The sequence below is a fragment of the Diadema antillarum genome, unplaced genomic scaffold, assembly GCF_040938485.1.
Source record: "Diadema antillarum isolate AM-2024a unplaced genomic scaffold, OU_Dant_1.0 seq00001238_RagTag, whole genome shotgun sequence".
Taxonomy (NCBI): Eukaryota; Metazoa; Echinodermata; class Echinoidea; order Diadematoida; family Diadematidae; genus Diadema; species Diadema antillarum.
The window spans coordinates 158,883-230,971 of record NW_027272025.1 but is presented as its reverse complement, the minus strand read 5'-3'; the positions used below and the strand labels follow the sequence as shown (position 1 = coordinate 230,971).

The following is a 72,089-nucleotide window of genomic DNA, read 5'->3' as shown; positions in this document are numbered from 1 at the left end:
GTGCAGCCTGGTTTGTCCTTACACAATTCTTCGTACTCATGTAACAGACTAGTCACATCTTTCTTCTGATTTTCAGGTAGGTAGTTCAGTGCCTCATCTACTTTCCCTAACATCTCTGAGTTAGACAACCTGGCACTAGAGGGCTCACTTCCATTCTCATCTTGAGCTTCTCCCTCTTCATCTACTTCTTCTTCTACCACCTGAGCTACACCTACCGGCTGACTAGCCTTTCTCTCATAGTACTCTTTCAGCATGTTTATGTGACACACCCTCTGATCTTTTCGTCTGTCTGGCGTACTGATCACATAGTTCACATCATTGAGTTTCTTTTTGACACTGTATGGGCCACTGAACTTGGCTTTCAGTGGTTCACCTTGTATGGGCAGCAGTACAAGAACTTTGTCACCTGGGTTGAAAGTTCGGGCTTTGGCATTTTTGTCTGCCTTTCTCTTCATAGAGTCTTGTGATACTTTCAAGTGTTCCCTAGCTACCTCACAAGCCTTTGAAAGCCTTTCACGAAACTTTGACACGTAGTCAAGTAGGTGGACCTCATCATCCTCAGTCATGAATTTCTCTTTGATGAGCTTCAGTGGGCCCCTAACTTCATGACCATACACCAACTCAAATGGGCTGAAACCCGTCGACTCATTTGGGGAGTCCCTCGTTGCAAACAGCAGGAAAGGGATGCCCTTATCCCAATCCTCGGGATACTCCTCACAAAATGCCCTAATCATTGTCTTTAGGGTCTGGTGGTAGCGCTCCAACGCACCTTGGGATTGGGGATGATAAGCTGACGACTTCAGCTGCTTCACACCCAAACGATACATCACCTCTTGAAATATGCCTGACATGAAATTTGACCCTTGGTCAGACTGCACTTCCTTGGGCAACCCATACCTAGTGAAAAACTGCACTAGAGCGTCTACCACAGTCTTAGCAGTGATATTTCTCAATGGGATAGCCTCTGGAAACCGTGTAGACATATCCATGATTGTCAAGAGGTACTTATGACCCGACCTAGTCCTAGGCAAAGGTCCAACACAGTCGACTAAAACCCGACTGAATGGTTCTTCAAACGCAGGTATCGGAATCAATGGCGCCGGCTTCACTGAATGTTGTGGTTTACCAGCCACCTGACATGTGTGACAAGTCTTGCAAAACTCAGCCACATCCACATTCAACCCTGGCCAATAAAAATGCCTCATGATCCGATCCTTTGTCTTTCTGACGCCTAAATGGCCGCCAACAGGTAACTCGTGAGCAATCCTCAAGATCTCACCGCGGTAACTAGGAGGGACAACAACTTGACGGACCACCGTCCAATCCTCATCAGCTGGCCTATGGGGAGGTCTCCACTTCCTCATCAAAATGCCATCTTTGACATAATAGCACTCAGGGACCTTTTCAGCCTCAGCCTCAGAACACGCCGTCTGAGACAAGCCTTTCAACTCAGAGTCTGCCTGCTGTGCTTCAACCAAGGAAGACTTGCTAAACAGCCCATCACTGTTAGCCTCGGAGCCTAATACAGCAACCCCATCATTCAAATCCTTGAAAAAGGTTTCTGCCAACCAAACACCGGAATTCTCCTCCACATCAACAGAATCCGCATCATCTTGAACAGCTCTACGAGCCTGAGACCTAGTCACAACACAATCTGGGAAAATCCCAGGAAACTCCTCCTGCAACTGCTCAGTTTCAGCAACCACCACTGGTTTCTCCGAAACAACTGGAGACGCAACCACCTTGTCCCCAGCCAAGTCATTCCCCAACAGGAAGTCAATGCCTGCCATGGGCAACTCAGGAACAACTCCAACAGTGACAGGACCAGAAACTAGGTCACACTTCAAATCCACTCTATACAGTGGCACTGACATATAACTGCCATCAACAGTCTGAATCAAGACTTTTGCATTCACTGCACTATCTGGTGGAAAAGTCATACCACCATCCACCATCAACGACTGAGAGGCCCCCGTATCCCGCAGGATGACCACTGGCTTACCTGCCTCACCAGAGGTACATGGGGTCACCTCACCATCAAACAAAAAGCTACGATAGCTCTCATCCACCTGCTTCAGCCTATCTTTGAATTTGGGAGACTGACTTTCAATGGCCTGTGTTTCACTGAACGGGACACTGTTTTCGGGTAGGACACTTTTTGACATAACAAATCCCAAGTCCTTCTTTGTTTTGTTTTGCAACTTCCAACACTGTGACTTTACATGCCCTGTCTTGTTACAGTGAAAACATTTGATGACATTTGCACTTGTACTGGACCCTTTGTCAGATTGAGGCTTTGGTGCCAATGAAGTTTCAGAACTCGGGCCTTTTTCAGGACCAGCATTCTTTGGATTGCTCGACTGATTTTTGTCTCTCTTATTTCCAGAGAAATTCCTGAAAGGTGGTCTGTTGTCATTTCTGTGGGTCAGCTCATACTCATCAGCCATCAAGGCTGCTTTATGCAAACTTGTCACTTTGTGATCATCCAAATGTGACCTCACACTGAAAGCAACACTCTTTTTGAATTCTTCCAAGAGAACAACCTCACGTAGGTTATCAAAGTCCTGATCCACTTTCAGGGATCTGTACCACCTATCAAACATCATTTCTTTTTCACGAGCAAACTCAACATGTGTCTGGCCTGGTTTGCGGTACGAATTTCTGAACTTGTGTCTGTACGCCTCTGGCACCAACTCATAAGCATTCAACACTGCCTTCTTGACTGTAGCATAGTCACGTGATTGCTCTTCAGAGAGAGATGAGTACACATCGGCTGCTTTGCCGACAAACACACTTTGAAGGAGCAAGGGCCAAAATTCCTGTGGCCAGTTCAAACTGTTAGCCACCTTCTCAAATGACACAAAATATGCATCAACTCTGTTTTCTTCAAACTTTGGCACCAATCGAATGTTCTTGGCCAAATCAAATTCAGAGGGAGCCCTTTCACGATTTCCAACAGTTTGTGCATGAGTCAATTCCATCTCACGCAATTTCAGTTGCTGCTCCACTTCAAATTTCTTCTGTTCCATTTCAAGTTTCTTCATTTCCAGTTCTTTTTGTTCTTTCTCCCTCTCTCTTTCCAATCTCATCTTCTCTTTCTCCATTTCCATTTCTTTCTCCTTCATTTGCAATTTAGCAAGCTCAAGCCGTGTCTGATCTGAAATTTGAGCTTGATCAGGAGTATGAATTTCTTCTTTGAGCTCCATGTGACCAGCTACTAAGTCAAGAATTTCTGACTTTCTTACACCTTGTGGAACATCAACATTCAAATGCTGTGCAATAGCAGTCAAATCACATTTGCGTAACCTTTGCAAATCTTTGAGGGACAAATCTGTCCTCTGAACAAATGCCTGAACATCCATTGTACTGATTGACATTGTCACACTGTATTACACACGATATACAATTGAACAACTAACTCAACTGGTATTATGTCTGTACCAATATTCTGGCTTCCGGAACGTTCCAAATTCTAAGTTTTGGCTTTAAATTCACTTCCCGGACAAGCCCCCAATTTTGTTACGACCAAAATCACTCCGAGAATGATCGCACAAAAGAAACAATCAACTGATGTTCAGGCGGTTTATTAACAGTGATATTGTAGGTACAGACTGGTAATTGGTTTCACATCAGTACAATAATGATCAATAGAAATAAATATAAGTCAGTAATAGAATCACTTACGTACGCATTACACGCAATATCCCTGGAAATGTCCAAATACGATGCTTGATGCACAAACGAATGACCCGCGATGCACCGATGAATGATTCCTCTGACGTAACTCCAGAGGTACAGGTTACGATAGTCCACGGTATAGATCCGGGGTAAAATCCACGATATACGTCCACGGCGAAACGTGCAGAGTCCAAATGTTGTGACGACCACATCCAGTTGATGCGTTGAATGATGATTCACTTAATATTGTCCACCTAGGAATCCAGCCCGTCACAGCTTTGCCGTAGCAATGTCCGTTGACATTAAAATATGGAGTCCAATGAAGGCACATTAATTCTCTGCAGGCAAAATGTCTCCCAGGCCAAGTATCTCCACAAACATAACAGGTCAGCAGGTAACACAGGACTGACTATAACAAGTCGCTTCAGAGCCAGAAGTGACGTAACTCTCAGAGCAGAGGTGTTGGGTACTCTGCTTACTGCAGAATTTCTCTGGCTTATATACTATCCATTCACCCCCTTCTAGCACATTCTATAACTCTCTCCAACCTACTAGCCAGTCCGAGTTCCAGGAAACCTGGATGACTCACTGCCTAACTATGTACAAAACATCATTACCAAGAATAACTACCAATCACATTGGGCTACAGGGACAGTGCCTCACTCAGCCAAATATGTTAGCACTTCCCAGAACATTCTGGAAATGGGTGAAATCATTCTAGATTGAGTGAGCTATAATGTTTTTCCTATTCCATGCATGTACTGTATAGCTACATTGTATACCACCTAGAAAATTCTCCACTGATCTGGTCAGCCTGTATGTACTATATGTATACCAAATAGAATGTTCTCCATTAATCTGGTCCACCTGTGTAGATACACATTAAAACAACCATGCATACAGTACATCATACATGTACTAGTGTGTACATTTGTGACAATGTTACTGCCCAGCTCAATTCCCACAAAAAGTCCCAGATTAAGAGTTCTCTGTAATGAACCAAAATATGTCCTTTGGGTAGACCGACTCAAATTATTAAAGTTTGTCGTACCTTCGGAGAGCAATCTTTTCTCTACCACTGAAAGTAGGAGAATTTGACGGTTTAAAACAAAACAGACAGCCAGGTATTAGCTCGGTATTTTGGATCGTATTTCTTCGAACAGGCACTGCTTTTGCTGGAAAATGACACAAGTTTTCATTGATACTTCTGCAGAGCACCCCTAAGTGACCCTACTTACTCCCTTTTTTATTAAACTGCACCTCCTAACTCCATCTTATTTTAATCTATTTTTGATGAATGGGTTAGGATGGTCCCATTTTAACAAGTTATACATCTTTAAAGCTGAGAACTTTGATATTCTGAAACTGTGTAGAAAGGTGGAAATTCATTTTGGCATACTTTTTTGTGCGTTTAAGCTGGGCAATCACTTGTTCCTGTTAGGATGACAAAACCTTGTATCTCAAAATTGTCAAATGTTCAGGAGAGTGAAAAACACATGGCAGCCAAAGTGTGGTTAAATGGGATTGCCTGTCCTTTGACATGCCATGGTGGCTTCATTTTGGGGATACGACAGCCCGGATTTGTACTGACCATTATTACGGTGTGTACAGTTCTGGTCGAGGTGAGGATTTAGCTTTTAACGTTTTGCAAGATATTCAGAAACCACTCTATGAGATGTCAAAGAGCGTGCAATTCTAAGGGGTATCAAAAGTTTATTTAATGAAAATCGATTTTGAAATGGCTGAGATATCAAAAAACAAGGTGAAACAAAGAGATCCTGATAAAAGGTGTGGCCTGTCGCCTGTCATTATTATCACTTTTTTGGATATCTCAGCCATTTGAAAACCAATTTTCATCAAATAAAAGTAGAATCCTTCTTAAAATTACATGCTCTTTCATATTTCATTAGAGGTTTCTCATTATCTCACTTAGAAATGTTCAAAACATGAATCCCCACCTCAACCAGTACTGTACAGTCCCTTTAATTTAAAGTGATCATCAAAATTCATCCAAAGAAATGACTTTTACCAAAATCTGAGATACAAAGTCTTGTCACCCCACAGACTATGTGTCGTTTATCAAATGTAACCAGTTAAAGTATGAAGTATCGATTTATATTGGTACATTGTATGAACCAAATCTGACAACTATAGTTATGTACAAACTGTATGCTGAGCACTTAATAATCATTACACATTCACCTGATATACATACATGCACTTTGTTCGCCAAGAACTATGCACCCATCTCCCTGTATATACTACATATCATTATATGTGTATCTTATCACTGTGCTTGTGTCTCTGTTGATATCACCAAAGTTACACCAATATCGTAATCAATACGTCATCAGTCACTTATAATATGACAGATACTACCATTGGTATGTGTGTTCCATCACAGTGTCACAGTGCAAACAATATACAATGTATTGATCACTTTCCATTTAAAATTACTGTTTGTACAGTATGTCTTCAGTTACTCTTTGTAACCCACTGCTGCATTGTTAGATACTAATCAGAAGAAAGCCTGCAGGTTAAAGGTGCATGGTCCCGGTGTTTTAGTCAAGTGCATACGCGGGCACACGGCGCAAGTTTCCTATAGAGACCTACGCTATCGACTCCTCTTTAGCGCTTACGCTGTGGCCCACTTCCCCGAGTCCGAAGAAGTTTGTTTCACTGTAGTCAGTGGTCCGATCACAGTTCAGCTCATGATTCGGCTGAGGGGGATGACAGCTTTAGCAAACTTCTTTTGTGATGTCATAATAACAAGCACATATGCACGCACCCTGGCATTGCTACAGACTGCGCGATGCACAGAGAAGACAACGAAGGCAACGTTACTTAGCAACACCTACGCACTTTACTCTTGATGACAGCTCAACTTCGGTAATCTTCGTTTCAATGCTAATGGTGATCGGCAGTATCATCAACAGCGCCCTCTACACTACCGGGACTGTGCACCTTTAAGCGAGAAAATTATAATTGAAGTTGAGATCACTTCATTTTTTTTTTGAAAGGCACATGCATGCCAGAGAGAGAGAGATGGAGAGAGATAGAGAGAGAGAGAGAGAGGGGGGGGGGGGATCTTCAGTTTGTGTTCGCATGAGCAACTTGGGGTCTTATACTTCAAGTGTGCTTATGTAGCTTCTTACTAGTAGAAGTAAGTTTGTATGGAAAGTTTGTAAGATTTGATACTATACAGACCTATTTACATGTCCTTGCACATTTATATTAAAAAGACAGTGTGTTTTACGGTCTTGTAATGACATGATTTGTCTATATGACTGTGCATTTAATGTTGAGATGTCAGGCACCACATCAATGGTCAAAGGTCAAAGTCAAGTGTATAATGTCATGCAAGAAATTGACAAGCTTTACAAGGAATCTGACCAAGTAACTTGGTAAAAATTGAGAGATGATAGTGCATTTCAACTGGTTAACTTGGAGATAGATCTTGTTGGGGTATGGCCACTCTCTTTCTTCAATATGACTTTGAATATTGATCAGGCCATTTCAAAGTACTGTTATATTTTCGCGGCATGAAATTTTTGCAAATTGGAGCAGATGGCCTTTGTTGTGGCATAAATTTTTTTTTTGTGAATTGCCACTGGCATTCAGTGCATGTACAATGTCGTGTAGACGAAAACTTTCGCTTGCATTTTAATTTTGCGAATCTTGGCTCTCTTAGAATTCACGAAATTAAAATGCATGCAAACATTTCTGGTCTTACAGTATTGGTGGCCCTTCAAGCTGTACTACATAATTTTTGTTTCTATCAAGTTAACATAAACCCAAAATAGAGTGCCTCTGTGGAAGTATTTGTGCCATAGGCCAACATTACATGACAGCATATGCTCACTCAGTCTGTATTTGTTCCACGGCTCAATTTTGAGTAATTCAATATTAGATGTAGATTAAATGTCTGTCTACTTCCGTCTCTACCTCTTCTCTTTCTCTCCATTCTCTCTGCCTCTCTTCTGCTGTAGAGATTTTTGTTACACGTTTCACTCATGTTTTTTTTCCCTCTGCATTTGCATTATGTTTGACTGTCATCAAGAGCCTCACCCTGAAAAATATTTACATTGGATCCATTTTGTTCAGGACAACTCAATTTGTGGAGGATCCAAAGTCCTGTTTCACACAAAGGGATTTTTTTCTAATTATTTTGTTTCCATTTTTTTTCCATCCCTTCAGGATGAGATGAAGGCCAATCAAAATACCACCAATTTGTTGCATTCAGTAAAGGTTCCCATACATTATTGTATATGTACAGTTTATGGTAACAAAACTGTGTGCTACAAGATGTTAACATGTTCTCAGAAACAAGGTGCACATGTTCAAATCCATGAAACTCTTCCGTTGAGATGCTACGTCGATGTGGGCAATTTTTCAGTCAGTTGCAGTCAAGGTACATATGTTTCTGAATTAATTGCATCATGACTTGAATCACATTCTTAATCTGATTGAATATTTGAAATGGAAGACAATGTGGAAGTGTTTTGTCTTGAATCCAGTATCCAGGAAGGAAAGTCTGTACAGGTGTACCTCATTTAGATTTGAGTTTGATTCTGTTAAAATGCAGTATATGAGTTGTAGCCATACACCAAACACCTTCCAAGATACACACAGTGTTAATGTAATAAATTGATGTCTACGAAGAAGATTCCACTGAGGGTAACTGGTGTTATTGCCATGACATGCCACTGGCCTCATATTTTCACCCTTTATTGCTTTTTAATTGCCATAGCTTGTGATTTGTAAACAACAGCAATACCCCCCCCCCCCCAAAAAAAAAAAAAAAAAAAAAAAAATCTATTCCACTTTCGTAATAAACCACATCCAACGCATTATATTCAATCTGGCATTGTGTAATTCAATATTACTCAGTCATTGATTATAATCCCATTAGTGTATTGCATGCATTTAACCAAAATCCACTTAATTCGTCCAATACTGTACCACACCTATTGCTTTCTCTTTATGGTGTGTGTGTATGTGTGTGTGTGTGTGTGTGTTTGTATGTGTGTGCATGTGTGGTTAAAAAGAGGATATTCAAAAGAGTGCATAATGTACATAGAATGTGTAGTAACAAGAGAGTGTGCGTACTTGCTGTGCATACTTACACAACGTTCCAGACATCCCTGTTGCAATAACATTGCTTTGTTCAGGTGTGGCACGCCTTTGTTATTTGAGCTTTTATCTCACGCCAGTGGCCACAAATGTACTTGTGTCAAGGCTTGTGGAGGCAAACATATTCATCTTGCTGTGTAATTTGTGTCTACCCTTCCAGGACTACAGCCCCCCCCCCCCCCCCCCACCACCTCCATCATTTTTAAAGGAATACACAGGAAATACGTCTGCATGTTATATAAGTCCTTTGAAATGTTTGTAAAATATGATCATTTCATCTTCTGGTGTTGCCAATTAATATACAAGAGGCAGAGTCTTGAAGGGCATTAAAAATGCATGTTTTGAGGGACAAGCCGCTGTGAAACTATAAATATTTGAAGCACATTAATTTTTGTAGATTTTGCACTACAAGTACTTCGGACACACAGTAATTCATATTCCTGCTAGACTTGTATCCAGGATTTCCAGCACAAAGTTAAATTTAAATTTGTACTTCAAAAGTGTTGTGCATAGTGTTTATATTTTTTTAAAGTAAAAATCATGCACTGCAGTTGAGAAACCAGTGTGTGTGTGTGTGTGTTGCACTTACCCATTGTGGAAAACGACACACCTACGAACTTTACATTTAAATCGAGGACACACAGAGATCCGAGGACATCCTCACTTTGCAGACTATTCCAAATGGTCTGCTTTTGCATGTATGAGTACATGTTTATAGGTCCTCGATTTAATAGCATTGTCCTCGGTTGGATAGTAAGATACGAATGAGTCCTCAGTTGACAAGAGTCCTACTTACACACAGGTCCTCGGTTATGTGGTAAAATTCTTGTGGATAAAACAGGTCCTCGGTTTCCACCATAGACGCGTAATTACTATGTGTGTGTGTGTGTGTGTGTGTGTGTGTGTGTGTGTGTGTGTGTGTGTGAATATTGTGTATATATGTGACTGCCCTGCTCAAAACCTACATACATAAAGTAGACCAAAATGAATGGATCCACTTTTCTACATAGTTTAAAAGAATAGAGTTCTAATCTTTCAAATAGTATAACTTGTTGAGATTGGACCATCCTAACCCATTCAAAAAGTGATTTAAATAATTGATATTTTTCTAAGTTGGAATTTCATAGAAAAGGGAGAAAAGAGGAAGCATGCTTTGCAGAAGTATCAAATTCCCAGTGAAGCAGTTCCTATCCCCCCCAAATATTGTCCAGAAAAGCTGCTAATATCTCAATTCAGTTTTGTTTTAAGCCATCAAATCTTGACAGTAGGCAGAGAAAAAATTACTCTCCCAGGTAAGACAAACTTAAAGAAATTGAATGGTCAACCCAAATGACATATTTTAGTCTATTACAGAAAATACCACCACCAACAACACAGTAATCTGTGACATTTTGTGTGTTTTGAGCTGGACAGTCACATATTATGTCTCTTGGATGTTGTACACATCATATTTTTTTGTCTGACCCAATCAATTGCAGATTGGGCTATTTGCCGATATTTTGGCTTGAAATTCTCAGACTTAATTCTGTATTGTTTATGTTCACTTCATGTAATTGTATTAGTTTGTAACCTGCTTTTGCCCATAACACTTTTAATTCTTCTTCTGACAAGTATTAAATTGAACATGCTATAAATTAATGTCTGTTGAGAAAGTTGTTGATCTGCTGTGCATTTTTTTTTACTGTAGATATATATGAAAAGCCATCTTTTTATGTAAGTTTTGTGCACTCCTTTACTAGTAGTGCTGCTTATGTGGACGGAAATATTGAAAACAAATGGTAGTACTTATACTTTACAGATTAGTAGGCATGTAATCTTCACATGACCAATTGAACAATGTCCTACTCTTGACATTGAACTATCCAGATGGGTTTTTTCAGTGCTTTGCTCTCATTGATACTTTTACAATTATGGACCCATGGGATTAAAGGGGTTGTATAGTTTTGATGGAGACCTAACTTCATCTAAGGTTTATGGGCCGAAAGTTTTTTGCAGCAATAATGAGAAACCTCTCATAAAATAAGAAAGAACATGTAATTCCAAGATGAATTCAGCATTTATTTGATAAAATTAGTTTTGAAATGGCTGAGATATGCAAAGTGGAGTGATCATAATAAAAGGTGGGACCCACCTTTTATTGCAATTGCTTTGCTTTACCTTGTTTTCAGATGTCTTGGCCATTCCAAAATCAATTTTCATCAAATAAGCTTTGAATTTCTCATAAAATGGTGTGTTTTGTAGTATTTCATAAGTGGTTTCTTGGTATCTTGCAAAAAATTCAGAGCTCCATCCTCATCTCCACCAATACTACACTATCCCTTTAAGCTTTACTAGTATTGCATGCATTGTGCAGTTTTGTCTTCTGCTTGTCATGGTCATGTTGAATACATCATCCCTGTGTAATGTGCAACGAATGCATGATTCCTTAATTGCACGTCATACATCTCACATGTCAATAGTAGCCAGCATAAATGCATGTGATTTTGTCTATGAAACTAATGCCAGTAATTTCTCTCTATGTTTATTTTGTTTATGAAACTAATTCAGTTATTTCTCATTTTGTTCAGAGAATCTTTATTTTATAAAAGCTTAATAGAATGTGCAAAAGGGACTGAAAATGTGATTATATGCAGTCAATAATGTTATTGATGCTCAGCATTGCACTGCTGAATTTGAAAATGTCTAATTGATGTGCAGGGATCTCTGGCCTTTGCAGTCTGAATGTTCGGGTGTATGGTTAATTATAGTCGCTCTTCTCTTCACAAATATAGGAAGCTACACTGGTTTTATTTTGTCCTGAAATCATCGTCACAAGTTACACATGTCACATCACATCATTTTAATCTAGGTCATTTACAAATGGTCCTGTCGGACATGAAGAGGATATCAAATTCTCACAATTCATCACTAATTTATACATGATTGCATTTAGCATTTCTCATGTCATATCAGTATTATATGAAATCTTGTCTTGAAATTTCTAATACCATCTGCAGTAAATATTGCATTTCCTGCAATGTAAAAGTTGAAGGCTACTTGTCTGTTTGTTTGTTTGTTTTTCTTTTCTGGTTTAGTGTCTTCAGAGCAGAAATAAACAGTGCTTGATGATCAGTATACTCTAACATGATTATTCCAATCTTGAATTGCCATGACATCACTCGAGCTCTGTTCAAAAGGAAACAAACCATTCTTTCACCCATATTTCATGTTATATCCATAGATATTGTCTGTGATTTTGCTTGGAATGTAAATAGCATGTACAACTTGCATGTCTTAGCTATTTTTGCTCTTTAGGTCTACCCAAAAAGTTACTTGTATGTTGTTCATGAGCTGTTGGCGAATGTTTGCTAAAATAAAGCCTACAATGCTTTGATTTTGGTCTGTTTGCAACATTGGCAGAACAAATAGACAAGGTATATTGTCCTTTAATACAGTGTTAGTACCGGTAGTCCCCAGAAAGCAGGTTGCCTTGTATCTGCTTGCTTCCTATAAGCACTTAATTTTTTTTTCTTCAGTGACCACGTGAAATTAATCAAAATTCAGATGTACATTATTTATCTGATCAACTATTTTATATGACATAAAATAGTGTATGTGTGATCTATGTGTATACTATTGTGTGATCCTCCTTCTCAGGTGACAGATTAGAAAACTCCAATGTAGCTGGTAGGTTAGTTTGTCAGGAACCGGTCAAGCAGCTCGGTCCGTCTAAGAAGGGGTCAACCATTAAAGTGCCTATCACGTTCCAGGCGTTGCAAGCCGGCATACAGGAGGTCAGTGTGACAGCTCCCTTGACATCTGGCTAGTACAGAAAAAGAGGAAAGTCTCAGTATAGGATGCCATGTTTGAAGGAATTGCAGGAAATGTCAACAAGTTCAGACTTTCAGAAAAACAGTCCCTCCATGAAAATAACAGTTGCAAATGACACCCTAGTACCTTTGTAGTCGTCAAATTGTTGTACATCCTATCTTTCACATCCCTAATACAATATTATTGATTATTTTTTTACAAATATATCCTCTCTAATGTCCTTATTTTTGTGTACAAAATGTTTGAAAGGTAATAATTGCTCTTGTCACAACATTGACATTACAATGGCGATCATCGTACATTGTCTGTGAAGTAATTGTCCAGTTTGAGTTATCCAATCAATGCTTGAACCGTCAAATAACTTATATATTGCTATTCTATATTTATATTGACTTTTTCATTTTCATGAAAGAGAAACCAAAATGATAAAGTGTGGAGTAAAATAAACAATTGCATAATCTTTTATAAATATATCTCTTTTGGAAGGATGATTGATTTGGCATTGTACTCTGACTAAAGCAGTGTGCCCCCTTTTGATGTGCAAGGTTTTATCATACAATTATAGCAAGTAAATTATTTTCTTATGTTTATATTGTTTTGCTCAATTTAGTTATAAATGGAGCAGAATTAAGAAGACAAGATCATTTGTAGCTCTTCAAAATATTTCAAGCAGCTCAAGTTACAAAATAATGCAGTTGTATCATTTTTTTCGCCTTTCTTTTGAAAAGTCATGCAGAATCTTAAGGTTACCCAGTTTATTCACAAGCTGACATTTCCACATTGATTTGTGTGTGTGTGTGTGTGTGTGTGTGTTATGTGTGAATGTTTGTGAAATAAATCTAATTGAATTGCATTGATTTCCTGTGCAGCTTGGAAAGTACATGAAAATGAAGCTCCAGTATGCCGCCCAGCCCTTAGCCAGTAAGATATCATCTGTAGTATCCCTGCCTTCCAAGTCATCTCCTCATTCTTCATCTCCTGTCTCGTCCGTCGCCACGGCAACATCCTCGTCCTCTGCCCCCAACTCACTGCCAGAGAATGCATCACCCCAGTCTTCCGGTACCCCCACAGCAGAGCAGCCCAACCCCACAACCACGACAGCCACCTCCAATAGCCCCGTGGCCTTGCGGAAGGTGTTCAGCATCGGACCGAACAGTGTCCTAATCAGGAGAAAAAGTGCGCTGACCAGGCAGATGTCCCTCTCTCCAGCCAGTGCTCACCCCATCAAGTAAGATGGACCTGTATGGTGTTCAAAAATACAAAAAACAAAACAAAAAACAAAACAAAACAACAACAACAACAACAACAACAAAGAGACAAAATGAAGACATACCGGGTACTGAAATGCTGTGTGAGAGACATATAAAAAGACATATTTGTTGTTGTTGTTGTTGTTGTTGTTCTTTAACCCATTAACCCGTTGAAGACGAGTCCCAAGTATACTTTGGGCAGGTGTCTATGGGAAGTGCGTGTTGTAGTAAAATCAGCCCGTCCTCAACGGCTTTAACAGAGAACACATTGTGCATGATGCTTTTAATGTTACCATTTTGTCCCAGCCAGTTCCCTTCTATGCTAGTATCTTTGCCCAGATTGGCCTTTTTATGACACCTAAATCCAGATACCAAATTCCATCTCTGAACATTGTTTTTTTTCTTTTTTTTTCGAATAGGAGGACCCTATAAAGAAGGTTTCTCCACTCGTCATGAAGCAAACAAACTTCCACATTAGCCAGCGTGTCTCCTGAGTAACTGTTGATTTAATAGCAGTTTTCTTTTCCGTTCTCGTTTGGTACTCCACATTGCCCTGGTTGCAATGATTTGGTCGAGTGTGACTCATTCAAGTAAACTGTGGAACGTACCGCAGAGGTCATGTCGAGTGACCTGGCATGTAGCAGAGAGGAAATGGGACAGGTTTACAACAGAGGAAGTTGTTGGCAAAAAGTCCTGTAAAAGACTGGAAAATTACTTCAACAGTGTTCACCTGAATTGTATCTAGATCACAGTGGTTGGTTTAGTATGAGTAATTATTATACCCCCGCCAAACGAAGTTTGAAGGGGGTATATAGGAATCAGCGGACGGTCGGTCGGGCGGTCGGTCCGTTGCAAATCTTGCGTCGCGAACTACTTCCTCAGTTTTCAACCGATTCCCATAAAACTTGGCACAGATGTGTGCCTTGGGTTGTAGATGTGCAAGACGTATTTTTTGACAGTACCCAAAAGTACGTTGCCATGGTAACGGCATACTATGGGCAAAAATGGGTACAAATCTTGCGTCGCGAACTCCTCCCACAGTTTTTGATCAATTTTTATGAAATTAGGTACAGATGTTCATCTGAATATGTTAATGTGCAAGACACATATTTCCGCAGTGGCAAAAAGTGCGTTGCCATGGTAACGGCATGTTATTGGTAAAATATAGGGCAAAATGCTTCATGGCAAAACTGCTTCATCAGTGTTCTTCCAATTCTCATGGAATTCATATTGAATGTTTGTCTTAGGATATAGGTCAGCATGACACATTTCTTGACAGTGACAAAAAGTATGTTGCCATGGTAACAGCTCACATATTATGAGCCAAAATGATGGAAAATTTTGTGTTGCAAACTACTTCCTCAGTTTTTGCCCAATTTCCATGAAATTTGGTACAGATGTGTGCCTTTGGTTGTAGATGTGCAAGACGCATTTTTCGACAGTACCCGAAAGTACGTTGCCATGGTAACGGCATATTAATGGCAGAAGATCAAGGAAAGATCTTTCGGATTTAACTACTTCCTCAGTTTTTTGACCAAAGCTTATGAAATGTTGTTTGGCGGGGGTATAACCAGTCGCTGTAGCGACATTTCTAGTTTTTTCAGCAACCATTTGGAGAAAGCTAGTCCCATTACTCTATTCAAGTCAATCATTTAATATCCATATCAGGATATTTGTGTTGTTTACAAGCTTTTTACAAAAAAATGTACAAAACATATGAACAACATGACATGTATTAAACATTAGAAAAAATATCGATTTTGTCCATTTGTCACTGCAGTATTTACAATTCAACTGTTTAGAAATCTGATTCCACTTGTCATGTATGAAGATTCCGTATTTCAGATTGTGTATCATAAATGAATAAGTGCTTGGTACTGCAAAATCGGAAAATAGCATTCAACACAGACATACTTGTTGGTAAAGCTTTTCGACATGCACTCATCAGAGTAAAATCGCATGAATGAACAGAAAGCCAGAAACGAAACTATATAAAGGAAGGAAACCATACGGGCGAATGGCGAGCTGTGATTGGCTGTCAAGGTAAACAAAATTAGCCTTGCTGCCAGCCGTTGGTTGATTAATGCTAAAATAATGCAAGCGTTCTTACGAACTCTTTCTGACGGCACAGAATGGGGTCCGTGAGCTGAATGTATACTGCTTCGAGCATGCGCAGATGCGTGAAACTTCTCGCTCGGCTGAGAACCTTAAAACAAGATGAACAGTATTGTTCCGCGCACTCTTGGTTGTTCATCAAGTGGTGAGCAATGGCCGAATTGCCACCATCCACCGCAGTACGCACGTTAGTTTTGCGATTTTACTCTGATGAGTGCATGTCGAAAAGCTTTAGTATGTCTGTGTTGAATGTATCATAAATGTTACTTCATCCTAAATGTGTGAGACAACTTTTTCAATTTGTCCACATATTTTTGTCATGAGTTGACTTGGACACACCTCTCCAAAAATTAATGGAACTTGCCTTCCTTAACCCGTTGAAGACTTGTCCCAAGTATACATGTACATGTCCCAAGTGTACTTGGGCACATGTCTATGGGAAATGCGTGTTATACCGAAATTGACTTGTCCTCAATGGGTTAAACATGTGATTAAAAAAAAACTTGGCAGAAAACAAAGAGGATGAACTTCAAAGAAAAATTGTGCTGTTCGTTGATCCATCTTGTGCAGGGCCAAAGGTCTCCATGACCAGATAAATGATTTGCAAAAATATTTATAATTGCAATTTCTTGGTTGTTACCCAGTGGATTTCATTTAAAGTTTCTTTGTAGACTGTGATATCTATGTATGTCTAGATGCCTTTGTGCCATGCATTACCATACATAAAGTATAAGAGCAAATAAATGTCATGCTTTGTATTTATGCAGCAAACCCCCCCCCCCCCCCCCCCTCTGCAGTAAAGTCAATCACAACTAGATCAACATCTAATCATAAATCAATTCAAATCTACTGGGATGTTCTGAGTGATGTTTACATTATTTGAAAGAGCAAACAGATTGAAATAGTCAGATGTGAAATGAAACTCTTTGTACATAGAGTGCATGTTCTCCTGTATGTACTTCACCTGTAGGAAGTTCTTGGCCGGGATTCGCTCCCACTCATTCAGCGGTGAGTCCGTAGGGGATGCCGGTCACCACGACAACCAGTCAGGTGACCTCCAAAGGGATGGAAGTGCAGAAAGTGACCCAGAAATCAGGTAAACCCATCTCGTTTCTATTCTTGTGTAGTGAAGGGCATCAACAAGTGAGTGATCATCATCAGCTCTCTTTTGTTTTGTTTCATTTCTTTCTGTCTACAAATATTGTTGGGGATTGTCTGTCCTGGGATGTTCACATATTTATCTGTATCTCTCTTACTCATCTGTCCATGGACAAGGACTGTATATTTTTCCCCCGTTTAGACCCAGCAAACCCCAGAAAATATGTTTCTTTGGTGACGTGCTGTATTTGTTGCTGTACTGTACCATTTATTGTTAGTATTGCATCAAGTAGAATAAAAGTTTCTCTTTCATTTGTGCTTTGTTTTAAGCTGATACTAGCATTATTATTTCATTTGCAGAATTATCCAAAGTGTCTATAAATCACTTTATTCATAACTGGTCCTTAATTTGGCTACTCTGTTGAGAAGATTGAAGATAATACTTCTCTCTCAAATTGGCAAATTTTTAAAATGTTTTTGTTTAATTTTGTGCAGATTCAATGAATTGAAAGTTCTAGCTCCATCCAGCCAGTCTCCAATATAAAATATGCAGTGAAATTCAGCTTTGCAAATTTAGTGAAGACAAGATGAAAGTTTCTGCAGCGAAATTATCCTAGGATTTTGTTGCATGAAAGGTTGACAGTAGAAGTATTACACTTTCTCCTTGAACCGTTATCCTCCTCTTGTGTGCAGGTCATCTCCTACGACCTCCATGCCCCCTGCTGCAGAGGACCAGTCAGCTCCCAGCATAGACCGCATTGTCAAGCACAGATGCCAGGTGTATGTTGCATGATGCCCAAAGGGAGCCCTGTGGAAACGAGCCTTCATTACCGGGAGCATGCAATACACACAGTATTATGTAGTTTCAAGGGTCTGTTCTGACCGGGACAAGTGTGAGCAAGCCAAAACTGCAGGTACAGGGTACGGTGCTGCAAGGTTTTTAGAACGTGCAAGGACCAAGTGGAACAAAATCAGTTGGTGATATGTTTATGTGAACTGATGTCTGTACACCAAGAGCACTTGTAGGATGTCTCGTGGTGTTGAGACATTTTAACTGCTAATCAGGTGTAATGAGCCTTGATGTTAGATGCTGACTGGGCAAGTGCATGCAGTTGTCTAATGTTTTTATATTTTGCTTTCTTGAAGGGATGGGGCCAGATGCAATGAGTGTTTCACTTGCCCTTGAGTTCCTGGGTCAGAAATGCTGCAACCTAGTCAAACATGGTAGGAGCTAGTTTGAATGTGTTGCATTGCCACTGTATCCTCTGATTGTACTTTGATTCCTTGAGACCAAGTGACAACTCATTTTATGGGCCATTTGGCGATGACTCTGTAATGACGCAGGCTGAAACTCTTTCAAATACAACTCCAAAGTGTAAGGAACTATGATGTGTTAAAACCATGACTGTGGCTCAGATGCATCTAAAAAGGACCATCGCTCAGATGTACGCAAATGCGCCTCATTCCATGCTTCCTCCTGTTTCATTGCAACTCTGTAACGCAACTTGTTGCTGAGTGTGACCGGCTTGTGCTGCAGTAGGCTTGAGTGACAAGATATTCCCAGAAATGTGGTTTCAGTGTAACAGGGATGATGAGTCGAGTGCAATCCATGTTGAACTACTCAAATCTGAATAGACTGGACGAGCCTGTTATCTAAGAATAGTGCATCATGTTTGCCGGAAGAACCAAATCAATGAATTTGAGGATGAGCGATCTGTAAAATTTGTTTCATTGATGGCAATTTTGGGGGTAAAAAAACTGGGAAATGGCAGAGGGGCAATTTTCATACTTTTGTATCTTGATCTACGCAGTTTCGCTGCATTATCCAACCAATTCTCAGCTATGGAGCAAGTCTATATTCCCGACTATCAGATACATCACTACTTTGAGATCATATTAACAAGAATCCATTCAGGAATCAAATTCATAACCACAACTCATATCAACGATGATAGACTGGACATTGCTGTGTGTGGGTGGGAGCTCTCCTTCGGAAGCTCTCTCGCGTCCTACAAATTTTTGTCCGAAAATGACGACTGGCACCAGGACTTTATCACCACTAAATGTTTGCCAGTCCCAGGATTTGTAGTGGTTGTATGGTGGCAAGACTGCACTTCTTGTGTGAGCTGCAGAGTGACGTCGCATACCTATGATGGGCATGCTGTAAATTGGTAGAAGGTGTTGGAGGAGGCTGAAATTCTTGAAACACTTGATCTGTCTGCATCTTCTAATACCTGGCATACCTTGTTAATGCTGCGTTCCCACTGTAGGATGATCCGCTACGGAGACCACGATTGGCCATTAGTAGCTGATTTGCGGAATTTTTGTTTTTAATACGTTTATCACAATCTGCATGGCAGTGGGAACCCAGCATAAGACGGTCAAGCGTCAAAATAGCACTTGTCGATTATTCAGGAGAACAAATGTCATCGAGTTATTCATAGAAGAGAGAAAACGCGGTGTATTGGAAGGCGGGTTTGTTGTCCTATTCCACTTACAAGTGCTATTTTGATACCCAATGTTACATATGCATGACATGTTTATGCCATTTAACCAGGAATAAAGGCTTTTGTGTTTAAAAAGGAGATGTTGTTGTAGGTAGGCTGTGGCAATTTGCATATTTGTTCTTCCTTCTTTCAGACTGAAATATCAAGAAACTATATTTGGCTACAAAGAACCTTGTATATACACTAACACATGACAAGACTCTCTCTAATACAGAGTGTTGCACCTGAGTGTAGATGTGTTAGGATTTGTTGATGTAGACTGTAAACAAATTAAGATTGTTCACTTATCAGTTCTCTGGTTTTCAGTATTTCTCTTCCCAAACTGTATATATTGCTAAATGTTTACAATTCTAAATCCAAAGACTGGATGTAAATGTATGATGTTGGCATTGCACTGATTATACGTGTGTCCAGTTCTTGGATTAAAGAATTGCAAATATTGTATCTTGACCGGGTGGATGATAGTAGTTGTATGCGACTATTACAATTTTTATCTTGAGTAAAAGAGACGTAGATGTGAAATGTTCAAACATTGTGTGGTGACTCCGCAGATACAAAGAAAAAACAATAACACAAAAAACAAAACAAAAACAAAAAAACTGAAAGAGAAATGGAATTAACTGATGAGTTTGTCACTGGACATTCCGAAGAAAAACCTGCACTTACATATGTATAAAAAATATAAATAAATAAAAATGTTGAATCAAATGTCATAAGGTATACTTTCAAGTCATCACATCCAAGGTGAATATTATGTTATGTACTGTATGATTGTAAAAACTGATAAGCATGTTCACTGAAGTTAAGCTAAGTGTTCATCTGGATATAAATGATGGCTGATACACTCTATGGTGGCCTGTACTTTACCAATAGAAGAAGAAAAGAAGATGGCAATTGAATCTGAAGATATATTGATATGTGCTGAATCATTTTCCACACTGGATGGCAGATATACACTGTACCTATACTGTTTACTAAAACATATGATTGATATTTTTGCAACAAATACAACCAAATGTATTTTTTTCTCTCGTAAATGTAGATACATTGTATTACACTGTATATGATATATGCCTCAGATGTTGAACTACACACATTATAGATATATTCAAAATAACAGATTATACAAATTAACTGCTCTTTATATCATAAATGCAAAATTGAGTGGACTGTGTATGCATTGGCATCATTCAAGTAAAGAACTTAGCTACAGTTATGATTCCTAAAAAGTCTTTTCACAGGTTTGATCAGCATTTGTAAAATGTCTTCAGTGAAAGAAGTGATACCAAGGCAAGTACCGTTAATTACTGAAGTTGTCCTACAAGTCCAACAAAGGCTGAACATGTTAGGGTTTCAATGTCAGTACATGTATACCAATAATACACATTACATAGGAGTCTCAGAATGTGATACAAAGATATTTCTTTGCTGCATTGCATTGATATTGATTTTCAATCACATTGGCTTGGCATTTGACACTGAAATAAAATGATATCATACTCGTCATTTCTTTTTTACATTCATAGGGCATATTTTGGGTAGTGCTTCAATCATTATGAAGATTTTGATCTGTCAAGATTTTCTTCCAAGTGTACAGTATGTCATGGAGAAAGAAGCATCTTTTACTGTATACGCGGAATATTTCGTGAGGTTTTTATTTTCACAAATTTCGTGAGTCAATGTGCTATTCATGAAATTAAAGACATGCAAAAATATTGACTCTGATCCCGATGTAAATGTGACATATGGGTGTACACTTATCTGTCAGTACATGACTCCACGATCGCGAATTTAACCACTCACGAAATTGTCAGGAATTCCTGATTCGCGAAAATTTAGACTCGCAAAATATATGGCGTATACAGTATGAAGTCGCAGCATGACAAGCAAGAAGGTGGTGTCGTCGTCGTCAATTTGCCGTTCTTACGTCAGTTTTGAATTGCAATAATTTCTGCTGTCGAGAGTTCTAACAAAAATATCAAGGATTCTTTCGAGAGTGACTCATGCACTTTGAATTCTTTGCCTTCCAAAGACTGCGTCTTGTATTTGCTGAAATAAAGGCTGAAGTCCAGTGTTGAATGTTTATTCATGCAATTTTATAGGAAGAAATGTTTCACCATTTTTATATGCATGTGGTTTCAGATGGTCTGTGATGTTACAATCATTACTATGTCATTTAAAGGGGAAATTTAGTCCAAATATATATTTGTCCAATAAGAAAGAGTAAAATATTACGAGTTCAATGGTATAATTTTGATCAAAATTGGATGGAAAGTAAGGAAGTTATGACATTTTGAAGTTTTGTTATTTTTTAGGGAAGCAGTTCTTGAACAGTCAATATGATATGTCATCCCTTCAAAATTTACTATATAGTTTGTACATAAAATTTTTAAATTTCCTGTTCTTCATTCAAATGCAATTATGCCCGGTCTCAAATCCTGGTATGTATATCTAACTGATCACTATTCTGAAGTTATTCAACCAGGAATAACATCATGTTTCAGACTTCAATGACAGAAACGTTGGATTTTCAAAATTGTCTGTACATGATCAGTAGAAAATTGTGATGTTATGACATGTTAGCTCACTCATTAGCCTATTCATATCCACTGTACAAGAACCGTTTTGCAGAAATTAGCAAAACTTCAAAATGTCCTTATTTTTCATCCGATTTCAGTCAAATTTTTACCATTGAACTCGTAAGATTTTTCTTTTTTATCAGACTATTTAAACTAATATTTGGACTGGGTTTCCTCTTTAAAGACGTGACCCACTTTCGTCATTCCATGTGAGATATCAGCAAGAAGCTGTTGGCACTTATTGGTAAATGTGTCAAGACTTGAAGCATTTTTCTTCTACTCTGTATATATCAAGACATGAGCGGGATATGCATGTATGTGAGACAGCAATTTCTATCCTTTGTTATTGAGAAGTTTTTTTATGGTTTATTTACGCTCCAAAGTGTGGCATTTTTTCGTTTTGTCTACTGGGTATTTATGATTGTATTAATTTGCTGTAAATTCAAGAAAACATGATGTACAACTGAGAATGATATTTTCATTCTCATTATCAGCTTTTTGTGAATGGATTGTCAAAACCAAAAGATTAGCTGAACTTTTACAAATTCATTGTTACTTTCCGGAAGGAAAGGGTAATATGTTTTCTGTGATTATGGCATGCTACTTTAAACTTCTTAAGCATTTCTTAACCAGATTAATGATGTGGTTGTCCCTCATGGCAAGTAAAGTCATTCTGTATTAAACTAAACAAATGCTTACTCTTTGAAGATCACCTGAGGTAATCTCTACACTCTGCACTTTACGCAACACACACACACACACACTCACACACCTTACATTTTTCCTTATCAACATTAATATGTGACTCCAGAAAAGGCATACTACGAAGGCATCACTTTCTGAGCCTATGCCATCAGTTATAGTTTTAAATCTGTTGCCAACTGATGCCAAATCTACAATCATTGATGCAAATTATTTTACCCCTAGAGTTCGACTTAGCACCCTTTCTATGTGTTTCAGGAAATTCCATGATTTCAACCTTTCTATGCAGTCATCTGGCTGGGTAGGGGAGAGACTATTCTAACCCTTATTGCACAAACACATACTAGTAGCTTTGTATACCATTGTTTTGTCCTGTCCTAACCCCACAAACTCATATCACATGACTGTTGGATAATATATGATTTCAAGTGCCCACACAATTCACAGACAGGGTAACTACTGGTAAATTACTTTAAAGCAGGGATCACCCCCCCCCCCCCCCCCCCCGCCCCATTATTAACCCATTGAGGACGAGTCCCCAGTATAGCAAGGGTCTATGGGAAATGCATGTTGTAGCAAAATTAACCCGTCCTCAAGGGGTTAAAAAGTTTCATTCATCTTAACCTCTCTGCTCAACTCAAGAAGTGCCTTTCATTGTTCGATATATACCTTGATGTGTTTCACTTCCATACTTATGTGTGCTGAAGTGTTTCACATGTATAGCATGCTAGCTGTGTGTTAGCCAGGTTGACTCTGTGTTGAATGTATACTTGTAGTGTAGAATTTGCATTGAATGGGAAAAGTCCATGGTAATACTAACTGATGTCTAATTGCTGTCATGGAGCATGTAGTAGGTGCAAAGATTTATAGTGATGACTGCCGCAGAGCCTCTTTCTAATATGGCCCAAAGCTGCAGTGTAGTACAATGTAGGTTGTGCATTAGGCAGAATGATTTATGCTCCCATATGATGAAGACATGAATTTATATGTAAAAGGTAATTGATAATTTACTGTATGATTAACAAGATATATATGTATCAATTATATACACTGTATGCATACTCAGACGGTGGTATGGGCTAATTAGGATGATGTATGTGAACAAACATTTCTGGTATCGGGACTTGCCTATATTTTCATGCATGGTTGCCCTGGAAGTGTTCAATGTAAGTATGAAATATTAAATGCAATGCAGCACTTAAAAAGCTACATTTATCAAGTAATAAATATTTAATTTAATGCAGTGATGTCAAGTAATATAAAGTATTGGTAAGAGGAAATCCAAGGCAGAAATGTGTGGAAAAATAACAACCAAATGTTTGCATACATTAAAATGTATATCTGAGCATGTTCAATTGAAAAAAAAAAAAATCAAGCGTTAGCTTGAAGGTTGTTGAAAATACCTTGTATACCTATGTATTGTTAATTTCTATGAAAACATTGAATAGGTCATAACTCCTTGCAGAGTCGAGAGAGCCTTTGAAAATGAGCAAAACAGTGATTATGTCAAAAACAATTGTTTGAGTGAGTTAAAGAAATATTTATTGTTGATGTTTGTTACAGCTAACAATATATTAAATGACCATAGTCTATATAATCTCTTATAGGCAGCAGATATTGATGAATTGAGGTATCAATTTAAGTAGCTCTTAGTGCAATAGTGAAAACATTGGGTGATTTACATCTTGCCAGTGTTTTGTTAAGAAACTTTGACTGATATGACAAATTCTTGCAATCTACAATTTACCTTCGTAGGAAGCCACCGTAAAATAGCCATGGGCTTTAGTCTTAATAAATATTTGAACTTCAAACTGTCTTCCAGTGCATTTTTTATGGCATGTCCAGTCAAGAAATACAATGGAACCTCGTTCTAGCAATGTTGACTATGCAGTGGACTCCCGTTATAAGGAAGTCCTCTAGACTGGCAGTTTTAGGAAATTCTTTTGTTATATATCAAAATGTTGTTATAAACCTAACAAAGAAAAGAAGAAAAAACATAGAGTGGATAATGCTGTTGCCTGAATTTTTACTTCGTTGTAACCAGAATTTTGTTACAACCGTGTTCGTTATAACATGAGTGCACTGTAGCGATATCCCTGATATAATGAATTAATTTTGCAGGTCATGTTCCTTTTATATTCTTTTGTTTTTATCACTGATATAATGAGATACCTGATATAACACGAACATTTCAGTGGTCCAAAGCAGCTTGTTATAACAAGGTTCCCCTGTATAGGCATTGTTCAATTTTGTATTCTGCACCAATCTATCATTTTTATATACCTCTGTTCTTCATACAATCATAATACAAACTGTGTCGGATAAATTCTCTGGTGATACTCCTCATACATATCTCTGGAGAAAACAAGGCCAAATAGAGACACTTATCTAATTCATTAATGTATGTACATATACAAAATATTTATTTCAAAAAATCAAAACACACAGTGTTTTATAGACATATTTTTTTTTCATATTTTATAAATGTCCTTGTCAAACTTACTCTCTAGGCAGGAGCTTTATTTTGTGCAGACTTTATACAAAATATGTTATTTCGAAGTTGTTACTTGAGTTATATGTAGTCTGCAAACAAAAACAAAACAAATTCAATGACACCTATTGGTGTGCTCACATACACTTTACAGCTATATCTAGGATATTACACTGCTTCCATTTTACATTAAGAATGTTGACCCTATCGCATGAGACTGCTGTGGGAAAATTTATCTTGATTGCTGCGCCCACAACTTGTGAATGAGAACTCACTGAAAAATGGCCATTTGCAATATACCGTATGTCAAAAAAAAAAAGTTACAACGGGACCCTCCGCAATGATATCTTTAAAAATAGTGAATCAATCCAAATACAAATACAGGGTATGAAACTACTTTGTATAACTCATTGCCCACATCTTACAGAAAACCCCATTCGATTTGCTTCAGTGGTCAAAGAGAAATGAGGAATTTTGTAGAGGATGTCAAGAATCAATTCCCTCCAAGTTCTGTCTATTGTATTCCCACACAAAAGCATCGAAGTGCTAAACTTGGAAGAATCAGACTCATGACATGCTTTCCAACATTCCACATTTCTCTGTGACCGCTTAACCAAATTGAATGGGGTTTTCTGCAAAATAGAGCTAAGATGTTATATTTTAAGACCCTGAAATAGCATTTAGACAGTTTAATCATTTTGGGTGTTATCAATGCGAAAATTTGATCATTGTAGTAATTTTTTTTTTGACATACTGTACATAAAGCAAAGATATCAGGACTGTCACAAGTCGTACTGCTGTTTACTGAAATCAATAAAATACATGCGAAGTGACTTCAGCATACGCAAGCATGTTATAATTTCATACAAAAAGTGAAAAATGCCCCTAAAAATGAGATCTTTAGCCTAGCCTATGTTTTAGGAAGGAACAAAGCTCTCTTGAGGCTACAATGTAAAACATCGATGAATCTTACTATAAATGATAAGTAGTGATACATTCCTATTGGGAAAAAAAAAATATCACCTTACAACTCTCGCATGTCTGTGGAAAATTCTGACATATTTCTTGTTTCTCTAGGACATAGCCTCTGGAGGCAACGCCACATGAAATATGTTGTGAAAAAAAAATTGTCATCACTCCACAGGTACTCTTTATAGTAGAGATACACAATTTGTATAGCACATGAGCTTTGATCAGCAAATGATACCACTCTGTCTTCTTTTTAAGATACATATAATTGCTTTACATCCTACATCCTTTACATCGTTCTTTCTTACAAATACAACAACCTACAATGGTACAGAAGATTTTAAAAGCAAAGCTTTAAATTGATAAATAAATGTTTCTTTTTAGTGGTTTCCCTTGATGACTTTACGGAGATAGTTCCATATAAATTGACGATGACATAAATGCAGGGGCAGATCCAGGAATTCCGTAAAGAGCCTTTACAAAATTAAAGGGGGGGGGGGGCACGCACCCCTCCCCCATTTTTTCTTATTATGGGGGGGGGGAGCGTGGGCCCGATGCCCTCCCCCCTGGATCCGCCACTGTAAATGCCTTCATATGACCTGGGGGGCGTTTCATCAACGAGTTCGTCGGAGATTTCACCGACAAATTTGCTATCAGCCAATCAGACCAAGGATTTCATTAGCTTTTAACAGTTGTCAGTGTAAATCCTTCCGTCTGATTGGCTGATAGCAAATTTGTCGGTGAAAACCTCCGACGAACACGTTGATGAAACGCCCCCCAGAACACAACAACTGCAATGACTACCGACATCACAGTCAACAATGGAATGTGAGGACCTACTACTACAACATGACAAATTACTAGAGTTGATCACACCATGTCTAGTAGACACCTACATACCTTGGCAACCTTACACCTAACAGGTGGTTCATACAAGCTAGTACAATTGTACATCAACCACTGCAATACATGCATACCTTCATCACTAGTGGTGTTGCACACTACACTTTATTCTTTGTTATTTTTCTCATAACAAAGTTATGGAGGTGTATACCGAGGGCCTCCATTTCTTGTCCTTGCTCAAATGGAAGTACTATGTACGTGTATTTAAGTATGCACTACTGTTTAGAGATGCTACCAGGGCATGTGTGTATCACATAATGTTACAAAATTAGGCAATGACAGGCAACAACAACATAAAAATACCAAAAGTAGCATTTACACTGAAATTATTTCCATTTATCAGCAAACCCATCAAAGCTCAACTTCACTTTTTCTTCCTTTTTTTGTGTGTGCATGTGTGTTTTGTGTGCGATGTCAAGTCCTGTAAATAAAACAGACGTGTTTAAACACCTAGGCCAAAATATAACATGACGCTATCAATATCAGATGATGAAAAACTGCTACAAGAATTCCATCGGTCTTGTAACAAGCTCTTCAATTCAACTGTTCCTATTCAGTACATTTCCATACTTCAAATCTAGTTCGTATACATTATATGTTGCTATATGGCTGGCATGCCTTGGGCAGGTTTCCCAGTTTAGTTATGTATCAATGGCGGATCCAGGTGGGGGCGCAACGGGTGCCCGCCCCCTTTATTTTTTGTTATTAAAAACAAGAGAAATAAAAGACAAAAATGTAGGGGGCACATGCCCCCCCCCTAATTTTGTAAAGGCACCCCACCCCCCCCCCCCCCCCCCCCCCCCCCTTTACGGAATTCCTGGATCCGCCCCTGCGTATAACATGTACATGATCAAGGTATGCATAGATTTGCATATAGTATAACACCAATCTATTGAGTGGAGACTGTGAAGCTGGCCAAGGAGGACTGGCCATCGTTTTAACCCATTCCATACTGAATACTGAAATGCCCATAGACTTAATGCACAGGCCGCCAGGTTCCTGTACGGAATGGGTTAATACTTGCCCGAGGCTTGTCTTGACATGGTATCAACTAATGCAGGCAACCTAGATTCAAAGTGTATTCATTGGGAACAGGTCTTTCTAAAAGCACACAACTAAGAATGGCTGTAAATATTACTAGACTACCAGCCTAACTGAAGAAGAGTATGGATTTCTACCCAGTGTCTGCATAATACCTCCTCACTAAAGTTATATTCCTACACTCATGGTTCTCAACTTTCTAATGATAGCAGATGCTTTACATACAGTAGTACTGTAAAACTGGATATTTTCGCGCGACTAATCTTTCATGCTCGGCCAGATAAGAGTTTTGCTTGTTTTTAATTCCGCGGTATCAAGACATCAACTACAGGAACATTGGCAAGCAAAAGTATTCGCATGCTTTTATTTTCACGCTAGTTTCTGATTGCGTGAAATGCGCGAAAATTTCAACACCGCAAAAATTTCCACTTTTACAGTACAAATTCTTCATATATTTTCCCTTTTTCCTTCTGTCACAATTTCCTTTTTCTTCTTTTTGCTTTTAATATTAAATGTCATCATCTCAATGCACAGTCAAACTCAAATCGTGGCTACAAAATGTTTCCACTGTATTTCATGTATGTAATCCGCCAATAAACAACAGAAATGTATATATTCATATGAACTACATGTACAACATACAAAAAAAAAATACTAATAATCTGTGATGCTGACACATTTGTAGTGTGACTTGCAATAAACATGCAAATGTTCATAGCACACATATACTTCTTGGACAAAAGTCCGATCAAAACTTTTGTACGAAGAGCCATGTCTGAAGAGAATGACATGTACAAAATTAGGTCGTCGTGTGAGCAATTTTCAAGACCGGCCATTGCTATTGTTATGGACATGATTTCATTAGGCGTTTTCACATCAGCCCGATGTTTCGAAATAGCGCGCTATTTTCTGACTTGGGAAATCAACCTGATCACGAAATAGAGCGCTATTTGATAATGTGAACACAAATTATCGCGCTAATTGTATCGCTCTGATGGAGAAAATTTCTCAAGTCCAACTCGAGAAATTTCTGAAATAGCGGGATAGTAGCGCGTTATTTGATAATGTGAAAACGACTCGAGAAATTAGCGCAATGCATCCCATCATGCCTAGCGTGTGTGACCCGATCGATCGAGGCAAACTGCACACAAATCATGGGGAATTTTTGAGAGGGCACACACTTTACTGATGCTGTTTGCACATACTCAGCTGTTGAATTAGCTCGAAAAAAAATTTGGCCTAATTCTCTTCGGGCTGATGTGAATAGGAAATGAAATAGCGCTCTAATTCGCAATCGCGAAAAATATCTTGAGCCTGGACTTTTATCGGGCTGATGTGAAAACGCCTATTGCGTGCATGTCGCGTCTAAACTTCTCCAGGTGTGAATCTGCTGCATGCTTTGTGTGTCATCATGCCATGACTGGTTCCTGTGTCACGTTTTTCCTCTTGCTGATGTAGACTTTGTCTCCAGAAATCGTTGCGACATAAAGGAAGTCGTCAAAGATGACTGAAAAAAGAAAATGAAAAGTGATAAAGACATACGTAGAATATAGTGATGTAAATAAACGATTCACTAGACAATCATAAGCATGTCATCATAAAGCTCCATTTTATGCAGTACTTGTATCAGTACCCTTGGTGATGTACATGCTGTACTGATGTCACAGTAATGGTTCTAATTATATCAACTGTGCATCCAAACCATGTAAAGCTATCAGACCTTCGTCTTGATAATTGTACACAATTGCTGAAACTCAAATAGAGACGACCACAGCTATTCACTTTTTACTCTAGCCATCACAAATCCTTTAAATGTAGTCCTTGTGCAATGCTGAACACTGGCATTGGTCCGACAGTCCCAGACCAATAAAAATCACTGTCGGACCAGCAACTTTTCAGGGATTGCTAAATTTACTGGTCCAACATGACAGGTATAATAGCAATAATAACACTGTCGGGGCCAGGGCAAAAAAGTACAGGACTAGTAAATTCAGGGTTTGGACCAGTATGCAAAATGGGTTAGTGTGCAGCCCTGCCTTGTAGAATGCTCCTCTAGATGAAATGGCATTGGTAGCCATGTGATATCAAAATTCATATCATGCACCCAAACAAAAGGAGGTACCTGGGTGTGCAGTATACAATTTGTAATCCAATTTCATAATTGGCAGGATACAATGATTCTACAGATTGTACAAGGATGGTCAACCTCTACTTACTCCTAAATCTGTAACTGTAGCTTGTCAACATTTCTATCCCATGAAATTTCTTCCCATGCTACCACATTCTTACTTTCACTAATGCGTGAAAATTTCACACATTTGTAGATGTCTTCTGTCAGGTTGCCTTGCATAACATTGAATTACCCACATTCGAAAAGTTCCTCCTCACTGGTTGCCGTACATAGTAAGCATTAAAATGGGATGCAATTGACAATACTGATTGGTAATTTCTGCAGAGGTATACACTGGGGGAGGGGGAGGGGGAGGGGGAGGGGGAGGGGTTCTTACCAGAAAGCCTCTTGAAAGCTTGTGGGTTCTCTGGGTTGATTTGAACCTTGGATGATAACCTGATCATCTTCATGATGATTGCAGCTGTGGCCTCATCATTTTCCAGGTCTCCAGAGGACTACAAAACAACAACAATAAAAAAAAAATACATGCACCATAAATTATATAAAAAGAAGAAAAAACAGGAAGATGACAGTTCACATCCAGTTGCAAAGTGCCTACAGAAGATGTTTCTGATTTTTGATTTATATAAATTTTGATTTATATAAAGTAAGCTTTGAGCCAAGATGTGGGGCAAAAAGAGACAACAAAACAGTCAACCTTGCTACATTGGAAGTCGACCTTGCATAAGTCAAATAATTGCCTTAGTCAAAGGTCTACTCAATCCCTCTTCTCTTTATGTTCTTTTGATTTTAATCCCTCTGAAGTTGAATAACCTGTAAGTCGAAGCTATTTCTTCAGCCAAAGAGATTTGACTTACAGGTAGGCATGGTTGACTGTAATTGTGAACAGAAGAGAAAACACAGGGGGAAGAAAGAAGAAGACAGCTAAAGCACACTGGGGGACTGACAGAGTAAATGAATGTGTATTAAGTACAAAATGAAGAAGTAGGCAAGCAGAAAAAGAAACAAACACACAGACAAAAATAGGTCTGTTGCAATTGACTACACCAGTTCAACTTGTACCATGCTAACAAAGTTGTGGGTAGTTGGGACAAAGCAGAGTACTTACTGCCATTACTGCTCCACTCTCATTCAAGATGAGGTATCCCTGCTGGTGTGGAATCTTGTCCAAGTTATGAGGTCCTGGACCGCTCTGCATAACGTATGAACCAAGCAAGCAAGTTTTCAGAATCTTGTAGAGTTGTACTAAAGGATACAGCTTGCTAATTAAAAAAAAAGGTATTTTTCACTTTTGTTTCCATTTTTGGTTAACATCTTATTGATGAGGCAGACCATGAGTTGAGGTGCAATCAAAAACACAACGTAAAAATCAAATATTATTTTGACACTACCACACTACATTTCACATCAGTTCGGGAAACCCACTCACAAGGGGGGCCCCTCCTTATAAGTAACCCGTCCCCCTTATAAGTAACCCCGTCCCCCTTATAAGTAACCCCCGGGGCACCCCTTATAAGGAGTCTCCACGCTTTTTTGCAATGCAACGCAAAAATGAAAGGACTGCGGCAATTCGCTTGATTATGTGCATAAAGCTTCACAAGTTTCCTAGTTACTCACGAAATTTGAGCAAAATCGGTTCGAGGCATCATATCTAAAATCATGGATTTAAATGCGATGTCAAACGACCCATGCGAATGCTGAAATGCGAGCGATTACTGGCGTGAGTGTCGCCAGGCGCGGCAATGCTTGAGTGCAGACGTGTTGACTGATCAGTCGCCACGTCTGCACTCAAGCATTGCCGCGCCGCCGCGCCTGGCGACACTCACCCCAGTAATCGCTCGCATTTCAGCATTCGCATGGGTCGTTTGACATCGCATTTAAATCCATGATTTTAGATATGATGCCTCGAACCGATTTTGCTCAAATTTTGTGAGTAACTGGGAAACTTGTGAAGCTTTATGGACATAATCAAGCGAATTGCCGCAGTCCTTTCATTTTCGCGTTGCATTGCAAAAAAGCGTGGAGACTCCTTATAAGGGGTGCCCCGGGGGTTACTTATAAGGGGGACGGGGTTACTTATAAGGGGGACGGGTTACTTATAAGGAGGGGCCACCCTTGTGAGTGGGTTTCCCGAACTGACATACATGTACACAGACGGTAAGTGGGTTGACAAACAGACACACACACACATTTAAGGCCTTCTCAATAACCATCTTCTTGCGAACTGAAACAGTCATTGCATAATATGGATTTTTAGCTCCCGCATTGAGTCCCTCTCCGCATCATTTAAACATCAGACGGCCAACTTAGTTCTAGATTGATGAGGCAGCATACGTTGTTATTTCTCACGGAGTGAGTTTGTTTTGAGTGATGACTTGAAAGTCGAGGTCGATATCGACATTTCCCAATGACCGAATTGGTTTAAAATTACATGACTAATCAGAAATAAGCTATTCTTATCCTGCGCAATTCAGTTCAGTGGAATTTGAGATAAACATGAACATTGATAAAAAAAACAGTAAATTTAGTGCCGAAAAGGGTAACAAAGGGAAAACTGACTATCCACAGTAGAGTAAGGTTATTCAGAACCTATCTGGTTATTTAATAGGTTCTAGATCTATTTGAGTATCTCTAATTGCTAACCTAAATTTTCATTTATTTATTTTTTTGAACAGACAGAGACCAGCATGACCAGAGCAGGATTCTCAACCTAGGATTACCACTAGGAACGTCTAGTCCATTATTTCAACACATATTTTGGAATTAGCTAGCCAGAAATAAAACAACCAGTTACCAGACAATTATGCGATTACCATTCCTTTGCGATTTTCAATCATGTTTCATGCTCTGCTCTGCGATTCGTGATTCTCGAATCTCGCCCTCGCCGCGCCGCTCGGCCTCGATCGGTGACATTCAAGTTGGCATATCATCACAGACATGAATAAGAACGTATGGGACTATGATTTTGCTGATCCTGACAAAGAGACTACTTCACTTACCATGTTTTTCTTTCTTATCGGTGCAAAATATCTTCAAGATAACTTGTTGAATAGGTCAATGTACTGAAATTCTGCCTAAAGAACTTATTTGGCTCGATCCGAAGAAGTTGTCAGCCAGATTTCAGCAAATTATTGTGGCAGCAGCAGCACTGATTCCATCAACTGAGAGCACATCAAATCCCTCAATCAATCAGGTGACTCTTCATGTCTCTCTGCAGACAGGTTGTTGTAAAAAATATTACTTATGATACTTCTTCCTGACCTGCAATGGCAATTTAAAATATTTTTTCAGCATATGTATATTTCCTTGGTTTTTATTGAGACATAATACATTTGATTAATGACATGAAATAATACATAAATCTTAATATTATACGCTACACTACTCCACCTCCCGTTGATTTTGTATACAAATGTGCAGTAGGCCTATGTAATGATGTCGAGAGGGTTAGTGTGCACGCACGGGTACCCGGTAAGACGTAGATCATATCATCACTCAGCATATGCAGGAAGACACTCATCGAAAATGAGTGAATAAACTGATCTTGTGTCTTCACCCAGAATATCTAGATCGTCAGAATACATGGCAATGTCTTCAGCTGAAACAAGTAGGCGCTTCCGGCATATAGGCCTCATTTCACAGCAGGTACGTACTGACAACAGCTCAGCTTGCACTTGTTTTCAGTGTTGAGTCTGAAATCAGTGAAATGGAATGGAACCGAGTCGAGTGTCGAGTGTGTGTAGGAGACAGACATGGTCATCGTCTAGACTGTTTTGTAGACTGCTACAGCTAACAGTAGTTAGAATTCTAGACATTTGATGCAGTGTGAAAGATTAATAACAGTTATCAGTCAGTATGTGAAAGCTCAGTAATGTTTTTGTTAAGGTGATTTGTTGAATGATATTGAACTTGAACTGAAGCCTGAAGGTCATTTCCCAGAGTGGGATTATATGATTTGTACTTATGCACCTGTTTGTCAAAAGATCTCCAAACATGCACAAACTCACCCTTGTTATTCTGTAACCTAAAATACTTGTATCTGAGTCTCCAAAGTCGAATAAAAGTCAAGTTTTAACACTTTGAGCATTTACAAGTGTTGGAAAATCGTTGGAAAATCTTGATCGCTTGTCGATCACGATCATGCTGCTCTGTACACAACTTATCACAAGCACAGCACCGGTACGAGTGCTAGTCTTTCAGCGCATGCACTCTGTACTACTGTACTGTAGGTAGATCATTTTGGTCTTTCGTAAAGTTAATGTAGCGGCACAGCGGCTTTTTCTGTGGTGTCATTGATAAGCTAAAATTTGTTTTTCTTTTCTTTGGCCAAGTTTTGCAATAGCGGTTGTAGCTTCAAAGCGTTGAGCGCGTGTGCTAGTGTTGTGCTGCCACTTACAATGTATATCTTTCTCTTTCTCTTTCTTTTCTATCTTTTTTCTTTCATTTTCAGGTAGAATCTATATACCTAAATTTCCTTCCTATCAATCATTTCTTTTTGGGTTTCCTCTTGTCTTTAAACTTTCTAGATTTCCTATTTAGATATTTAACTGTACTTTCTGCCTAATTGTTCTTTGTTTCCTTCATGGGTTGTTTTTCCCCTCCAATTACAAGGGTATATCCTTTCTGTTCTCTCCAATATCTTTTTCTGGCTTATGTATCCTAATGAATCCTTTTCTTTTTTTTTCCTTTTCAACCTGTGTAATTTTTTCCTTTCATTCATATTCATCTTTGCTTTCATCCAGTTTTGATTCTTTTCTCATTCTACCTAGCACCGGAAGTTCTATTTTCAGTCTATATTTTTCTCTTTGCTTTCCTCTTTTCTTTTCAAACATATCCATCTCTCCCTTTCTTTCCTTTGATATAATGCAAGTTTCTCTTCTTTCTTTTAGTGAACTCTCTATTTTGTTTCATTTTTTGAGGTTTTTTGATATCTTTTCTGTCCTTTCCTTTTCTCCCTTTATATTCTTTCATCCTTGTATGTTTTTTATGCAAACCTGTTTGTGTAGAAATCCTTCACAAGTGGCTACGTTGTTGTACCTGCTTTAATAATGCTAGTTCAAAAGATTCAGCCTGTTTCTCTGACTTTGAGCAATATTTCACAGACAAATCTTGCTCCATGAGACAACTCAGACACACAAGTTTGTTTATTTAATTCTTTAAATATCATGACAATCTTACTTTATTCAATCTCGCAATGGTTGATATACAATGTATTCCATGTAAAGATGAAGTAGGGTCTAGACATCTATGACTGTACACGAGAATGAATATCAAATGCAAAGTGTGCTGCATGAATCCAGAACAGGATCAAACTCAAATCTCATATTTTGACAATTTTATGTCTGTTATCTTAAAAAAAAAAAAAAATGGCAGCATATGTGTCAAAATTTCATGGTGATGCAATACTGCCTGTATGATTAATTCAAGACTGCTGGTGAACACCATTGTCCTTACAATCATTATGACTACGAGACTGTGCGGTCAGCTACAAAATTTGTACCATTGTCTGCTTGTGATATTCTACCTGTACACACCAGATTCTTTCAGACTATCACTCGTGGCTTTATCAATCTGTTCGGCAATTTCTGTCATTTGGTTCTTCTGTCTTAAGATTTGTCTATAGAGTTTGAGTGAGAAGCATCAAAAGTGTGCATTCTTCCACCACTTTTCACGTACAACAGGCCTGTACAATATATGTATGATTATTAGAGACTGATCATGAGGGCGGAACCTACAGTTTTGTGTTCAAGTCTTTCTGTGAAATTCTCTTTCCACTGTGCAAGTCTGTAGGCTGTTCACCCTGCCATAACCCCAATGGGGTGAGTCTGTATGCATGCCTCTGGCAGTTGGTAGACGTTTTGGCTATTGAATTTCACATTTGACACATTGTGATGGCCCTATTAAATGTACTTGTCCCTCAAATTTAGAATTAGTATTGATAGTTGAATAGGTTAGGAATAATCAGCAATTTCCAGAGCTGTGGTTTATATGTACGTGTAGGAATGCTTTCTAGAGCAGGCTAAAACTATAGGTACATGTACTTTAAATGCCTCATGATACAGAGTATTTGTGCGACCCCTGTAGTGATAGATTTCCCAGTCTTAATAAGATATAGTATTTCACACATTGTATGTACAATGTTGTATAATAATAATTAAAAAAAAAGAAATCTCTTCCATGGTTCATAAACCATAAAATCACAAACTTTCAAGTGCTATCTAAGCAATCAGATTTAAAAAAAAAAAATAGAAAAAAACATAAAAACTCGTCATCTTCAAACTTTTGTAATGAATTACTTTCCTCGTATCAATGCAATCAGGAATCACAAGTTGTCATTGAGGTTCTCCAATTGTTTTGTAATGATCATTCAACTTGTCATAGTCTTGAACATTCCAGTTTTGTGTGAGTTTGCTGTAGGTGCCTAGATTTTTTAATTAAATTACACAACTGAAACCGTTTATATCGACTCTAGTATGTACTGTACATCTACCTGGTAATTATTACAACCCATCCCTAATTGATAATTTTATGATCTACTTTCAGCGGAGATTGCGCCATTTATGGAGTCTGTCAGCTAGGAATATCACGAGAGACAGATCACAATGGGGCACAGAGTCTCTCATGGAGACTTTCTTCACTCTGCACGTTTCCAGAGGCAGTGAAGGTATTTTAGATTTTAAATCCCCTACACGTATACCGCCCTCTCAAGTATTGTAGCATGCCTGTAATTGTATGATGTGGGGAAACTTTCCATGATAACAATGTTGCCATGTCTTCATGTTGGCAGTACCCTTGAACAGAGTAACCCAATTGACCAAGTGGTACAGTATCTTTTTTTTTCTCTCTGTTTTTTACTGCTGATCCATGTAAAATTTATTTAGGTGTTTATTTGCAAGTTCATATGTAGCAGTTTTGTGAAAGCATGTTTTGGTTTTTATAAAATTCACTGTAAGGAAACAGAATAAACAGATTTTGGATTAGCATTTTAAACAGCTATCTACATGCTGTAGAAGAAAGAGTTAACAAATTCTTGTAGAAGCATGCTATTGCATTGTGCTTTGAATGGGCATCCTGTTATTTTGAGTCATTGCCAAGGAAACATGTATATGTTTTCAAAGTTTTTGATAATGTGTACCGGTACCAATTAAATCGTAATGAGAACTTTACAAACAGGAACTTAGTTTACAATTTGACTTGAGATGAAAGACAATGAATGAAATGAAAATGAGGAGAAGAATTAAATTTGATCTGACATATTACACTGATTTTTCTAATTTTCATTATTAATCTTCTGATGAAATTTAATGGTCGAAGTAAAAAACATGTCCCAATATCTATTAGCAACAATCAGAACACATTAGTAGACTTTCTGAATGTGACATGCTCAGTGCATCGTGGAATGTACTGCAGGGGTCGCACTTAACTTTTTTTTGAACTAGCCAGGCGGACTACTTAGAATCAATTTTGACACTGAAGCAATATTTTGGCTAGCCAGACGGACTAGTAACTTCAGAATTTTATGATTTTTGGCTAGTCCGACGTGATTTTGGGTGGCCAATGGCCAGCGGACCATCGCCAATTTCGAACCCTGTACTGTAGCTACAGTTTTATGACTGCCAAAATAGGTCATGGCCATGATGTTTTGTTTTCATTAGCACATTACTCAAATGTCACAGTTTATTCCTCTCAATTTTGTAAGGGTCACAATACAACTGAAGCAAAGATGTCATTTGAAATATGCTACAATTTTCATGCTCTTGCTAAATAGAGTTTTACATTCAAATCAAACAAGTTAAGTATAAAATGAATGTGCAGTACATATTTCATATAGAACTTTGTCATTTAAAATTTACTCAGATGTTTTGTGGAAATTTGTGCAGAACTGTTGAAACTTTGAAAGATGTTAATATTCTTATTGATGAATTCAAAAGTAAATCTAAATTCCAGACTCAGAAATGGGATGTAAACCATTTGGCAACCTCTCCATTCTTTGAAGCCAGTTTGGATTGAAACTATATTTTATAATTTCCCAATACATGTATGTTTGCAAACATCCATACAGCAGATGATCCTTGAGGTCAAAATGCTATTGAGAAGCATACATGGTACATTTGTATCAGACACATATGGCATGTTTGAAAATTTACATTCAAGACTGGCTTTCATGTGTAGAACATGCCTTTAATGTAATGTATACATAACAATTTAACTAAGGAAAGTCTTGCACAATATTCAGATCCATATTTGTTGGAAGGTAATGTTTGTGATGTAAATGTGTCTGCATTCATGTAACGTGTAACCCACAGACACCTATAGTGTAAATAGTGCATTATTGTTGTATTAACTTGTAATATTGTAGATATCACTCTCCTGATCACCTGCAGGTATTTTAAAATCATTGCAGTTACTTAAGATTTGTCTGTTGCCAAAAATAAAACATAGATTTGTGATGCGAGTAATTGAAATAAATTTCATATAATATATTTTTTAAAGGTGAATCTGTGTCATATGACTTCTGTGAAAATGAAGAGTAGCTCTAATTTACTTATTTAAAGGAAATGTGAATTTACAGAGCCAAATGGTACTAAAAAGATGCCTTGACGTGCTCAGTTTAGTTTTTATTTTTTAATTTATCAGTATCTTTTGAGGGTAAAGTTTGATTTTTTTTTCCGGGATTCTATTGTATGACTGATATTATCTTTTGTTCTGTGATGATTGTTAGATTCTTTGATCTCTTTGCAGCATTTTACACCAGTGAAAAGATCCAAGATTCACTTGTAAGTAATAGTTGATTATGATTTAATAGTCTGTGTATGAATTTAAATAAAGGACGTACATGAAGTCTGTGGAATGGGGGAAACACCATCAGTAAAGATGTTTTTATCGATCGGCAGTTTATTGTAGTGAGGAACTGTGGAAATCAGGAAGACAAAAAGGGATCACAACGCAAAGACATGCACAGAAAAACAGAATATTGTTTGGTTGGTTTTTATGGGGGCGGGGGGAGAAGTTTGCAGATGGTATCTGCTTGACCTGTAAATCAGAATAATTGTAACATGTTGTTGGAATACCAAGTTTATGTAAGGTAAGATTGACATTTCTATGTCATCAATCTTTTATTATAAGGCATCGCATTACAAATTGTACCCGTTGCATGTTGACCATTTGCTATGCTGTATGATATGACTCGCAGGTTCAAGGCAATAACAACTTTCTCTCTTGGCTATGTGTGCAAGGCAACTTAAACAAATTTCTTTTGACAGCAATGTGTGCACATGGTCATAAATTATTAATTATCTTCCATGGGACTCACTATGCACTGAGTGATCCTTTGTAGGACAGTCAGACTCATCTTCAATACACTTACGTGTTGAAGACCACTTGGGGGGAGAAAAAGGAAAGATACAGGTACCCTTAATGGAAGTGTATGTTGTGGATGCTACAATAGCATTGCACTCTACTGACAAGTTTTCTTTTTACGGTGTGCACTTACGTGTACACTGTACATGTGAAATGTTCAACTATGTAAAGCAATGAAGACACTGAAGGGATTAGTATAATTTGAAGAGTTTGTTCGCAAAAAACGATAAGTCCTTTTTTTAAGATTTTGAAGTATGGTCTCTGTCATAAAGTACAAAATAATACCTTTTAATTGATATATTGGTCACTACATACAAAGGTACATTTCTGAAGTTATGGTCAAAAGAAGCAACAATTTTCTTATTATTCTCTTTATTTTTCTTGACCTTTAATCGCAAATATCTCCATTTGGCAAATATGGACTTATCGGTTTTTGTGAACAAACTCTTCACTTGTACAGAAAAGATAATTGATATTGGTTATCACCATGTACACTGTACATGTGTATTATGCTTTCTACTGGCTGTTTGCATATTGGAAACTCTTTATATTATTTTGCTGTGCATTATTGTTTGTTTTTGGTTGTATTTTGTATTTTTTTACGACAGAATCCGACTTGGCGAAGCTTTGACCTTTGCCGGTCCTGCCCTGATGTCAACACTTCTAAATCCTGTATCCTTATCATCTGTTTATAGTACTAATAATAATAGGGGGTTTTTATATAGCGCATTTCACACTTGTTAAGTATTTCAATGCGATTCAGATTGTTATTTATGTCCCGTTGATGCTGTCTAATTTGTTGAGTCAATGATTTAAGAAAAAAAATCATTCAAAAAATTTGATATCATGACATGCGTTACTTGTTTGTCAGCAAATGTAGGTTTTGTCAAAGTTCATCCATTGCTGGCGATAGTTTATGATAGTTTGTCCTGATGAAAGAGAAATAACTTCATGTTTTAAATCAGGACAGAGTAGAGTCACTGCATCTGTACTGCTAGATGTCTACCTATAGATACATTGTATGGGTCCATGTGGTTATCAAACATCTTAAGAGTGTAGCCAGATAAAGAGAACAGAGCCAATTTGCAGAGCTGCTAAAAAGTTTTCTCTTCATCAAAATTATGAAAATATATATTTTTAAAGAAAATATATGTTTCTTAAAAATTTGATTCATACATGTGCATGTAGTGCACTTAGTGTGAGCAGTTTTTCCATTTTTATACCAGAATGGAATTTTTGCCTCAGAAATGTGTGTTGTTTTATTTGTTTTGTTTGTCTTAAAGTGTTTTTTTTTTTTTTTTTTTTTTAATCTGCATAGGTTGGCAGCCCTGCATGTACATGTACATGTATGTATTAAGTTGATAGAGCTGATGTACAGTAGGTGTAGTAAGGTTTCGGTATAGTTTCCAACAAGGAAAACAAGTGCTGTGTACAATACACTGTATGACTCGCCATGACTGTCAATCTTGTATTACAGGTTTATAAACACAGTACAATGTTCAGACAGTTGCTCTGCTGTGTGGAATTCACACTTGTGTGTCCTGCAGCGTGCAAAGTACAGAGTACATCTTAATGGGTAAAGGTCAGGAAAGTCCAGTGTCCATATTGATTGTTTTCAGCACATTTTACACAGATTGCTGTGATTGCCCAAAGATGTAGAATTGTGAACACTGAGATATGACGTAGTTAGATTTTTATAGACCCCTGCCAAAAGGCTGGCTGTCGTGCCCTTGTCATGAAGGTGTACTGTAGCAAAGATTGTCTTGTTCATCGTCCGTGGTCTGATTTATGAGATACAGCTGTAGATAGATTTCTATAGATAGTTTAAGCTGTGATTTTCACAAGGCTTTAATTTTCGCAAATTTCGCAAATCTCTGTTGGACCGCGAATTTATTAACACACGAAAACGTCGCTATGCACTAGGGTAATAGTGCACTCCAATAGGCGTTGTATCAATTTGTGAAAACAACATCTTGCGAAAATATCTGTACATGAAAATAACAGTAAATTGATAGAGATAGATATATAGATAAATAGATAGATAGAGATGGATAGATAGATACACAGTAGATAGATAAATGGATAGATTGATAGATGGTATAGGGTGATAAGCACATTCAGGGTATGCAATCATGACTTTCTCACTTTAAAAAATTGTAACTTCTAAAAGAATGCACAAACTGACTTAAAAATTCACATGCAGCATGCTAAGACATCAGTAATCACATATGGTAAGACAATGGCTAATTTCTTCTCATTTACTGTTAATTATTAAAGATTAATTACCAAAAAGTCCCCCAGAACCCACGTAATGCGTCAAAAAAAACGTTTTACAACTTACGTAAAATCAAGATTTGAGGTCCATATTTTAAGTCTACCCCTATGTGTTTGGTATCAAATTAATGGATTTTTTCCTGACATTGCTTTTATGCAATAAAAACAGTGGTTCTTTCAGCTGGAGAAAGTTATAAGGTCTGAAGTCCCATCCTGGTAGGAGTGTAATGCTGGCTTATTTTTGTGACATTGTGACCTTTTAACCCATGCTGTACAGCTATACATGGAGAAACAGCTTATTTTTCTGCTTTTCCTGAAAGTACTGAAAATACACTACAATATGGTGCGCTGTTTGCCAGTAAATGTTCAGCCAGTTTTGAGTTTTGAGCCATTTTCAAATGCTGAGTAAAATAAGTGCAGCCGTTTTTCAGTATTTTCAGTGAGGTATATCCTAATTTGACTACTTTAAAGAATCTTTTCCCCTTATTGAATATCCTTGTTTTTTTTTTACCATGAATTGTACATATGTAGAAATGTATTGTGTGAAAATTTTAGCAAATTTGAGCAATAGGAACTTATTTTTTAATATTTTTACAAATTGCTGAGCATAAAAAAGTGCGATACACGCCCATGTTATACTGCATGAAGGTCATATATGATAAGTGTTCAGTGTTCATATTTCAATGCTTGTTCAATTTCTGAAGATATCATAAGCAAAAACATAGTATTTTGGCTTAATATGTCATTGTTTGAGTATCACAGCTTGGATATCAACTCAAGTCATCATAAATCTCACATTCATTCTTCTGTGTTTACAAATATGAGAATTGATCCAAACACTGTGCGCACATTCAAGGTCAAACTGTACAGATAATTTTTTGATGAAAAATATAATATCTTCCAAAGTACCAGCCCTAATTATACCCCCGCCAAACGAAGTTTGAAGGGGGTATATAGGAATCAGCGGACGGTCGGGCGGTTGGGCGGGCGGTCGGGCGGGCGGTCGGGCGGGCGGTCGGGCGGTCGGTCCGTTGCAAATCTTGCGTCGCGAACTACTTCCTCAGTTTTCAACCGATTCCCATAAACTTGGCACAGATGTGTGCCTTGGGTTGTAGATGTGCAAGACGTATTTTTTAACAGTACCCAAAAGTACGTTGCCATGGTAACGGCATATTATGGGCAAAAATGGGTACAAATCTTGCGTCGCGAACTCCTCCCACAGTTTTTGATCAGTTTTTATGAAATTAGGTACAGATGTTCATCTGAATATGTTAATGTGCAAGACACATATTTCCGCAGTGGCAAAAAGTGCGTTGCCATGGTAACGGCATGTTATTGGTAAAATATAGGGCAAAATGCTTCATGGCAAAACTGCTTCATCAGTGTTCTTCCAATTCTCATGGAATTCATATTGAATGTTTGTCTTAGGATATAGGTCAGCATGACACATTTCTTGACAGTGACAAAAAGTATGTTGCCATGGAAACAGCTCACATATTATGAGCCAAAATGATGGAAAATTTTGTGTTGCAAACTAGTTCCTCAGTTTTTGCCCAATTTCCATGAAACTTGGTACAGATGTGTGCCTTTGGTTGTAGATGTGCAAGATGCATTTTTTGACAGTACCCGAAAGTACGTTGCCATGGTAACGGCATATTAATGGCAGAAGATCAAGGAAAGATCTTGCGGATTTAACTACTTCCTCAGTTTTTTGACCAAAGCTTATGAAATGTGGCACACACCTTGATCTTGGTGGGAAGATGTGGAAGACATATTTTTCGGACGTGTCGGAAGCTGCGTTGCCATGGTAACGGCATATAGATGGCAGAAGATCAAGGAAAGATCTTGCGGATTGAACTACTTCCTCTGTATTCGACTGAAGCTCATGAAATGTGGCACACACATTGGTCTTGGTGGGAAGATGTGCAAGACATATTTTTTGGACGTGTCGGAAGCTGCGTTGCCATGGTAACGGCATATTAATGGCGGAAGATCAAGGAAAGATCTTGTGGATTGAACTACTTCCTCAGTTTTTGACAAAAGCTTATGAAATGTGGCACACACAATAGTCTTGGTGGGAAGATGTGCAAGACATATTTTTCGGACGTGTCGGAAGCTGCGTTGCCATGGTAACGGCATTTAAATGGCAGAAGATCAAGGAAAGATCATTCCTTGGGTAAGACTGTCGTCACGGGGCGGGGGTATTAATCACCTTCAGTGATATTTCTAGTTTCATACAAATTTGTAATAATGGCCACTATATGTCTGTTACCTATTCCTGAAAGTTTCGCCTCTTCACTCTTTGGCAAAAGTGAAATATGATAAAATATGTAAAAGTGGTTTTATTTGAATTCAAAATAATAATAATGATAATAATAATAGTGGCTACTTGTATAGCGCACAGGTTCACTTTTCAGTGCTCATGGCGCTTCATAAATAATGCCTACAAAATTGATCATCCATTTCGAGAAGTGAAAATATGAAATTCATTCATATTTTGTGATATGTCATGGCTATGTGCTGGTGGTGAATGAAAGGGATATTTATCAGGAATATCTAACAGCAATATCAGATGAAAAAAACATTCTCCTTTTTTTTAATGAATTTTTCCAATATATTAGTCATTTCAATGTAATTCGACACCCCTAATTTAAATGCTAATTTATGCACAGTTTAATGCAAAATTTTGACTCTTTCTTTACATGAAATGAAAATTTGAACACTCAGCTACAACAAACAACAAAAAAGCATTTTCACCAAGTTTTTTCATTTTTGCCCTGTTACACAATTGCATACCCTGATTGTGCTATTGACCATAGAGAGACTTACTTGTGTAGAGAAGACACCTCTCCATGTTCACAGTGAATTTGCAATTGTAAATGGGTAGAGTAAATCAAATGAGCATAGCAGAGACAGTTTTCATGAAGCTCAGATAAGCAGTAAGACAATTTTAAGAAATGTCAAGTTTGACATGTTTGCTCAAAGTGGTGTTATGAGTCAAGGTCAGCTTGTTGCCATTGGGAATAAGCTGATGATGTCATGGCCTCACAACTTTCTAGTTATTTCTTGTGAAAAGAAAAAAAAAAGAAATTCACTGAACTTTTAGATAGATTTAAGAAGGAGAAATTATATTTAAAGATGATAAAAACTCATTGGTGATGAATTTGAAAAGGAACAAGGGTTGTACTACAGTACTAACTGAGTATTTGATATAAAGAAAACTTTTGAATATCTGTATGTAATTGTACAAAACAGTGACACAGAGCTGTGAGGAGATGATATTGTTATTTCAGCATTTTTTAAAGTACTCATGAGTAATATCACTGTCTTGCTAGAAATTCTGAGATTAAATATTCCTAAACTTTGCAATGAGTTTTATGAAAATTCTACTAATTTGTGAGTTTGACTTTTGTTAATACTCTATCTTAATATCATACTTGAACACGGAAGTGGATTTTTATGTTAAAGCTCTGGAAACTGCCGTTGAGACAATGGCCTTGAGATGGCGTTTTTTGCCTACCATGAATACACGTTTGCTGTTGTCCTTAGCAGTGTTTTCCCCCTAAAATAGCATTCTTTGTGAAGGTGTGGGGAGGACAGGATGGGGACAACAAGCTCATCATCGAGTGGAAAGTGGACCTCAAGGGGTTGTACTTTGTGGGCAGCAAGGTGAGGAATGGTGTCCTTTCATTCACCTCCGCCAAGGAGGTTCATGCTTTTAGCCGTCGCTAGTTTGTCAGTTTGAAGGTTTGTTTTTGCAACAGATTTGGATGAAATTATTTTCAGGAAAAGTTGATAGTGACACACGGAACTTGATTATATCTTGGTAGTGTTGAGGATCACCGTCTGGATGAAAGATTTTTGTTTTCTAAATTTTTAAAGGATTCTTAAGCATTAAAAACTTTAGCCATTTTCAGCATATTTGTATATAACTCCACAGTTAATAGCCAGATTAAACTGACAATTGTATCAATGTGACTCCAAATGCCATGGGTATGTTTTGATGGTCAAGGAATCAAATAATGCATGTGATATGAATGTAGGGCTGTAATGTAAGCTGAAAAACACAATTCTGGTGGAAATGAGCAGCTCAGTGGAGGTCTGCCTTCTCCATGTTCTTTTTCTAGTTTTCAATGGTCTCTACAATGTAAGTCACGAGCTTGCAATCTGTTTAAGTACTGGTTATGGTAACTGTAGTGTATTGGTCCATGTTTCAGCAGCAAAGAAAAGAAAGAAAATAGAAAGAAAAGGATTGATTAATCAACTTGCCATCTACCCTTTTAATCAATTTCAATACACTATCAAAGAAAGCAATGATTAGGATTTGTAGACTCTGAGTTTATTTAACTAGCATATCTGTATGGATGAAACATGATGTTCCTTCATCGTATAACTTGTCAAGGTATTTAGTGGTGCATGAGTTAAGAAGTTTTCCGTCATGGAAGGTTCTCATTTCGTCCTCAGCTATTCCAAGTGAAAGCAGTGAAACAAAATTATTGGATCAATGGAAATGGTGAACATCATAATAATGCAAAATGCCAAGAAAATGTTACCATCAGAAAAAATCACATGAAAAGAAGTAAAGAATTTTTCTTTATACCATGAAAGACTGAAGCAATTAATGGACTCATTCTCAGTTGTGTCCATGTTAATTTCCTTCCTTTCACTTCCTGTTGTGAACATTGTGTGCTTTATCATGTTGTTTATGGAGCCCAGCCAAAGAAATGGCAATGTCCTACATGTATGCTGGCTCCGCCATATTCCCATGTTGTATATTCTCATGTTTTGTGTGTGCCAGTTTCACTTTGTACTTGTTATTACATGTATACTAAACATAATTGTTCGTAACTTGACTGTGTTCTCTACATTGGGATTGGGAAATGAAATGAAATGAAATGAAATGAGTGAAATTCAGTCATCACTTAAAAAGTTATTTTTTCGGGGAGTTGTGCTGTCATAGCGAGTAAGCAGGCAAAAATTTGCCAAGATGAGACAAAAACAATAACTTTGATCCTCAAAACATTATGCTGATGTAAGTGCATTTTTTTGTGGTGCTGGCGGCAGTATTTATTGCAAGTTGTTAATCTTTTGAATACTAGTAGACTCTGGAAATTCACAAAAATATAACAACCATGAAAGATACTGTGTATATGTTACATTGTTCTGACCATATAAGTCTGTGTCTCATTGTGTTTCTTATGTTGTTCCTACCACCTCAGATTCACAAGGATGGGGTAAGATACCAACCAAACTCCATCATATTTGGGATGTTTGACGGCTTCTACAGCTCCGCAGATAATCTTCAGGTTTGTGATTCTAAGGCAGCTCTAAAAAGCACTGGAGTAAACTACTGTGGCAGTTCGATTGTGTAGAGAAACTCCACTCCATGGTCTGATTGACCTTAATGATGAGTCTTAAATAAGACTGACAAACAGTGGAGGATTCTTTCTATGAGACTAAAAGTAAGAAAGTCACAGAATTTCAGAGTAGACATATTTTCACAAATTAATGGTATCAGTCACACTGATGGGACTATAGGTCAAAGAATGGTTCGTGTATAAGTCTTCACAAAATTTCTTTTTAAAAGTATAAAATTCAGAAAGCAGAAAATATGATATTCTGCTTTCGATTATTCTAGAGCTATCATGATTGGTAAAGTAATGATTTTATGTATAACATATCCATTTAATATGGATACATAACATGTCCAATCATGTAACTGGAGGAAGGACATCAGCTCAGATTTTAATCATAGACAGTCTCTCCTTGCAATGCACCTCCCTTGTACATTTCCTTAGGTTATCATAATGTAATGTGAGCTCTTGTTCATGCCATACATGAGAACTTTGAAATCTATCTGTGGATACCCCCCCCCCCCATCCAAACAGAAAAAACATATAAACCATTCCAATATCTCACTTTCATGCATATATTTTTAGATTGCTCCCTTATGCCAGTCATGCAGTGATCACGTTGCTTGTTCAGTAGTCCTTCTAGAGTGTTACCACTGATTACTTCTCTCTCAAACTGATGTCCCCAGGAGTCGACTCGAGGCAAGGCGCGCTTCTGCAGGTCGCTGGAAGTAGAACAGAATCTTGCAATCCACACTTACAACACCTACTCATTAGCCAGGTGAGTATTTAAACACTTGTAACAAATGTATTAAGCTTTCTCAGTGCTTCCCATTTTTTTCCCAGTGTACAATGTAAGCTGCAATGGTTTCCCTGACTGCTAGCTTGGCACCTGCGTTTAACAAAAGAGAGGCCTTGCAAATGTGATTTTAAATCCTTATTTAACTGTGTAATCACTGCAAGGTCATTTCAATTCATTTGAATTGCGTGTGGGATTAGTGATGGCTGTAAGCAGATATGGTAGGCAGTATTTTTTCATGCAAGTGTCTGTTGTTGTCTTTTTTTTTGGGGGGGGGGTGGGGGCTTCCTCTGTCTCTCTAGGTTATGGGGATGGGAGCTATAGGCTTGTCAAATGAGTACATCCTTGAAGTAGAATGTTACAGTGTAAAGGTTTTTGTTGCAGCTTTCAAACCATGTAGAATTTTCTGGCTGAGGGAGAACAAAACTGAAATCAAAGCTCACAATGACTGCCACTAACTCAAGTTAGTGAGGAAACTTTTTGGAGTCTTGTATTTTTCTGCTGTACAGACCAGCAATCAGTTTTGGATTAGAGTAAAATTGCATTTGTTGGGTTTAATACAACTTCATATTTGTGTACATTTCAAAGTGTCAAGAAGTACGACTGTGATAAGAAGTGATTCCAGATTTCTTGCTATAAAGAAAAAAAAAGAACTCAACAGCAAAAAACCTTTAGACTTTGAGCAATAAATTAAATATGATTTGCTGTCCAGAAGGTCATGCCAAAGAATGAAGTGAAAAGAAATGCCATTGTTATCTGCTATAGTGGTAGTACATACAACACGTAGCTGTTTGACAGCACACACAAGTGCATGCATGGCCCCATGCAATCTTACACCTGTCACAGATTAGCAGGGTCAAAGGTTACCGTAGCCCTATCACATGCTCCCATTCTAAAAAGGTGGTTGTTATTTTGTATTTATTAAAGGAAATATAGTCTTGCATGGGAGGGAGACTGTTCACAATAAAAAGCACAAAGGAAAGGCAACAAGTTCGTCAAAGAAGCTTGCTTTGAAGCTAAAATAATCATATACCATCTTTCCTCCATTTGTTGCATCTCTTTGTAAAGTAAACAAACAAATAAACAAAAAATTATTGCCCCAGGGAAAATCCTCAAGAAAATGTACTTTTGCCATTATCACACTGGTTGAGAGATGTAACTGCCATGCTGAATTAAAATCACGATTACAACTATGATTACAGTTGTGATAGGAATCATAATCCATACACATGATTAGGGATGGCTTTGCATATTCTGCAGTTTTGAATTTCAGAGTGAGGAGAGGAGAAGTGAATTCTTTTCAAGTGCTCATCAATTTCTCTTGAGCTGTATGTAGCTCATGCTGACTGCAGTGCAAGCATTTGAGGAATGTGTTTTTTCTGCGCGAGTGGTTGAAAGGTCACCGTAAGCTGTGCCCCCAAAACATGATTTTGAGGTCAAGCCACACACTCCACTGTTTTGTTCTGTAAAATCATGATGGGAGAACACCTCTGGACAGTCATTTGAATCACGACTGGAATTATGATTCAAATCACCCTCTGCGATTCCGGTTGCATACCCTCGTCCAAGATGATTCCATTGATACAGTTGTACATCGTTAGAATCGTGATTCAAAGTACGCACTCTCGGTACGTGTGAAAACAGCCTTTGACCCTACAGTATTCGTCTGCCTTGAATAGTCTTGTTGATGCATCATTAGAATCATGATTCTAATTACGCACTCTCGGTACGTGTGAAAGCAGCCTTTGACTCTACACTATTTGTCTGCCTTGAATGATACCATTGAAAGAGGAAAGGTCTTGAAGATGCAGTCAGTGTTGATTGGCTCTTTGGTTTATGAGAAACTGAAACTAAATTTGTTTATAAATGACAGGAAGGGCACACAACTGGTTCAAGTTTGACAATGAAATTTACTGTATGTCAGTTGTTTCTATGCTTATATAATGATTGAAGAGCATTTGAGCCAGAGAACCAGAAGACAGAATAAGGGAACTCAGAAAATATGTATGACTGTATGTACATTGTATGTACAAAACTGTACAATGTAAGTATGTGTGCATGCATGTATGAATGTACATTGTATCTGTCTGTCCACCTACAAAATTATGTATAAAAGATGAAAAGAAGAGACTGTACTGCATTACTAGCGTCCAAACTTGTGGTGGATGCACCACATTGTCTCAATGTGTGACACATCTTCTTTAGGGTTTCAGATAATGATTTTATGGAGTGCACTCTTGTTACAACAAACATGGTTATAGGGAAATTCCGGTGACAACGAAGTAAAAATTCAGGCCACAACATTATCCACTTTATGTATACATTTCTATTGTTTATTTGTTTGGTTATAACGAAATTTTGATATAACAAAAGAAAACTGCCAGTCCCGAGGACTTCGTTATAATGGGAGTCCACTGTAGTAACATGACGAATCTATTCTTTATGTTGCTTTAGTGATGGAAGCATGATCCCCTCGGATACTGTGTGTATAGGGATGCGTTCTCCTAGGATACTATGTGCAGATGATCATAGCACGGTTTCTAGGATATCATGCACGTAGAGATGTATGGGGCGCAAATTTTGAGGCTAAGCACTGCTGATCTCGTTGGATGCTGATAATGCATTACATATCTCTTCTTTTCATCTTTTGTGTACTGGAACCAACATGTTAACTAAAATCCATGAAATATTTATTCATTAGTATTATACAGTACATGTAGAATTATGAAAATTTGCTGTATGTTGCAATATGAAAGGTGTGCAAATGAAAGCCTGCATCTATAAAGATGACCCCCTATTCTCGTTGCCAGGCTACACACCACACAACGTGCAATAAGGCAGACTGAAGTCACCGTCAGCAAAGTGAGGGCATCCATCATCCAGAAACTCGGCGACACCAGCAATAAAACCAATTTGGTGAGTGATACTGGTCAGGGCTGCAGCAGCTCAGACTCTGCTTCAATAGCTGCACTTACTCTGGTCTGTTTTAAAAGGATGGTATAGTTTTTGGTTGAGATAGGGATTCGAGTTTTAACATTTTGCAAGATGATTAGAAACCACGTATATGAAATACCGGTATGTCAATCTTTGCATGTGTTGTTAGATTTGCGAATAGCACCTGACTCACAAAATACTAGTATGTGAAAATAAAAACTCTGCAAAACATATGACATATGTATTCAGTAGTCAGCTCAGGGGCAAATCTTTTTGGTAGATTGTCTCTGTAATAAGAATTAAAACATAGTTTCCATGCCCTGCAGCAACTGTCAAATTTTGCTCTAAAATCGGATTGTGTGCATGTTAACAAATGTTTGAAGTAGTGCTTTGATAACACAATTTTTTTTTTTCAGTTTGCGTATACAACAAAAATATGAAATATTAGCCACAGAGGCAAGCTGATGGTATTACACTTGGAGAACCTTTCTGATCATGGTTGCTGCATAATGTTTCATACATGGATTACAAATCACGCTGTGGCAGTGTCCCTCAATTTTTCGTGTGAGAGTGAATCGCATCCAGCTTGTTGGGAAATACTACTGCTAGAGCATGATTGATCATCATGTAACATTCTATTCTACATAACCACACTTCAGGATGAGGAGGGTGCTTCAGGAATAAGAGTCAGATACTCTGACCAAAACTTTGTTACACTTTGATCTCAGAGTACCACAAAACAACTTTAGTATTATCCTGACTTGAAAATTGTGTCAGCCAGACCAGTTTTGTGGGAGACCCTTTCGATCTATTGCAAGCAAAATCTAAATGGTGGAAGGTCAGTTTTGATCCCTTGTATAAACTGTGTCTTACCTTCAAGGGCTGTAGCATGCCAGGCCAAAGGAGGGAGGGTGACATATGAGATGGTGACAGGTTTAATCTGGTGTAATTAGTTCTTTCAACTGGTTTGGTTGTGTGATAATTAATATGTTGTTTCGCTTTCTTCATCAATAGTAAGAAAATGTGTTTGTCAGAATAGAGGCACATCAATCTTTTTTTGAAAGTTGATATTAAAAGTATGCTCAATATGTGTATGTAAGTTTCTATTTTTTTAGTGAAAATATGGTTGGTTTTCCTATATTCATTAGTGAAACCATGGTTTTTGCCATCAAACATTTTTTTTTTTTTTTTTGCTGTGTATCTACATTTATATTAGATTGGTGTAGTCCTTTATTGTGCTGTCAGTTGACAGTCAAAAGGTTGTTGATGTTATGCAGTGTTTATTTATTCAATGTATTGTGCTTGTCAAGAAATGATGTGACTGGTAGGTTACACATCACAGCATTTGGTTACATGACATATGACAAACTACAATCACTGTACATCTGTTACAAAAAGAAAAACAGTACAAACTGCACAACTTAACAGAAACTGGAGCTCAATTCATTAATTGAAACAAAATGTGAAAATTATTTATTTGAAATGCTGACAATATGAATCAGTTCTCTCTCAGAAGAGAGAAAAAAACACACTTGGAGAAATTACGCTGTTCTCATGGCATTTGCCACCCAAAGTGAAAGTTTTGTCATTTCACCAGGACACCTTTACATTGTTTTGTAAAGTTAACAGGAAAGAGGTAGAAAAAATAAAGCTGTCAGTCAAAAAATAGAAAGAAAAACAAATTTTGTAGCCAACTTGGCTCTGCAGTTTAGTTTGCTGCAAGAAGGGACAAAGACAAATTTGGTGTACATAGCAGCAGAGAGAATAAGAAAGAAACAGACACAATCAATCAGACTTTGTATCCCGTGATAGGCTTGTTTTTTGTTTCGTTTTTTCCCTCTTCAGCAGTTTATTTCAGTACTACCATGCATTGTCATCTTTTCATGTTTATGTAGAAATGAAATACGTGATTGAAAGAAACTTCTTAACTTGTCATATGTTGAATTGGTAGCCCTGAGCATAACTTTTGATATACTCAGTGCCACTAGTGTAGTGTCTCACTACTCATCTTTTTATACCTCAATCAATGCAGTGGACACTATTACATTGTACAAAGCAAACTGGAAGCTGATCGTGGCAAAATGTTATTAAATTCTATAATATTCTTTTGGATTATTTCTACTTGTGGAGTCTTATGAGCCAGGTTGAGATCATCCTTCACAGAGCTATTCCACCTTGTATTGAGATACAATGTACACCTCTGTATTTAAAAGAATAAATCAGGGAAGATTGACCTGTCTCATGGATGGACCAAAGTATTCTGGCCCGATCAGCAAATGGACCATGACGTCTGCCTTACCAAGTAGCTACTTGAACCCTGTCTTTAAAGAGTTGGGATTGATTTGAATTAGTCATAAGTGATTGATTTCAAATCTGTCTTTTTAAAAAGTTATTGTTGATACTTGTATCAATTGTAGCTTTTTTGGCTGAATTGATTACAAATCTGTAAAAAGTTGCAATTGATTCTAAATCCCTTAGAAAGAAAAAAAAATCAATAGCCAAATTTAGGGTGCCATGGAATTTGTAATTCGTCTGTCGTTCTTTACATTATTATGAATAAGGTATCGTGCAATAATGGAGATAATGGTGCTTTATCATGAAAGCAATTTCAAGGTAGCTGGGAATTTAGTTTGGCCTTACAAAGATACCAAATTTAGGTATACATTTTGCATCAGTGTTTTGAAATATACTATTCATATGGATTGATTGTACACTGTAATTTGAGTTATATTTTAACTATCAAGACAGATATTTCTGATCAATAATGAAGTCCTTGGGACCTGTAGATTTGTTTTGTTACATTGAAATTTCATTATATTAAAGGGTGTGTACAGTTCTGGTCGAGGTGAGGATTTAGCTTTTAACGTTTTGCGAGATATTCAGAAACCACTCTATGCGATGTCGAAGAGCATGCAATTCTAAGGGGTATCAAAAGTTTATTTGATGAAAATCGGTTTTGAAATGGCTGAGATATCCAAAAACAAGGTGAAACAAAGAGATCCTAATAAAAGGCGTGGCCTGTCACCTTTTATTATTATCACTTTTTTGGATATCTCAGCCATTTGAAAACCAATTTTCATCAAATAAACGTTGAATCCTTTTTAAAATTACATGCTCTTTCATATTTCATAAGAGGTTTCTCATTGTCTCAGTTAGGAATGTTCAAAACATGAATCCCCACCTCAACCAGTACTGTACAGTCCCTTTAAAACCAATTAAGTATATTTTAGATGTATTGATGGTAATTTGTTGGAGACCTAAATACACATGTATTTACTCTATTGTAACAAAACTTCTTTTTAACTATGTTTGTTAAAGTTTTAGTTATTCATTTATTATTCTTTATGGTACCACCCTCAATTGATTAAGAATAGCATTTCTGTTGAAGTATTTAAAAAGTAGCCTCAAGCAGTATTTGTTTAATTTGTCCTACAATAATTGCTGTACTGTTATCTTGTTATATACTGCACCATTTCACTTCTGGTTCTTTTGTACATGTACAGTAAATTATGAAATCATATTTTGCACAAGTTGTGCCTTGTGTATTTAATTATTTGATGGATTTTGTGCCTTTATAAACTTTGCATATTATTATTATTATCATTATTATTATTATTATTATTATTGTTGTTATTATTACTATTATTATTATCATTATTATTGCTGTATGATGATGATAATAATGATGGTGATGGTGATGATGATTTTTATTATCATTATCATTATTATAACTATGTTGTATTATAATTATTTCACTTGCAAATTTTGTAAGACTGGGCCCTGGGTACAGCATGTTGTTTGAGGTGTAACACTTTCTTTCTCTCTCTCCACTGCACCATTCTCTGCCCTGGCAGTGCTCCCAGAAGGAAGCCCTGGAGCTGAGGTTGGCCCTCCTCCGGGAAGAGGTGGAGATGCAACGGAAGAAGCTGGAGAAAGAGAGGGGGGAGTCACAGCGGAAGAGACAAGGCATAGATGAGAAGAGTAAGCATCATTCTCTAGCGGGGAAAGAAGGCCAGATACTGTAAAAGTAGAAATTTTTGTGGTGTTGAAATTTTTGCGCATTTCGCGCAACCAGAAACTAGCATGAAAATAAGATCACGTTAATATTTTTGCTTGTCGTATGTTCCAGTAGTTATCCTGATTCTGTGAAATTAGAAACACACGAAACTCATCCTTCATACCCGGCCGAGCGTGAAAAAAATAACCACTTTTACAGTATGCATGTCACTTGAGGAGATGAAGGAGTATGTAGTAGAAGACATCACCAAAAGTTTGAGGAAGATCGGACAATCCGTTCATTAACTAGGAATTTTTTAAAAAGTTTTTGTGCAGCCATTGCTGGATAAGAAGACTACAACACTTTTTGACACCATGTACAGACAATGATCTAAAGAAAATATAAAGGTAATTCAACATATTTTAACTCTACAATTTCAGTTTAAGTTTGATATTACTCCTGCATTATTTCATGAAAATCATACATAATGGCACAAGTACAGTGCATTTTGAACAAAAATGTACATGATAATTTCACAGTATAATATTCACAATAATCCATAAAATATTTCAACAAATACACTACAATCAAAGAAATAAGCAGTGCACTTTATTGCAGTTGTAGAGGGAGAAAAAAATAAAGGAGTCTTCCATCTTAAGCAAATGCTTAATAGTGATGGGTGCCTTAGAATGAAAAAAGACAAAACGAACATACACTAATCTTACTCTTCTAGCATAATGAAAGAGCACTTGACTTACATTGTACTTCATTCAGAAAGCAGGGGAATGATATTACCCTGAATGTATATCGTCGCTTCGGTGACAAGACCTCGTATCTACAAAATGTCAAATGTTCAGGAGAGCCAAAAAACGTGGCGGCCAAAGCACAATAGTGAATGGGATAGCCTTTCCTTTGATATGCTGTGGTGGCTTCATTTTTGGAGTAAGACAGTTGGGATTTGGACAGGACATCACTTAACCTATCATTTGATCATTAATACAAAAAAGTCATTTTCACCAAAATTTCAGATACAAGGTCTTGTCACCCAAGCAACGATATATGTCAATAAAAAGTCAAGGTAGTGTGAACTTTTCATTAACAAAAAATAACTGATTTATTTTTTACAGAAGACGAGACAAGATTGAGATGGGAAAGACTTGAAACCAACAGAACTGAACTGGAGGAAGTGAGGAGGCTTGTTGGAGAACAAAAGTGAGAAAAAGAAAAAGATTTGTATGGCAGATTAACTTTTGTTCATACGTTAATGAAAGAACATTATTTTGTGTGCATTTTCTTGTGAGCAGTACATAAAATCAAGTTATATATGTTATATCTTATGTTGAGGATTGTGAAAAAAAAATCACGTGAAGCAGATGTAAGAGAAACAGTAGTAGTAGTAATAGTGGTGATAGTATTAATGGTAGTAGTTGTAGTAGTAATAATGGTTGTAACATTAGTAGTTATTTAAATTTGTTGTAGGGATTGGCAGTGATAGCAGTAGGTGTAAAGGTAGTAGTAGTAATAGTGGTAAGAGTACTACTAGTAGTTGTAGTAGTGGAAGTAAGAATAATATTAGTCGTAGAAGAAGCAGATCATGGGAAACGGTGGTGAGACTGTTGAGCAATTGTTACTTTGAGAGATCACTGAGGTATCATCAAAAGCATGATTTCCTCAGGGACCACTATTTAAAGAGGCTGTTTTGATTTACTTCAGACTTGGATGCAAGCTGTGCTGACTGTAACATTTGCTGAAAATTCATTGAGAAATCCTGTCTAAAGATCAAGAAGACTATATAGTTCTCAACTGGAAGATCGTTGAGAGATTAGTCTATTTGTCGGATACCCAATGGTCTCTCAACACTCTTGCATATATGTGGAAAGGGGACAGAAGATATAATGACCGTAACAGACAGGAGGATATTGAATAATTCTTGCCTTAAACTTGTTTCAACTTATCCTTTTTTTGCCATCATCAGAGAAGCGGAGAAGCAGATCGTTTTGCAGTACACGGGGAGGAAGGCGACGCTGGTGAACGAACTTTCGTACATCTATCCCATCGTGCCGCGCCCCAACAATGTCGTCGTCATCTGCAACGCGCACCTCCCCAACGCAGAAAGCAACATGCCGTCTAGTGAGTTTGTTCTTTCATTTGTGGTCGAAAAAATAGTGTGTCTTGTGCAGGCAAGGCCAAATAGTCTCATACATTTGCCTCTTGTTGGCAATAGATATGCGAAAAGCATACATCACATTTTTGGTGAAAAGCATGCCAGTTTCTTGTAAATGAAAAAGTAAAGATTATTTGATTTTCCACTACTACAACAAAGTGGAATTTTTTTTTCACGGTGTGGAAATGTCCACGTATTTTGCACTACCAGAAACGAGCACCAGAAAAAAAGCACACAACCATTTTTATGCCTCCGCAACGAAGTGGCCGGAGGCATTATGTTTTCGGGTCGTCCGTCCGTCCGTCCGTCCGTCCGTCCGTCCCGTTTTGTTTTTGTCGATATCTCAAGAACCGTGTGGTGGTTTTACATCAAACTTGGTATGAGGGTATATCCTTGGGGGTGTCACGTGAGTGACTTTTTTTTTTTCTTTGCTACTCTGACACCAAAATAATGGAAATTCAAACTGTTCGTATACAGTTATGTTCGAGTTTAATCTTTCAAATCTTTGCAGCTTTCTCGTTCATAACAATACATTGAGCATAAAATATAATATGAAACAAATCACAAATACATAACTTAGGTTGTCTTGGATGACCTGAACTGGTGATCCCCTCAGCTTGGCTCAGTCGTCATCGATGTCCGATACCCTCGTCGTCGACCTCGGCACAGTCGCTTGGCTTGTCTCTTGGAAGCACCCCTTGACTTGGCCACTCAGCTAGACGCTACCCTATCGGCGGTCCTTTCAGCTCCTCGGCCTTCACTAGTCCCTGCTACCACGCAGACTCATGCCTTGATCTGCGATGCCCGAGCTCAAACGACGGCAAGCAGGCAAATGGAGATTGAGCTCCGTTCCAAAGTTCGGATCATAACTGTCCGAGTTCAGTTTTATCGGCAGCTGGAGCTCGCATCTCACCGACGTAGAGAAACCCCCAGAAGAACGACTGCTGCCTAAGCGGAGATCTATGCTGGATGGCTGATCAAAGTATTTCTCCTCGATCCTCTACATTACTGAGCTTTTTATTAGCTTCCCTAACCATAGAGATTAACACTAAAGTCCCTTACACTCCCATACACTTGCTTTTTCATGCCTTTTCTACACAAAAAGGATCATCCAATCATCATGCTTAAATATAGCCCTATTGAAACTCTGACACAATATGTCTAGCCATCGTCTAGACTGCTGTTACATAACATCTTTACTCATGAACTTGTGAACAATAAACTACAACCAACACCCTAGTGACACTGACATAGCCGAGTCTCAACTGAGCTAGAGAACATTCCTAGCCACCACCTGGATGGGAGCTATTACATAACACCTCTATTCACTCAATTTCTATAGTCTGAATTAATACATAATATTGCAAACCGGGGATGCTGTTGCCATGCTATTTCTTTAACTTTTGCTTTGTCTCATTTCATGTGACTGCCCTGTCTGACTTTGACTGATCTAGACATGCTGTTGCTATGCCAGTTTATTCTTTTACTTTTACTTTGTCTCATTTAATATGAATTTCCAGACAGTCACTTTCTTGCAGTTTGACCTAATGACTTTCTAGGACAGCTTTAAAGCTCTAAATCTTTTACAAACTCAAACAAATTCGATTTCACTTCACTGGCAAAATCAAAGATAAATTTCTCTCCTGACAGGGGGATAATACTTTGTGTGGATTTTAGGGTCACAGGGTCAAAGGTCAAAGGTCACAGGTTATTTTGTGAAAAAAAAAATTGAAATTTCATGTTTTTCTCTGATATCTCGCAAATGGTTCAAGGTATCTTCATGGAACTTAGTATATATGTGACCCGCTACAACAAAATGGTCCTAAAGTCGCGCACGGTCGAAGCCGTGAAAATCGAGTTTGAAGTTAGAGCATCAAAATTGGTCAAAACTTACGATTTTCTGAACTTGACATATCATTAGAGTCTGACATGTCTTCTATCATCTGTCGAAATTTTGAAGCAAAATGATGAAAGGAAAGACCAAAAAATAGCTTTTTTCTGGGCCATGTTTTTTTGGCGTTTCAACGAAGCAGAAACTGGTTCGAACATTTGGATTGAACGCCACACATAGGCTCCGCCCCTAACAACGACCAGAGTGATCTCATTGGTCAGTTTGCTGCTTGCCGCTAACCGAAGCGTGAAGCTCGCACACTGCCCAGTCGACTGGTGCGTGTGGGCGGGTTGCGCTATGCCTAGCCGCTTCTCCTGACATCCTGGTCACTGATTGGTCGGTGAGGAGACCGCGGACGCTGTGTTTGAATGAGCATTTCGGGGGTTGGTAGGGCTTAGCTTCTATTGTCCGGAGGTGAATACTGACTTGCGTGTCTCTTGATTGTGATTGCGTTGCAAGGAGAACTTTTAGGGCGCTTTTCTCGAAACAGTGATTTCCCAGACGTCTTGACATGCTCTCTTTTAAAAATCGATATCTCCGCAGCCGATTATTTTTATGAGACGTGTTATATATCAATTTAAAGCAGAAAGATTAGGGAATTGTGTCATGCAATTTTCAAATAATCGACCTCGCCCGACTTTAGGATCATTTTGTTGTAGCGGGTCACATATGCTTGTACCGATGGGCAGTGATTATCTAGGGAAGTTGGGGGTCATGGGTCAAGGGGTCAAAGGTCAAGGTCAACTCCTCAAAATATCACTACTTTCCTTATATTTATGCAATGAATGAAGGTTGTTTTTTTTTTTTACTTGATGTATACATGTATTACCCAATATATATTCTGTGGGAAGTTTCTTGCCAAAAGGTCAAAGGTCAAGTGAAAGTGCTGAATTGCACTTTTTCCTCCATATCTCAAAAGTAACTCAAGGTATCGTCATGAAACGTACATATTTATGCATGTTCAACCTAACAGTGATTCTCTTTGGAACTGTGAGGTCAAAGGTTAAAGGCCAGGTTTAGATAATGCTACTTTCCCATTTGATTCTGAAATTATACTTTTTCTCAATACCTTGAAAAATTACTCAATGCATAAACTTATAAAAGGGTCTAAAGTCAAATAAAAATCATCAGTTCCCCAAATACCTGCACTCTGACATTTTAATCATTCATCCAATTGAACCTAGTTCTAGGAAAGTGAACATTCAGCACATTTGTGTCAAACCTGTCATTTTAATATTTTGCCAATTGTGTGAAACTGTCATCACACATTGTCAAGACATTGTACTATAGACCTATTAGGAGAACCATGCATTATGGCGGAGGCATATCAGTCGCCGTAGCGATATATCTAGTTTGTGCATGTTATATGTAACAATATTGATGTTTTGATTCCGCAGAATTAAGAATGCACAGAATTCATCCTATTCATCCATTCGTGAAAAATTGAGCAGTAAAGATGTTGTTCAGTTATAAGTCAGTGGTATATAAAGTATTTTATACTCTTGTCTGTGATTATTCCAACTTCCCTTGAACACTGATTCTGTTCTTTTTTGGTTTGTAAATACATGAATTGGCAGTAAATGCACCAGTAACTTGATTACTTTTTGAGTGTCACACCTGATAGATTTTACATCTTTGAATGTGTACGCTATTAATTTCATGATCTTGACTTTGTTAATGGTTCATGATTAGCTCTATGAGTTCAGAGCGAAAATGTGTAAAGATGATGCTAGCCATCATTTATTTACTGTACTGTAAAAGTGGACATTTTTGCTCAGTCAGGTAAAGCGAATTTCGTAGATGTTTAATTTTGTAGAATAAAAAGGTACAATATTACATACTTCAAGCAGAAGTATTTCCACACTTTTATTTTTGTGCTTTTTTTTTTTTGTCGCTAGAAGTGCGTGAAAATTTCCACAAAGCATAATTTCCACTTTTGCAGTATCAGGAATTTACTGCCTGCATCTGCCAAAGTGACTGTATGAGATATTTTTGGATGAGTCTGACTTGATTGAAGCAATGCATGATACTGACATCATCTGCCTCCATTGCTCTGATCATTAATTTTCCAGGCAAAGATGACCCCACCGTGCCGACGGCCCTGGGACACACCAGTCATCTCGTCCTCATGATATCAAAGTTCCTACAGATACCTCTCCGCTACCCCATCAATTACAACGGATCACGGTCAACCATCCACGATCACATCACTGACTCGCTCGCAGACAAGGATAGAGAGTGAGTGTAGTTTACAGTCTTAAAGGCATAATTTACCATTTGCACAGGAAACAAAAACCCTGCATAAATGCTTTAAGATAGTTCTAGAATACGCGTTAGGGATAGTAACAGCCACTGTAAAAATTTGAATCCTCATAATCGATGTTGAGTATTTTTAAATACACAAAATGTGAACATTGATTATAATAAAAAATGTTTCCAGACTAAACTGTCTACAGATATGGTTTCTTGAGAAAAACATTGATATCTCCTTATAGTTTATAAACTATAGGCTTGATTGCAAAAATTTCATATGGTAGGATGTTTTGTGATACAACAGACCTACACATATGCATCAAATGTGATATCTTGAAATTTTTTTAAATCACTGCTCCCAAAGGTAAACAGGACCTTTAAGTAAATTTTTTCATCTCTTCATTCACTTTGAAGATTTTAATTTTTTTACTTCAATTTTTGTAGTAAGAATTTTATTGATACTTTGTGTCTGCTGCAATGCTAACTATTTTTAGTGTTCTCTTTTAATATTGTCTAACGCTGAAAGCTTGGTGAGAATTGCAATTGCTTGAAAGAGAAAAACATGGCAGAGTTAGAGAAAGAAGACACTTATGTGCATTTTCACTTCTGCAGCTTTCCGCTGTACACCCGGGGCAAGGAAAAGTTCCACTTTAACTACGCCGTGTACCTCCTGAATCGCAACATTGCGCAGCTGAGATTCGTTCTGGGGCTGCCCACCACCGACCTCAGAGCCACGCTGCCGAACTTGCAGAGCCTGCTGGAGCTCAAGTGGGGCATCAAAGTGTAAGTCTGCCATGTTTACCAAGACTCTCAGTCTCAAGATATTTGCTTTAGTAGTGCATAATTGCGGTTGGGGCAATGTGTGGATTGAAATTATCAAGATCCATCTTGTGGTATTTTCCTGTTTTTGATTGGAGCAGAGGAGTGGTTTGGTTGATTGTGGTAGTTATATCTTTGCCCAGTTGAAATTAAAATGTAGTAAAATTCTGGGTGCAAAGCAAATTGAGAGCTGCTCAGCAACCACTTCCCACAGAGTTGCCAATTTTGTCGTACTCTCTGAACTTGTCGGTTCATAACTTCATTTGTGTGTCTGATTTTTTCCCCAAAATTATCAACATATCTCGTGTCCCTCTCCCTGATTTTGTTTGTTTTTGTGCAAAGCAACATGATATCAGGATAGACTTTCCTTTTAAAATGAAGAGTTGTTTTCTTTCAACATATTGTTTTTTATAACCCTTTTGGAGTATGAGAAGTGACAAGACAGGTTAACCCATTGAGGACAAGCCGATTTTGCTATAACATGAATTTCCAATTCCCTGAGTGTACTCGGGACTAGTCTTCAATGGGTTAAGATGGCAAGATATAAACCAATTGATCGTAGTAAAGTGTATAACAAAGACAGATGTACAGTTTGGTGCAGCATGACAACATGTTCAAGCACAAATACGGTAGAGTGTTGAAAAGGATGTTTATGCTCTTTACAAGTTAAATCTAAACACTAAGATAATGATGAGGATGACAAGAATAATGGTGATGGAGGTGATGATGATGAAATCATATTGATGATGGTGATGGTTGTAAACATCACAGTTGTCATTTTCATCATTGTCATCATCATCATCATCAAGGGTATAGACATGCCAGTTTGAATTATTATTTTTTATCCTTTGTATGTTCCTTTAGTAATCTTGCAGCAGCTGCTGGACCAGGAGCTCAGGCAGAAAAGACCGGTTCCCCAAAGAGTCGTTCCAGTGTCGGGGTCCAGGCCTCGATAGCCGGTCCATACATGTCACCGAATCCGCCAAATTACACCTCATCACCGGGAGTGGATGCGGGGATGCTGGGAGAGAACATACCCAATAGCCCTCCCCCTCCCTATCACATTTCACAGGCAGCACAGGGTAGGAACGTCAATGCAGCAGCCCCTCCCTCCAGGGGGAGGGAGCAGGAGACGGGGCAGGAGTCTCCCATCCAAGGTCGCCATGGCAACAGCATCCAGGGGAATGGCAGCTTGAGAGATAGTAGAGTGGTGGTAGTTGAAAGCAATGAGGGACCCGTCGCCAGCAGTGTTCATCCTGTTGCTAATGGCAACCTTGTAGAACGGGACGCAGGACACAAGGATGCGGCAAATCACCAACGGACTGCTAGGAGAAATTCCTTGCCAAATGAGATACATGTAGATAGTGGTGAAGAGGATAGCAGTGAGGTGAGAGAAGTGGCGGACATTGGGATCAGTCAACCCAACTATAACTCTGGTGACGCACTCTCGCAGGACAGCCTCGACTTGGACTCCACCCATATAGGTAAAGGCTTGCCTCAGAATTCGAGCGTAACGCAAGGGGTGCAGAGTGAGCAGAGTTTGCCAGGGCGTGGCAGCGAGAGGGGGACAAGTGACACCCCACGCAGTGAGGGGGCGGAGCCTTCAGTGGGTGTGCCTCACAACCAGTCCAACTCCAATTCGTCTCTCCAGCACGGCGAGAGGTCTGCAGCAGGAAGACATTCCAACCGACCTGCAGCTTCCGCTCGCAGCGACCCTGCCGGTGCCCAGGTCTGTGCAGATCCTCTAGGGGTCGTGGATATCGAAGTGCCCTTCATGGCCGTGGATCGCATCTTCCATTTTGACGACATCAGCACACGGGCCGAGGCTCTCACCAATCCGGGCAGCTTCTCCAGTTTCAAGTCGGGCGGCAACTCCATGTCTGTGAGCAAAACAAGAAGTGTCTCCAAGAGCTAACCCTCTCTGTTTTGGTTGAGCTTTCCACTCTTGAGTATTTTCATGTCGTTTTCCAATGTTATTCATGTTGAACAAATGCGCTATTGAACTCAACCTCAAACTTTTATTGAGAATGTGCTTCTTTATAAACTTTTTATGCCTCCGCAACGAAGTGGCCGGAGGCATTATGTTTTCGGGTCGTCCGTCCGTCCGTCCGTCCGTCCGTACGTCCGTACGTCCGTCCGTACGTCCGTCCGTACGTCCGTCCGTACGTCCGTCCGTCCCGTTTTGTTTTTGTCAATATCTCAAGAACCGTGTGGTGGTTTTACATCAAACTTGGTATGAGGGTATATCCTTGGGGGATAATACTTTGTGTAGATTTTAGGGTCAGAGGGTCAAAGGTCAAAGGTCACAGGTTATTTTGTGAAAAAAAATTGAAATTTCATGTTTTTCTCCATATCTCGCAAATGGTTCAAGGTATCTTCATGGAACTTAGTATATATACTTGTACTGATGGGCAGTGATTATCTAGGGAAGTTGGGGGTCATGGGTCAAAGGTCATGGGGGTCAAAGGTCAAGGTCAACTCCTCAAAATATCACTACTTTCCTTATATTTATGCAATGAATGAAGGTTTTTTTTTTAACTTGATGTATACATGTCTTACCCAATATATATTCTGTGGGAAGTTTCTTGCCAAAAGGTCAAAGGTCAAAAGGTCAAAGGTCAAGTGAAAGTGCTGAATTGCACTTTTTCCTCCATATACCTCCAATACCTTGAAAAATTACTCAATGCATAAACTTATAAAAGGGTCAAAAGTCAAGTAAAAGTCATCAGTTCCCCAAATACCTGCACTCTGACATTTTAATCATTCATCCAATTGAACCTAGTTCTAGGAAAGTGAACATTCAGCACATTTGTGTCAAACCTGTCATTTTAATATTTTGCCAATTGTTTGAAACTGTCATCACACATTGTCAAGACATTGTACTATAGACCTATTAGGAGAACCATGCATTATGGCGGAGGCATATCAGTCGCCGTAGCGATATATCTAGTTATGAATATGTAATCACTGAATTAGCCATCTCCCAGGCTAACTTCCAGAGACAGGATTGTATTCTACGTGCTTGATTTTTTCTCACAGCTCATTGGATTTATATTCTCCTGACGGAATTAAAACATGTGGTCATGTATTTGATGAATGAACCAAATCATTCTTGCTGCACAGTCCCTCTTACAAAGTGCAAAAGAAATGAGTTGTTGAGTATCTGTATGTGAATTTAGTGTATTCACAACTATGTGTAATGCTAGCAGGAAGCCAAAAATGGGATAGGTATGGAATTGCACTGTGGATTTACAGTTGCCATCTTAGACATGGCATTCTGATAAACACAGTGTTCGACCATTTGTCACAAAATAGTATAAGATACCAAGAAGCATCATTATTCTGTGAGCTTTATACCCCTTTCATGAACTCAATAATGCGGATATTAATATCCACATCATTTGGTCGTAAAATCGGAGCGGGGGAAGAATTATCCGCTTTCTTTCGACCCTTCTATTATCCGCATAATAGCAGCATCGGGACCAGATTTGGAGTTTGTGAACGCAAATCCAAAGTTATGCGGATAATTGCCGGGATGCGGTGAAAACGTCACCTGTCTTTCCCGCAGGAGAGATGTGTGCAGTCACCATGACGATTATCCGCCTTTTTGATGGGCGCTCGTAAAAATAATGCGGATAATTTTGAGAGTTTGTGAACGCATTTTTTATTGAAATGTCCGCATAATTCTTAGGCGGATAATTGGAGGATGAGTTTATGAAAGGGGTATAAGAGAGATCATGTTCCCTGTCGCTCGAAATGTTGGGTTGTCTTTGCAATATTTTTGGAAATGATTGTGATGCAGACGTACATAGTTCTCTGTCACATGAGTTATCAGATACCAGTCAGCAATTTGACAAGCATGATCACACGATAACGGGGTTGGTTGTATTGTTCTCCCCTTGGCAGAACAGCTTTGCAGTTTTCCTGGTAGTGTTTGTTGTGCATAGGTATGGGTTTGTTTATGATGCTGCAAAAATAGTGAGAGGCATGCATTTCTCTCAAAGTACTCTAGCTAATTTGCAAAATAGTACAAATGATGACTTCTGTTGTCAGAAATCAGTATGGAATGTTCTGAACCCACGGTCTGAAAAGCTATAGGGAGGGGGATAGCCTCCCCAATAGCATTTTTAGCCTTCAGAGGGAACATTGTGTGTGTTCTCCCTCATAATAGTCAACATCTGTATTATAGTGCATTCCGTCTTGGCAGAGAAGTAGCATAACCCACCCTCTCCATCCAGCAGTGAATCTAACAGTGATATCTTCCTGAAATTCCTCTTTAAGATGCTGAGAAATTTCAAAACTTTGGGCCACAAACTTTCCTCTTTTGATGATCTCTGCAGGGATTACATATATATATCCACATTTGACTTGGAGGCACAACAACATCATCAACAACAACAACAACAACAACAACAACAACAACAACAACAACAACAACCACCACCATCATCATCATCAACAACAACAACCAACAACAATAACAAAAACAACAACCAACAACTAACAACCTACAAACAGGAAAAAAAAAAATGGAGGGCATTATGGCATAGTAGATAAGATCACAGACTCTCACATGGAGGTTCAGAGGTCAAGTGCTTGGCCATGCCCTTGGACAAGATGTTCCTCTCGATTCAGTCGTACAAAATGTATACGGTACTGTAAAAGTGGAAATTTTCGCGGTGTTCAAATTTTCGCGCATTTCGCGCAACCAGAAACTAGCGCGAAAATAAAAGCACGCGAATATTTTTGCTTGCCATATGTGCCTGTGCGTGATGTCTTGATTCCGCGGAATTAAAAACACGCGAAACTCTTCCGACCCGGCCAAGCGCGAAAAATTAGTCACGCGAAAATATCCACTTTTACAGTATGTAACTTGGTAACTGGTGATGCTGGAGTGATGAAGATTGCAGGTCCCTCTGGAAGAACATTGGTAACACTGCAGAGGCTACCTTGGGGAAATAAGACCATACTATTGTCATCATAATCAACCCAACCCAGTGTACCCTGCTATTGCACAAAGTTGTGAATACATTGAATCATATCTTTTGTATCGACCCTTTTACAATGTAATGTGCCTAGGATGCTTACTAATATACCGTGATGTAGTTGTCGAGCACCTTGTAGTCTTACCTCACAAATTCATATGATACATCACTTAGGCTTTCATATACAAAGTGTGAGGCATAGTATCTGTGTATCCCAAGGCACTTCAGCTCTTTAGAAATAAAGAGCTGCAGTTTATTGTAGGTTTGATATCACTAGGATGTCTTGACCACATATCTAACAAATAAGGGGACCAGATGATATGTGTTTGTTCATGTGTAACCATCTTAACTATAAACTTAAAATTTTATGTGGTGTAAGACTTTTTTTTTGTTGTCATTATGCCATGGCATTTGCAATTGACATGAGACAGTGCAATATTTTGTTAAATGATTAGATAAATACAAGTTGGTTAAGATGTGTTGAATATGATTATGTCAGAGTATTATTTTCTTCCCAGCATATACAAATTAGCATCTCTAGCCTTTGAATCTGTAGTGAATTACATTGATATAGCTCTCTTCATTCTGTGTTGACTCTGTGACATACTCAGCTCTGCTTGGCCTGGAACAGTGACGTACAATGCCTGTCCTATAAATGTGGAAACTGTTTGAGCACCTCTAAAAAGTATTAAATCATACTGTACAATGAGAAATGGGCAAGAAGCCCTCGTTTGGCTCTGTTTCGTAACTCTGCAGCTAAATTACTCCACACTCTTACTGTGTCTGTTCAATTATAATTGTTTTCTGTTAGCGTAGCTATTTCAAAAATGGTCTGAGATGGTGTTCACACAAAGAACGTGATTGTTAAGATGTTTCTATATAATTGTGGTTCATGCCAATGCAAGTCAATGTTTGTGTGTGTATGTCTGCAATGCAAATGAGAATCTCATTTCCCCCCAAAACACTTTTCAAATCAATTGGCCAATCAGCATCCACATGTGTTCTTCCTGCAGGTTTGGCTAGATTGTGGTTGAGGTTTGTAATCTGGACAGTTGTAGATGATCAAGAAAGTGGAAACTAAGGGTGCATTCGAGCACTCAAAGCGAACCAAGGTGAACTGAACTAAAGGGTATCATACTGAACTGTTCCAGATTTGGAGCGTTCAAGTGTTCTGTTGAGAAGGTGTATCTCATGAGTTGTTTTTAGAGGGGGTCACACATTTTTTAGCAAGAGGGTCATTCATCTGGCACACTGTAACTCTTTATGTGCCATGTTCGCACGTCCCACTCAGTCGACGGCGTGCCAACTTCGCATATTCCGCTCAAACGCACTAATCCGCTTAAACCGATCGATAAATTGCCTAATCCCGCGGTACAATGAAAGCTTTTCTCGCACTTTTGTTCCTTTTACATACAGCTTGCATTCTTTGTGGTGATTGACTATCAAGCGGTGTTCCTAACTAAATTTGCGTGTAAATTCTAAGTTTCTCTCATGGTTTCATGTGCAAAAGTCGTGTCTTTACAGTAATGTAGCAACTGGTCATTAAAAAAATAAATATAAATAGATCTGTCATACAATTTATATCAAAGCAAAGCTTGGCATTCCTCTTCAACTTTGCTCACTATTATGTCCCGCTTAACAGAAATTTGTAGAAGTTATATAGATCGGAAAAACAGAATTCTTTCTCAAAGCATGACTACCTTCGTGTCTCAGAATAACGTGGCACACAGGGGGTTTCAACCATGACAAATAAAGAGTTAACTACTTACAGATGTCCCGGACAAAGATAATGAATTCTTTGCATTATGACGGATGTGCATGTTTCACACATTTTTCACATGCGAACTTTTGGTACGCTTTTTGTACCCTTTCAGAGCACATCTGGAAGTGGTCCACTTTTGGCTGGGTTCAGTATGGTACGGTACACTTTAGGAGCGTGTGAGCGCTCCTCTGGCGGCACAGGTACGGTACGGTAAAGTTCACTGTAGGATAGCGCTCGAACGCATCCTAATTTGACCCCATATTCATGTGTGACCTTGGCCGAATCTGTCCACATGGGATCTTACATGTAGGTATGCCCAGGGTGGATGCGAGTTGATTGACGAGCCACACTGTTTGCTGTGCAGCTGTTGCATGGAATATTATCTGCCGTCACCTGCCAGCTAGGAGACCCGTTTCTGTGTGTCTACATTGAATATGTTTTTAGAAATTAATGTGTGTCAGGTACGCATAATCTTGAAATAGGTCCACGCAGTGTAAAAGCTTTCAAATCATGTCATTGAAACTTGTCTCATTCACATGTGGCCAATAGACGGCTATAGCCTAATAACACTTCAGTTGGAGTCAATGGCCCAAGGTCACAGGCCTTGTGTTCATCTGGTTTTTGTTTCCAGTGTCATAAAGGTGGCTGGTCAGTGAATGTGACCAAAGTTTCAAGATGTACAAATGTTGATCCAGTGCAAGAGGTCATCATTAAATTTAATCAAATTATAGTAAAACTGTATTTGCTGGTATATAGGCTGTTGTTTGTTGTTGGGTTTTTTTCAAGAATGAAGATTGTATAGTCTGGGTGTGGCCTACTGTATATGCAGCGATAGTCAAATTCTGACCATTTCAAACCAGTGAATTGCAGGTATATCTAACTCATATACACATACACGGGACTGTGCATTTTGATCTATATGCTGGAGCAACTCACTGAGATAATCTAGAACGTGATGTGTGTGTTTGGGGTGGGGTGTGAAAGCTGAAGGTCTAATTCTTAATTTCCAAACTAAGTGATGGACTGCTAGACTCATATGAAGAAATCTGAGTAGTCAAGGTACAAGGAGTACTTTAAGCTACTGCAAATATTTCATGGGATTTCAGAAAAGGCTGTGAAATTGAAGGTAAAAACATTGTCTCTTTGCGCATGGGCTAAATGGGAAGGCCCAAGCTCTCTTTCTGTGTGAGTTCTGTACATGAGCACATCACAGGATTTCAAGATTTTGTGTACAAACTACACATGTACATGGCAAGTTATAATGAGGCATGACGTCAGTGCTATGTAAGATTTGGAGGATGACTTATAGGTCCCAATTTAAAGCTCATCCCCGCGCACTGCGGATGAAATTATACTTGATTTACAAAGCTCATAAACAAAGAGTAAAATACTTCACTCAAGAGAAGAATCAACCCAAATCTGAATTTACTTATCTCCACCTCAACCCGCCCTCGAAGTTTAATGCATTGATTGCTAGTAACATGGGGACATTAGGGCATAGTTGGGACTGTGATTTTTTTCCTGTGACTGGAAGTCTGTGCGGGTCATTGCAAATTGATGTGACGGTGAAGTGATGCACTCATTTACAGAATTCAGGTACACAATTCTTGATACTGTACACAAAGCTCAGAAAGCTGTGGTCTTTTTAAACAGTATGTTCCACAGTAAAATCGACCAGAAATTTCTAACAAATTTCTCCTGTTTTTCAATTACCTGTAGAATTTCTTGAACTTGCTCCCAAGTTTCAGAAATGCCCAAACAGCTTTGTGGCATTCAGGTAAGCTTGCAGTATTGCTCACAGGGGGCAATTTTTTTGTCATGTGGGCCATGAAACTTTACTTGCAGATATATGGACAGCATGGCAAATCCTAGACCTTGCTATTAAAACCTGTCATGCATGTACTCTTTCAGATGTGAGTCCAACAATTTTGATATGTGAGTATCCAGGACAGCCCATGCCTTATCCTAAAACATCTTTTTATAGCTTGCCACATCTCTCAGAGATTTTGGGCAAAACCTGTGTATTATCAGTGTATAGAACAGTCACCAGGATTAGATGTCACAGACATTCAGGTCTACTATAATCTATTTGAAATGTACGAGGTAAATGTTAAAACATGACTTTGTCATTAACCCAATATATGAAGCCCTTGCGTAGGTATGTGAAAGTGCAAACAGTTGGAAGCCACAATCTTGATGCTGTCAAATGATTTGTGTCTTGTGCATAATGAAACTTTCGTTAAGCTTGTGTGTCATACCGTTAAATTTGCAGGATGTGCACCCAGTATCATAAATCGTAATGATGCTCTGAAATACATGTATGTGAGAAACGTTTTGACATTTGCAATTGATATAAAATGTTATGGCTATGTGTTCACATTCCACTTTCTATTTCTGCTTCACAGGCTGCAACTTGTCTCTTTGTTTCATGGATAGCTTGTGATAGGTAACAATCCCTTTTTGTTGTTTTTCTTTGGAATAATGGTTTTCTTTACTCTGCGAGGCATTGCATGTCAAATGAACTCAATATTTTAGAAATGAAGATTGTATGCGTGCAATGGTAGAGCCACCATGCCCTTATTTCATGGAAGATAGGAGAAGGTACTGTGAGCCTATCGCTATGTAGCCATATGCTGAACCGGTATCATTTTGTTTTACCATGAAGGAAATTGTGTGATGTCAGAACCATTTTCTCAGAAGAGAGTTCAAGTGGCACACAGGAGTTATACATGTAGCATTTTGGCAATTATTTTCTTAAACCAGGGAGCTTCAATACGGTCAAGATACAGAGAGTAACTCCACTGTCCAAGAGAGTTTTGTGCAGCTGTGAGAGTCAGCTGTACACAAGAGTGGTGCAACTTTTATATTACATGAGTTTTCCCTATCTGCCACATGACAGTTCATTTTCATACCAAGTGGAAGTTAATTTTGCTGGACCTATGTGTATGTGCAATGTGGCTCGTGTTAAGGCCCCAGCGAACAGAAATACACTGTACTGTCATAAAAATTTGTTTTATGATCTTATGCCGCTGCATTTGACAAACGATTTTGAGGAGACTACTCAGAGCAGATAATAGTGTTGATAAAAGTGCT

At 38.3% G+C, this 72,089-nt stretch overlaps 3 protein-coding genes across 3 annotated transcripts in view; 2 read left to right on the top strand and 1 right to left on the bottom strand.

Annotated features, from left to right (window-relative positions):
• Nucleotides 1–19,339, top strand: part of LOC139745170 (trafficking protein particle complex subunit 14-like) — a 32,389-nt gene extending 13,050 nt beyond the window's left edge. Inside the window, exons 8-11 of the mRNA XM_071655580.1 lie at nt 12,448–12,584; nt 13,491–13,849; nt 16,957–17,082; nt 17,778–19,339. Of these exons, the coding sequence (XP_071511681.1) occupies nt 12,448–12,584; nt 13,491–13,849; nt 16,957–17,082; nt 17,778–17,877 (722 nt within the window). The 3' untranslated portion in view covers nt 17,878–19,339. The remainder of the gene's footprint in view (nt 1–12,447; nt 12,585–13,490; nt 13,850–16,956; nt 17,083–17,777) is intronic.
• A 10,310-nt stretch (nt 19,340–29,649) lies between these two features.
• LOC139745169 (ragulator complex protein LAMTOR4-like) lies at nt 29,650–33,577 on the bottom strand. Its single transcript, XM_071655579.1, has 4 exons — nt 33,407–33,577; nt 31,516–31,599; nt 30,784–30,901; nt 29,650–29,783 (listed from the first exon to the last, which is right to left on the bottom strand). Exons 1-4 carry the CDS (start codon nt 33,407–33,409, stop codon nt 29,686–29,688), a joined length of 303 nt encoding a protein of 100 aa, XP_071511680.1. The 5' UTR covers nt 33,410–33,577; the 3' UTR covers nt 29,650–29,685.
• A 313-nt stretch (nt 33,578–33,890) lies between these two features.
• Nucleotides 33,891–64,164, top strand: LOC139745168 (UV radiation resistance-associated gene protein-like). Its single transcript, XM_071655578.1, has 14 exons — nt 33,891–34,052; nt 36,951–37,071; nt 39,150–39,184; nt 40,376–40,439; nt 45,613–45,710; nt 47,261–47,347; nt 48,082–48,173; nt 51,002–51,107; nt 54,980–55,106; nt 56,250–56,334; nt 57,098–57,252; nt 61,250–61,415; nt 62,043–62,213; nt 63,114–64,164. Exons 1-14 carry the CDS (start codon nt 33,990–33,992, stop codon nt 64,162–64,164), a joined length of 2,421 nt encoding a protein of 806 aa, XP_071511679.1. The 5' UTR covers nt 33,891–33,989.
• Nucleotides 64,165–72,089: the final 7,925 nt, after the last annotated feature.

What these genes read in the sequence shown, in the direction of transcription:
- LOC139745169 (XM_071655579.1), bottom strand. An exon ending in AGAGTGGAGCAGTAATGGCA is followed by an intron (nt 30,902 to 31,515) that starts GTAAGTACTCTG and finishes GTTGTTTTGTAG; the next exon opens with TCCTCTGGAGACCTGGAAAA. An exon ending in AGCTTTCAAGAGGCTTTCTG is followed by an intron (nt 29,784 to 30,783) that starts GTAAGAACCCCT and finishes TTCTTTTTTCAG; the next exon opens with TCATCTTTGACGACTTCCTT.
- LOC139745168 (XM_071655578.1), top strand. Translation starts at nt 33,990, where the DNA reads ATGGCAATGTCTTCAGCTGAAACAAGTAGGCGCTTCCGGCATATAGGC. An exon ending in TAGGCCTCATTTCACAGCAG is followed by an intron (nt 34,053 to 36,950) that starts GTACGTACTGAC and finishes ATCTACTTTCAG; the next exon opens with CGGAGATTGCGCCATTTATG. An exon ending in AACACCTACTCATTAGCCAG is followed by an intron (nt 48,174 to 51,001) that starts GTGAGTATTTAA and finishes TCTCGTTGCCAG; the next exon opens with GCTACACACCACACAACGTG.